Here is a 72,089-nt window from a genome sequence, read left to right as displayed (position 1 = left end):
CAAATACGTCGTCTTCTTCTTATACGTAAATGCTACTATTAATTCTCTTTCAAATTGTTGCGCTTATTCTGCTTAATTTTGCTGTATATATTATCTACAGATTTTTCATTTATTCTCTTTTTCTATTAAAATTTGTGAATCTGCAATTCAAGTTTTCATGAAATAAATTCTTAGTTCTGTCATATTATTTAGTTAAAAAATTTGGTATTAAAGTGAAGACATTTCGATATTATTTTTTAGTTTTTATGTGTTATTTTATATATGCGATAAACATTCAATTCATAAAATGTGTAATATTTTTTAGAAAGATTTAATAATTTTTTACGTCATGTTACTGAACTTTTGGTGTCAATTTTAAGTAATTTCGGTGCTATCTTGTTTCATTCTATAAAGTCAATGTGATTTTTTAGTAGGCAATTTACTTTTTACATTATGTATTATTGTATTTAAATTCTGGTGTCAATTTAGACAAATTTCAATGCTATTTTTGTTTTTGTTAAGAATTCAATTCAATAAGATTCTGTATCATTGTATTTAAATTTTGGTGTCAATTTAAACAAATTTCAGTGCTATTTTTGTTTTTAGTAAGAGTTCAATCCAATAAGTGTGAACATGCACTCATTCAACTAAATAAGATTGTAATACATACAGTACAAACATATTCATTCAAGTCTAATATAAGAAGCAATGCTCTTAAAAGAGGAAGTAATAACAGCATAAAAGAAAGAAAAAAAGAAGAATATGAAGAAAAAATACGGCATTAAAGAAGACATTTCTGTATTTTTTAGCGAAATTTCGATGTCAATAAGAAATTTTTACGTCACAGTTAAAAAATTTCGGTATTATTTTTTCTGATAAATTCAACACAATTCAAAAATTTTTCCCACATTCTTATATTTTCACATTCTCATAATTCTTGTTTCATCCTCTTAACAAAAACTTGTGTCACGGTTAAGAAATTTCGGCATCAAAATTAAAAAATTTATGTGTCACGGTTAAAAAATTTCGGTGTTATTTTCTTATAAATTCTGCATAATTCAAAACTCCTCCTCCTCCTCCTCTTCATCATCATCATCTTCTTCTTTTCTTGTTTATCTTCTCCTTTTTATTTTACCTTCTCATATTTCTTCTTATTTTACTCTCTTATAAAAAATAATAATAAAAAATCAAAAAAAAAAAACACATAAAACTGCAAAATCCGAAGAAAGAGGGAAAAAAACAAAAAAAATATAACAACAACAGCAGCAATAAAAGAACGATGATGAAAAAAAATACGTTAAAAAAAAAAAAGAGGAACATAAGATATGACCATTTACGTTATTAGTTGGAGAGTTAGAGCGTATAAATAGGCCACACTAATAAAATTAGTTTTTGTTGAATTTAAATCAATTTAATTAAATTTAATTGCTAAAAAAAGTTAGATGTATAATAAAACTAATATTTTATATTTTAATATATATTTTATATATATAACTGACTGATTTAATTTGGTGATTTATTTTTTATATATGCATACCATGATTATATATTTTTTTATTTATATACATTTCTCTTGATCATCAAACATGATGCGCAGTTCATTGATGATGGGTTTTATTTATTTGAAAAAAAAAGAGAAACTTTACTCAAATATCATTATTTATCCTGAATGGAAATATGAAACTCAAACGGAAAAGTCTAGAAAGCTGCTAAATGAAAGCTCAAACAGGTTATTATAACGTTTCCTTAGTTAACTATCTCATCGGCATACTTAGTTATACATTTGGTAATTTTTTTTTTTAAATATATCCAAACCATACTAGTTAAATTGCAGGATAAAAAACGTATAAGTTATTTCATTCCTTTATTCTCAATCTTCTTAGCTAGAAGGTTATGCCATACAAAATGGATTCACAATAAAGAAATAATAGAATAGAAACAATCTTCATGATCAATTTTTGAAAAGGAAGAAACTACAATATCTGCCATATTATTGTTCCTCACTTCCTCCATTAAGTTTGAAATTAATATCTTAAACAATGTTACGAACTTACGATACACTAATTAAACTTAATGCAACAATGCATCAAGAAATTTGGCATTGACTTTAAATGTAAGATATTGATTCGTAGGCTTAAAATTTGGTAGTTCTCTTTAACAGAAAGGCCACCGATAATTTTACCAAAAATAATTATGAAATGTATCTCACTTTAAAGATTCTAATACTATAAAAGTGTTCCCATATATATTTTATTTTTAATTTTTGTTTTAAACTCGTTGGTCAAACGAAATATCAAGCCTTCAGTTGCATGTCATTTGGTTAAATTTTAACAAGTTCTTGCGGTTTTTTTTTTTGTCTTCCTAATATATTATCGTTATATAATAATTGGTTTACTTAAGGAAAATATTTAAAAGCATTCCATTTGAGGCTTCAAAATAGAAACTAGAAAGGTGGGGTAGATCAAATGTTCAGAAAAAGAAACATGAAAAATAATAGTTAAATTGTTTGGAACAAAAACGATGAACGCAAGAGAACGAAAATAAGACCATTGCATGCATGTGAATATTTTTGGATTTGGATCCTCTAAAATTTAAATTTTACTTTAAAGAGTAAAGTGTGATCTTCTACTTTTAAATAATTTCTCTTTCATATTTATTATTAATCTCACTTATAAAATCAATGATGAGAGATCACACTTTACTCTTTAAAGTGAAATTCAAATATTAGAGGATTCAAATCCAATATTTTTATATATTAAAAATTTTAACATAAAATACATTTTATAATTCTTTGGATAAAATTACCAAAGCGATCTTGCCTCCTAAGTCCTAAGTCCTAACTAAAAAGAAAGAAAGAAGAAAAGAACAAACCAAACCGGGGATAAAAAAGTCAGAATACTTCTCATTTATTCTCTCCCATGTTTTATGTCGGAGAAACTTCCAATAAGTCCAAATGCTTCACTGTAGTCTGTAACTATGTAAAGTATAAAACACTGCCATCTGATTCTGAAATACAAACGACAAAGAGAAATATACTTTTCTGGTGACAAAAAAAGAAGAGAGAAATATACTTTTCTTTCATATTCAATTGGCATATTCTTTCTATTTTTATATTAACTATAAATTTTATAATGGTTTTTTATTTTAGAAAAAATGACAAATAGGTCCTGGCCTTTTGTCCTGCAGACATTTTCGTCCCTTACCATTGAAAAATACTTTTAAGTCCCTGATCTTCACAAAACTTGAATGGATCAGTCTCTCCGTCCAAATGCCTCCATCAGGGACTGATCCGTCCAAATGCCTCCGTCAGGGACTGATTTGTCCAAGTTTTATGAAGGTCAAGGACTTAAAAATATTTTACGAGCAAAATGACAATTACATTCTCAAAGATTTTGATTTTAAATTAATTAACTTTAAAAAAATTATTAATTAGATTCTTTACCACAGTAAATAATAGATATATAGCGAAATAAAATAGAATTGCTGCCACATAAATATAAAAACAATATAATTTTAGACATAAATATAGGATTAGTAAATGTTAGATAATAACCAGTAAATGTTAAATAATAAATTAATGGATCTCTTATTTTATAAATTCTTCACTTTTTTTTATTTTTTTTGATATAGGACTAACTTTATACATTCCTCACACCTGAACATTAACACTATGACACTGATGTAAAATATATTTGTATATTTTGTATGCACGTTCACAATGCTTTTATTGCTATGGACAATCAATCATCTTCTAAATGTTTGTCTGATAACTCGAAAAGAGTTTAAGTTCCTTATTTACTTGCAGGATGAGGTAAAGCTTAAAGAAAAAAATAGAGCTGATTTACAATACTTACTTTTCTTGAGTGGAACAGATTATTTCTTTTCTTTTTATCTTTTAAGCATCCTGACAAAGGCTTATTGGTAATTATTTTCTTGGAGTTGAAATTGAAATTGTTAACAGAGTACAACTAAACAAAATAACTATATTCGTTGATCTTTGATGTTTTTGTTTGTGAATTTTTAATTATACATGATGGACGAATTAATATGTAAAATTATATTAATAGATATGTTAGTACAAGATAAAAATAAATGCAAATAATATATATCGTCAGACGTCAAAAAATAATTGAACAAGCCTATTTATATTATTGGCCTTGTCATAATAACATAATATAATATCATGATCATATTTACTCATATGCCAAATCATAACTCATAAGCATAATATTACCAAAACTAGACACATCACTATCTGTGTCATTGTTGTGTTCATCCCCACATCACACACCACCACCACCATTCTCCTTCACTACTGACACACACACACTGTCTTCACAGATGGTGCAAAAAAAAATTGAGAGATAGATTTCTCAAAAACCACAAGAATAATTCAAACACATACAATAACTAACATGCAACTGAAAACACAGTTTTCATTCCTTCTCATCATCATACTCATATGCTATACCATTGGTTCATTCTCTTCTTGTTTTGCTCATAACGATGAAACATCTGCATTGCTTTCCATAAAACAAGGTCTCATTGATCCATTCAACAGCCTCAAGGATTGGAAACTGCACGGTGCAGTTCCAGTTCATCACTGTAACTGGACTGGTGTATGGTGCAACTCAAATGGATCCGTTCAAAAGCTTGATCTCTCTCACATGAATCTCACTGGCACTGTTTCCAACGACGTAACAAAACTCAAGAGCCTCACTTCTCTCAACTTCTGCTGCAATGGATTCAACTCATCACTCTTCAAATCCGTAGTTAGCGTCACCACACTGAAGGTTCTTGACGTGAGTCAGAATTTCTTCACCGGCGAGTTTCCAATTCCAACGGTTTCTTCGCAGCTTGTGACTCTGAATGCGTCAAGCAACAATTTCTCAGGTTTGATTCCAGAGGAGATTGGAAATCTTTCTTTGTTGGAAACACTTGATCTTAGAGGAAGCTTCTTCGAAGGTTCCATTCCTAAATCGTTTGGTGAACTGCGAAATTTGAAGTATCTCGGACTCTCCGGGAACAATCTCACCGGCGAAATTCCGGCGGAGATCGGAAAATTGTCTTCCCTGGAGTTTATGATAATCGGATACAACGAATTCGACGGTGGAGTTCCGTCGGAATTCGGTAACCTCACGAATCTGAAGTATCTTGATATAGCAGAAGGGAATCTTGGCGGTGAAATTCCAAAAGAGTTGGGGAAACTCAAGTTTTTGGAGACGGTTTTCTTGTACAAGAACAGTTTTGGCGGGAAAATTCCGCCGGAAATCGGAAACATGAGTTCGTTAATGTTCTTGGATCTTTCGGATAACATTTTATCTGGAAAGATTCCAGATGAAATTAGTCAGCTCAAGAATCTTCAGCTACTGAATCTGATGCGAAACCGGTTAACCGGTCCGGTTCCGGCCGGCATCGGAGATTTGAATCATTTGCAGGTTCTTGAGCTTTGGAACAATTCATTGACAGGGACATTGCCTAGAAACCTTGGAAAGAATTCACCATTGCAGTGGTTAGATGTATCATCCAACTCATTCTCTGGTGAGATTCCAGAGAATCTTTGCACCATGGGGAATCTTACCAAGCTTATACTCTTTAATAACGGTTTCTTTGGTCCAATTCCAGCAAGTTTATCCTCGTGTTCTTCCCTCGTTCGCGTTCGGATTCACAACAATTTTCTTTCAGGGACGATTCCTATTGGTTTTGGCAAGCTTAAGAAGATTCAGAGATTGGAACTGGCTAACAATACTCTCACCGGTGGAATTCCGGATGACATTGCTTCTTCAACGTCGCTTTCTTTCATTGATTTCTCAAGAAACAAGCTCTGTTATTCGCTTCCTTCGATGATTTTCTCCATTACAAATCTTCAGACCTTCATTGTTTCCAACAACAACTTGGAAGGAAAAATACCAGATCAGTTGCAGGACTGTCCCTTGCTTGGTGTCCTTGATCTCTCTTCCAATTGCTTATCTGGAAGAATTCCGGGTAGCATTGGTTCGTGTAAGAAATTGGTGAGATTAAACATGCAGAACAACCAATTGACTGGAGAAATTCCGAAAGCAATAGCGAGCATGCCTACATTGTCCATTCTTGATCTTGCTAACAATTCTCTGACTGGTAAAATACCTGAAAACTTTGGTATGTCGCCGGCGTTGGAAACATTCAATGTTTCGTACAATAAGCTAGAAGGCCCTGTCCCTGCAAATGGTGTGCTAAGAGCGATTAATCCGAATGATCTCGCTGGCAATGCCGGCCTCTGTGGTGGTGTTCTCCCTCCATGTGCCAAATCCTCTTCATATTCGTCAAGCCATGGAAATTCATATACAAAGCATATTGTTCTAGGATGGATCATTGGAGTATCAACAATCTTTGCTGTTGCCATTGCGATTTTAGCTGCAAGATCATTATACATGAGATGGTACACCAATGGATTGTGCTTCTTCCCAAATGGATTTTATAAGGGTAACAAACGGTGGCCGTGGCGATTGATGGCATTTCAGAGGGTTGATTTTACAAGTACTGATATTCTGTCCTGCGTCAAGGAAACAAATGTGATTGGAATGGGGGCAACCGGCGTTGTCTACAAGGCCGAGATAGCACAATCAAGTACCGTTGTTGCAGTCAAGAAATTGTGGAGATCAGGATCTGATATTGAAGTGGGAAGCAGCGATGATCTTGTCGGCGAGGTGAATCTTCTAGGGAGGCTAAGGCATAGGAACATTGTTAGGCTATTAGGATTTCTTTATAATGACACTGATTTGATGATCATTTATGAGTTTATGCACAATGGAAACCTTGGGGATGCCTTGCATGGCAAGCAAGCTGGAAGATTGCTTGTGGATTGGGTTTCGAGGTATAACATTGCTCTGGGAGTCGCGCAGGGGCTCGCTTATCTTCACCATGATTGTCATCCGGCCGTTATCCATCGAGACATCAAGTCGAGTAACATACTGCTCGACATGAATCTCGAGGCAAGAATAGCTGATTTCGGGTTAGCCAAGATGATGATGCATAAGAATGAAACTGTCTCCATGATTGCTGGATCCTACGGATACATTGCCCCAGGTGAGAATTTACTTTCACTTTATGTAGGATTAATATTTACTTTGTTTTTAGAAAGCTTAACAAGTACGATGGACAAAAAGATCATAGCAATGACAGCATAGTTATTAGGATTGAATAAAAGCATCATGTTATTTAGAGTAGGGGTTAACTTTAGTCTCTGATAAAATTGCAAATGTGAATCATGTTAGTCCTTAAACACTTATACATCACTATGTCATAACATTCCACTTGACGTCTAGGGTAACATCAATCAAGAATATATATTCAAATTAGTCCACCAAGATAACCATTTTGTTAGTATCCCACTTATTTCATATGCCTTTTATTTTTAAACACGTTTCCATACCTTGGAGCAATAGTTGTCCGTGTGACCTCAAGGGCACGGATTCAAGCCGTGAGAGCAGCCACTAATATGTAATTATGTTAGATTGTCTATATGACACTCTTTGGATGCAGTCCTTCTCTAAATTCTACATTAGGCTGTTTCTTTTTCCATAAATTGCAAGAACTAACACCAGTGCAACTTGAAGGACAAAATCGACCTTTCCTCATATGATTTATATGAAGATTAGTCAAAATAACTTTTCTCTTTCTCAGATGCATAAGATTCACGTTGCCAACTATCTAAGTGCTTCATTATTTTGCAGAATATGGATACTCATTGAATGTGGATGAAAAGATAGATATCTACAGTTATGGAGTAGTATTACTGGAGCTTCTAACAGGAAAGAGGCCCTTGGATCCAGAATTTGGAGAATCAATAGATATAGTAGGGTGGATTAGAAGGAAAATAGAGAATAAATCCTTAGAAGAAGCATTAGACCCTAGTGTAGGAAGCTCCAAGCATGTTCAAGAAGAGATGCTTTTGGTTCTCAGAATAGCACTTCTTTGCACTGCAAAACTACCAAAAGATCGACCCTCCATGAGAGATGTGATAATGATGCTCGGAGAAGCAAGGCCAAGGAGGAAGAGTGCTATGAGCAGTGAAACTTTTGAAGCTAACAAGGAAATGCAAAATATTAGCACTTCACCAGTTAGTGGCCTTATTTGAGGAACCAAATTAGATTATCAAATTCTCGTGTTAACTCGTAAATTATTATTAGAAGTTTACAAGTTTAGGTCTCCACAAAGAGCTTAGAACTTTAGGAGTAAATCCTCGTGAGTTTACGAGTTGATTCCCTTACCAGCAGCAAAACCAGATTCTTTTTTCTTTTTCTTTTTTTCTCAGTGTACTTAGATCTATATAGTTTTGTTAGTTTCATGTAATCTAGTAAATGAATCTATTGGTTAAGATATCTCGGGGTATGTCAAAATGATTAATTTTTTGCAGATAAAACTTGTAATTTCTCATGTATCCTGTTTCTGATAAAGTGGCATGTTAATGTAATTCTGCCAGAAAAACAGACAAAGCAACTGAGGAATACAACTGATAAATTTTGTCTCATTTCTCGATTCGTGTGACTTGTGTTCACATTTTCCCCTTATTTTTATTGTGATCAATTCACTAGACTGTTCCAAAGGAATTGAAATTCATGTAGCTCCGGTTATCAGTTCACTGAATCTGACTGGCTTGATTTCTCAAGTTATCAAATTTACAATTTCAACCCCATTAAAAAAAGTAAACATGGCAGCTCCCGTACAAAGCATCTTGCATTATTCAAGATCTTGAGAAGGATTGCAGCCCAAAGAAGGAATATAACCGTATAAGCAACCTGACCCCCTCTCTCTCTATATATACTAGCGGCTCACCGGCACTGCTTTTCTATTGAGTTTAAGAAATTAATTTTATATTTTTATTTTAAAATTATAAATTTAATAATAATTAAAAAAAAATTATAAAAAAATAAAATATCTTAAATTATTTAACATGTAAAATATTAAAAAAATAAATTTAAATTAAAAAGTAAGATTAAAAAAATATTAATTTACTATTATGTGTAATAAAATTAATATAAAAATTTATTGATATTATTTAAAGATTAGTTATTTATAAATATTATTAAATTTATTTATTTTTTAACCTATTTAGTTAGAAACAAATTTAAAAATTTATATCCAAAACATTTTTTATCTCTATCTATAATTCTAATAGATAAAAAAATATTTTTTTTAATTTAATATTAAAATAATAGTATTTTTATCTCACATTTAAATAAAAATTATCTTTTGTAAATAACTAACATAGTAACATGTATTTTAGTTTATATATACTCTTTTTGCATCAGAATAATGTTATTATCATTATTTTTTGAATTATATTTTGGTTTATAGTAATTTTAATTTTAATAAAATATAATATAAATAAAGTCACATCAACATTAAAATAAAAAATATTTATTTAATAAATTTGAAGAGTGAATGATATATTAACAAAAAAATAAAATTAATTTCTTAAAAACAATAGAAAAGCAGCTGCTTTTTTATTGAGTTAAAAAAATATTTTTATTTTTTTATTCTTAAAATTATAAATTTGATATCAATAAATAAAAATTAATTATAAAAAATAAAATATTTTAAATTATTTAAGATATGTAAAAAATATAAAATAATTAAATTTAAATTAAAAAGGGTAAAAAGTTATATTATTATTATGTATACTAAAATTAAGGTAAAGATTTACTAACATGATTTACAAATTAGTTATTTATATATTAAATTTATTTATTTTCTCAATCTTATTTAATTTGAAGCAAATTTAAAAATTTATATTCAAAATATTCTTTATTTTTATGTATAATTCGAATAGATAAAAAAATATTTTTTTTAATTTTATATTAAACATCTTTAATTATTTTTAATTTTATTATTATTTTAAAATTATTAATTTTTGTTTTGATTATATCATCGCATCATATTATATACTATCATTTTTTCTTATCATTCTTTTTACATGGATAACTATTAGTATTATCGTCTCATCGTCACTATTATGTTGTCTTGTTTTATTTTTTTCTTGTTTTCTTCTTCTATTAACCACAACTGCAATCAATTACCATAATACCATTATGGCAGCTCTCATTTTTGTTCATCACTTTATATGTGAAAGACAAATTAAAAATATATAAGAATGAGTTAACAAAATAATTTATGAGAGTTCTTCGGTTCATTATTGATAGGTATACACATGTCAAAAAAAATTAAAAAATAAATATCAGATAAAAAAATAAATATTTTTTTAAAAATTAAATTGATGAGAGAAAACTTTGTATGTGAAAGACAGATTAAAAATATATAAGAATGAATACAGTTTGGTAAGTAAACTGAAGAGAAAGAAAAATGAAGGTGAAAGTTATGCGTGAAATTAATATATGCAGTAAAATGGTATAAAATTTGCAATTGTAGTGAATGAAAGTGAGGAAAAGATGAAGACAATACAATTACGATATTCAAGGAAGGATAATGATGGCAACAGTAATAATATAGAAGAGTGCACCTAATGGTGAGAGGAAAAGCACTAAAAATTGAATAATGAGATCAAACTTGGTATAAAGTACTCACATAAAGAATATACCCAAAATAAAACGATAAGATCCATAAAAAATTATTTATCACCCCTAATTATTTTTTTCCTCCTTTCATACATGGCGTCGAAAATCAATATTTGGCATAGTCATTATTTAGTTCAGAAAATTACAAAAATTCATCCAAATAATTGTTACATACAGACAAGCACATTCAGACTTGGAAAGAGAAGTAAAAAAATTGAAAACGGATAAAATTAATTAAATGGATAAATTATGGGAATAAAAAATTGAAGAAGATGTTACGATTTCTACAACTATTAGTGAAATATAGAATGAAAATAAGATAGAAGAACACGTGTTGCTGTTAACGGTGAAAGTTCTTTTATCTAAAGTAACTGGCGCATGTACGGGAGAATCTCTATCATTAAGGGCAACATTAGAAAGTAAATTTGGATACGAAAACTCCGTATCCACATTATATATTGTTATAGATTTCTGTTACTTGTGCCTGTTCCATTGTCATACGCTTCCATTCCTGTATGTTTCAAAAGTAAAATATAATTATTAAAAACTAATTGAATTCATAACAAAGAAAATTAGTTATCGTATTACCGGTATCAAATTGATGATGGGTGGTAACTCTGCTCATTTGTCTAATTATAGTCAATCGAGCTACTCCTATGTTTGTAGTTAATCGAGTACCTCTACCTGCGTTTGGCATTGGAGTTGGAATTGGAGTCAGTTGATATGACAACTTATTTTTCTTGTCGAATCATCTCCCGATAAGTTGCTGTCTTTGTTCTTCGATCACGTTGTCTTCTTCGCCTAGTATATTCTGTTCAAGTAGGTCGACGTTGATGTGATTGTTGATTTTGTGAAGTTTCCGCCTAACATATTTTGTTCAAGTGGATCGACGTTGACATGATTGTTGATTTTGTGAAGTTTCCATTTCTATTTGTCAAAAAGATATCAAGATGCAGAGAAGAAAAAGGTTTGCGAGACCAAAATTGGACGTTAACGTGATTGTTGATTTTGTGAAGTTTCCATTTCTATTTGTCAGAAAGATAGCAAGATGCAGAGAAGAAAAATGTTTGCGAGACCAAAATTGAAAGTGAAAAAGTATTTAATTCTGTTGGGATTTCAGTTTTTAAATTGAGTACGTAGTGGGAGCAGTTTTTTTATTGGAAGTAAATCAGTTTTAAAATATGTCGTGGGTTGAAAATGAATCAGTTTAATACTCTGTCGTGAGATAAATTCTTTTTTTATAAAAAAATAAAAAATTGAGGACGTGGTAAAATAGGGAGAAGAAATTGGATACCAAACTTTTCTATCCCATTATATATTGGTATAGATAAAAAAATAATTATTATGACAAAAATAAAAAAATAGTAAATAAAAAATAATAGAAAAAATAGTTATTATAATAGAAATCAAAGTTGTCAATCATGCAATGGGACTATTTCAATTCGAAAAGAATAAAAAAAAATTCAAATATAAATTTATTTGATATTAAATAAAATAAAATTACATAAAACATTATTATTTACAGTATAAATTAAATAAAAAATTACCAATATTTTTAAATAAATATTTTATATAACAACTGTCAAGCAGAACTCACTGAATAAAAAAAATTGAAAAAAATGGGAGAGAAAAATGGGTAAGAAGTGACAGGTGAAAATTACGTCAAGTGGCCAAGTGGAGTGATGGGAGTTTTTCAGAGATAACTGACATTAAGTGGAGAAGTTGATTATAAAGGGTAATACTGGAAAAAAATTTTGGACACCAAACTCATGTATTGCCATTATATATTGTTATAGATAATTGCTAGCGGCTCAACAGGCACTATCGTGCTTATTCAGCCGCTTTTCTATTATTTTTAAAAAATTAATTTTATTTTTTTGTTAATATATTATTCCCTCTTTAAATTTATTAGATAAGTATTTTTTATTTTAATATTGACGTGACTTTACTTATATCATATTTTATTAAAATTAAAATTACTATAATTTTTTTAAAATATTAAATTATAAAAGCTCGCAATAGAGAGGTATATATATTATCAGAAAAAATATAGTTTAAAAAATGATAATAACATTGTTCTAATTCAAAAAGAGTATACATAAACCAAGATATATGTTAGTTATTTACAAAAAATAATTTTTACTTAAATGTCATGAATATTCATATTTGTCTTCATATATTTTAAGTGGTAGGTCAAAATATGAATCTGAATATAAAGAGGCCTTCATTTTTTTATAAATAGTGAAAGATAGAATAAATGTGAGTGCTTATTTTTTTTTTTTGTTTTAAATATCAAACTGTAAGAATAATTAATAAAAAAATAGGAGAGTATAAAAATTATGTATTTAGAAAAAATCATTCATAATTCATCATACATCTCTTTATCAATAACTTTTCGAGTTTTGAAAAACTGTCAATTTATTGACCATAAAAATAATTATTTAAACACTCCAATATTATTCAATTAAAAATTATGTGTAACAAAATCAAAATATAAATTTAAAAATATTATTTACAAATTTAATATTTATAAACGTTATTAAGTAGTTTAATTATTTATTTTTAATAGTATTTAATTTGAGACCGACATAAAAATTTATATTCAAAAGACTCTTTATCTTCGTGCATAATTCTAATTGTTAAAAAATATTTTATTTTTTTAAATTTTATATTTAATTTTTAAATTTTTTTAATCTCATTATTTTTAAAATTTTTAATTTATATTTTTATTATATTCCCTTACTATATTAAACATTATTCTTTCTCTTACTATCTTTCTCTAAACACATACTTATCATTATCTGATCGCCATTATTATATTTTCTTGTTTTCCTTTCTCATTTTTTCCTTATTCTTCCACCTTCTCTTCACCCGACCGTAATTAATTATTACCAAGTATTATTATCGCAATTTTTAATCTCGTCTATCGCTTTGATTTATAACCATCTATTATATTAACTTTTATGAGTTGTTGAAGTTTCGCTAAAAGAAGTAAGACATAAAGCATTTAAAATTTTTATCCAAATTATCAAATTAACTTTTAGAACGTATAAAATTTATAAATTTAAATTAAATAAGATATTAAACAAATTTAGTATGTTGTTATTATCGGTAACAAAATCAAAATAAAAATTTAAAAACATTATTTACAAATTAACTATTTATAAACGTTATTAAGTTTAGTTATTTATTTTTAATAGTATTTAATTTGAAGTCGAGATAAAAATTTGTATTTAAAACATTATTATTTATCTTCATGAATAATTCTAATTGATAAAAAATATTTTAATTTTCTTTTTAATTTTATATTTAATTTTTTTAAATTATTTTTGATTTTGTTATTTTTTCAAAATTATTAATTTATATTTTATTATATCCCTTTATTATATCTAACACTTTTTTTTTCTTATTATTATTCTTTATACACATACTTGTCATGGTCTCATCGCCATTATTATATTACCTTGTTCTCCTTTCTCATTTTTTTCTTCTCCTTCCACCTTCTCTTCACCCGACCGTAATTAATTATCACCAAGTATTATTATCGCAACTTTCAATCTTGTCTATCACTTTGATTTATAACTATCTGTTCTGTTAACTTTTATAAGTTGTTGAAGTTTTGTTAAAAGAAGTAAGATATAAAGCATTTATTTTTTTTTCAAATTATCAAAATTTGATGTCAATAATCCTAAAAAACAATATCAACATATATTACTTTTAACTAAAATAATAAAAAAATACATAATTGTAAGTTTTTAAACTAATAATTATAAATTTAAGTCGCAATTTAATATAGTACATTGGGACAAAAGGCAACCATTTCTATTCATATTTGACTGCTACTATCTAAGTTTTATATTTATTTTATTGTGCACATTAATTTAAGTGCATTTTATTATTTTATTTTACATGTTTTGAAATAATGCCATTGTATTATTATAAGGATGAGATTAACTTTCATAATCTAATGCGAATCTTTTTATTATTTTGTTTGTTCATAAAATAGTTTTGAAAAATTTTAGATTTATCGTTCTAGTTTGCTTCTTATTAATCCTCACTTAATATACTCAAATTTAATGACTTTGATGGTGGTGAATTTTTGTAATTAGTTAAAAAATTTTAACTTTTTTTTCTCTATCTACGATTTTGAACAAACTCAATTTTATTATTAAATAGTTTTTTAAATTCAGAATATTTTTAACCTTTTGTATAAAAATTAGACTTAATAAATTACCAAAATTCAAACCTATTCTCTTGAACTACTTTTTGATTGTATAATTGGAATGGTTTAAACGGAAGATCATTAGACCCCTAAAGTTTTTAAAGTAAAAGAAAAATACAATAAAATAAATTAATTAAAAAATCTATTAAAATAAAATGGTTTAAAAAATAGAATATATATATATATATAATTAAAACTTACATGGCTCATGAGTTAGCAACATAAAGAGAAGAAAATAATTATAAAGGTTGAAACAATAAAAAATGTATAACATAGTTTTTATTTTGCCACATTTAAATGTTATATGTAAATCTAATAATTAATAAAAAATAATATTATCTAATATAAAATAGATTAAAAATAAAAAAGAGATTAACAAAATCAATTAACAAAATTCTTATCTTAGGTCATCAAATCATTTAAAAAATCAATTAACAAAGTTTTTATATTGCTACATTTGTTGTGTTATATGTCGAACTAATAATTAATAAAAATAATATTATCCAATGTAAAATAGATTACAAATAAAAAAAAGAAGTAAACAAAATATGTGTGAGAATTTTTCATTCTACTGATAGGTGTAGGCTTTTTTTATCTGTTATATGTTAATTATGTGACAAATAAATAATATAAAATTAACTAATTTTTTTGCAATACAATTTAGAAAATTAATAAATGTCAACCATAGTACTCTATATAATTAAATATCAAATCCAGTACTCTACATAATTAATAGCTTAGATAGTTTAGAAAATTAACATATTAATATTTTTAACGAATCTTTGATGGGTGCGAATTTTCTTGCGTCCTATATATACATGCCAATCATATAACTTAGCCAATATGCAAAATAAATAATATTGTGATAGATAAAATTAATAATTTAATTTATTTTCAAAGTAAATATTTATGTATTCAAATTTTGAACATAATACTCTACATAATTAATATTTTAAAAATTTAAAAAATATTATTACAAAGTAATTTAAAAAAAATAAGTTAACAAAATATTTATGGAACTCTTTCATTCAATTAGTGATAGGTAAGGACATATAAAAAACATAAAACACATATCAAATAAAAAAAAAAAGACATAGTAGTATTTTCATATGTCAAAAGTTGAGAATAAATTAAAAAGGCAGATGAATGATTGAAAATATAGATTAGATAAGTAAACTAAAGAGAAGAAAAGACATAAGTGGATGTTATATGTGAAAGTAGTAATCGCTGAAAACTGAATGAAATTAACAACTGTAGTTGATGAAGGCAATGGAAGAAGACGAAGGTGAGAGTGTTGAAGAAAGGAGAATAACAGAACAGCAAGAAAAATACAAAAAAGTAAAAACTAAACTATTGAAAGGATCACGTACTCAAAACAAAAGGATATAAATTAAAATTAATATAAAATTAAACAAAATATGAACATGATAAAGAATGCGAAGACATTGACAGAACAAACTATATAAACTAAAACTAACATAGAATTAAACAAAGCATGAAGATATTGATAGAACAAACGATATAAACTAAAACTAACATAGAATTAACAAAGCATGAAGATGATGAAGAATGTGAAGATATTGATATTCATACCAGTTCATTTTCTTTTTATTTATTAGCAATTTGCAGACTGTCTTACATTTTTTAAAACTGTCATTTTAGTAGGAAGTTATTGGATTTTTCAAAACAAATTTTATGTCTATTTTGTCCTTATAATTTAGTTTTCAAAATAGTTTATTGTAGGATTAATATAGTCCAAAAAATTAGACACCAAAGTCATAGTCAATTCTCTGTATTAACTCTATATATTGTTGTTAGACGTATAATATATATGAAAAATAATAAATTAAAACTTACATGGCTCATGAGATAGAAAAATAAAGAGAAGAAAATAATCATAAAGATTAAAACAATAAAAAATGTATAACATAGTTCTTATCTTGCCACATTTAAATATTATATATCAATCTAATTAATTGATAAAAACAAAAAGAGATACAGTACTATTTTCATACGTCAAAAGTTGGGAATAAATTAAAAAAGCAGAGAAATGACTAAAAATATAGATTAGATAAGTAAACTAAAGAGAAGAAGAGATATAAGTGAATGTTATGCGTAAAAGTAGTAACTGAATAAAATTTGTAACTGCAGTGGATGAATGCAATGGAAGAGGATGGAGGCGAGAGTGTTGAAGGAAGGAGAAGAACCAAACAACAAGAAAAATATAGAAAAGTAAAATCCAAACTGCAGTGGATGGAGGCAATGGAAGATGTGTTGTTATATTTATAGAAGTAACAAAACTGTTTTCATTTTAGTAGGAAGTTAATAGAAGTAACAAAACTGTTTTCATTTTAGTGGGTAGTTATTTGACTTTTTTGTGGGTTAATAATTTTTAATTAAAAACAAAAATATATTTTTACTATTTTGTCCATAATTTTAGTTTGTAAAATAAATTATTTGAGGGCAATGATGTCTACCAAAATTGGACACCAAACTCTAATATTGCCTTTATATATTGGTATAGATATAAAAGGGTCATGCTATGGTGCTGAAATGAAAATTTTTCACACATGCTGAAACGATGTGGACACATATTACAAATGACACGTGTTAGTGTTGATGTGATAAGAAGAGAAATGAACTGAGTGACAACAGCGTTAGTAAGAATTTGTCGAAAACACATGAAGTAATTACGTGAAGGCTAATGTTAAGTAGACAAAAAATACAGCCAGAATTTGTCTTATTTAGCATTAATTAATTATCGCAACAATTAATGAATGCTAAATAAGACAAATTATATCTGTTTTTTGCTGATTTTCTTTGGTTACCAAATATTTTCGTTACGAGAATAATTAATTGAGTGAATTAGGTGATTAATTATCTTTTAATTTTTAAAAGAATTGGGTTGTTTTTTTTTTTTTTAAGGTTGTGTGTGGACTTTCTTTAAAGGAAATCTCGAAAAAGACCTTTATATGGTTTGAGCATAGCCCATGAAATCCTCTCCATTAATTAATATGTAGTTGTTTCCCCAAGAGTCATTTAAGATTATTTATTTATTATGTTTAAAATATTTTTTAGGAAAAAAAAGGCTTTTCTTTGAATTTTTTTAGTATTTTTATTGTTTAAATTTTATCAAACACACTAAAAAAATAAAAAAATTTAATAAAAAATAATTCTTTAATAACTTAATAATACTTAAATAAGTACTATAACTAGGAACTGACTTAGAGGGTTTTTTTCTAAAATTTTAAAAAATTATATTTATATATAAGATATATATTTAAAGAAATAAAAATATTGTATAATATATATATATATATATATATATATATATATAATTTTTTATTATGTGATGGATTTATGTCTGTCACTAATATTTTTTATTTAAATAATTTAATATCATACCTTCAAGTTTTTGTACTTTTCAAATTAGTTTTTATATAATAATTTTTATATCTATTTTTTTTTATTTTTTTATATTAACATGTTTAACATTTATATTATTATATAGAATATTAATAATGACTTATGTAGTTATGTTTTGATAATCATATTGTATATTTTAGATAATCTTTTCTTATAAAAAAAATACTCATTTTTTTTCTAAATTTACGTTGTTAAAAAAAATATATCTTGTATTCTATAAACGTATCGTGTCTTTCAAATAATTTATAATTTATAATTTATTTTCAAATTTTTCAAAATTTTTGAAAAAAATTAATTTTAATTAATAAGATACGTGATAATTTTTTAACTAAACACACTATCAATTATTGTATTTTATAATTTTCTAATATACTATTGAAGTTATTATATTTATACTGTTGATGTGAAAAAGAATTTATAACTTTTTTATATGTATATATTGATAAATCTTTTAAAAAATTAACTCAATAATTATATGTTAATTATTTTTATGAAATAAAAAATAATAAAATACTTAATCTAAAATTTAGCCCCTCCATATTAAAATTTTTAGATCTATCCCTCTCTATAATCAATTATAAGATTGATATGATCTGAAGGCATTATAATTGAAAAAATATATTCTTTCAGTACATTCAGAAATGTTAATTAAGTAATTTGGATTAAATAATGTTTGAATTATTGTGGTAACATATTAAAAAATAGATTATGTTAAATTTATTCTGTTTAGTGGGATTTTTTGTGAATTTTGTGGTAATCAAATAATTAATTTGTAATTAGATGTTAAATTAGACTTGGTTATTTATGTGTCACGTGACTAACGTATTATGAGAGATTGTCTTGGGACAGCACCTATATATAAGTTAGGCTATGCTCGAACTATATAGAGGTCTTTATATAGAGATTTTTCTTTCAAAGAAAGTCCACCCACAACCTTCACAAAAAAAAAGGACCAATTTTTTTAAAAATTAAAAAATAATTAATCACCCAATTCACTCAATTAATCACTCACATAATTACCTCATGTGTCTCCAACAAATTCCTATCAACTGCTGCTTCCACTGAGTTCATCTTTTATCCCATCACATCCATATTAACACGCGTCATTTGTAACATGTGTCCTCGTCATTTCAGTAGGTGCTGAAAAATTTTCATTTCAGCACCATAGCATTGGCCTATATATAAATTCTCAAGTATTACTCTAAAGTTCCCTTTCTTTTTTAAAAGATAGTAGTAAATAAAATAAAATAAAACCTATTTCAAGCTCTGCTTCTGTTATTTGTCAGAAAATAATTTAAGAATGGAAGAAAAAGTAATGTTATTCACACATTATATCATGGTGTGTTATGCAGAATTATGGACCTGCAGATTTAAAGTCCTGCAAAATACAATATGCGTTTGCGAAGAATGAAAAAAAATGCAAGACGCGTTTTACCCTAAACTAAAAAAAAGAAAGAACGAAAACATCATCCTGCGTTTTGCCTAGGAAGATTGCATGCACGAAACATGTCCATCCTTTGATCAAGACTATGCAAAACAGCACCTGCATTTTGCGACCCAAGTGTAATCTGCTTTTGCAGGTGCACCACCCTTCAACCTTATGTATGTGCGACACGTGTCACATGTTAATTGTTTTTCTCCTTCTTCTTCTTTATATATCCGTTGTTTTTAGGGATGAACACGAATTGGATATGACCAAAATCTCGATTCAATTCACACTAAAATCATTGGATCGGATCTAATATCCGCAGTTTTTAAGTTTGGATCCGATCCGATCCGCAATCCGCAAATTTACGGATCGAATCGGATATCGGATATATCCGAAAAATATAAAAATATTTTTAAAAGCTTATTTTTATTAAAAAAATATTAATAAAATTTCCTTTTTCTATTCTTTTAAATATGTTTATTCTTAAAATAATATTAAACATACTTTTCTTAAATAATAAAATTAAAATAATACAACATATATGATAACTATTAGTTAAAATAAAACATAAGATACATAAAATCCACAATTCGATTCTATAAGTGTGTGGATCAGATCCGATCCGATCCGATAGCCTTGCGGATCGGATCCATATCCGCAATTTTCGAATCGAATTCAAATAAATACCGCGGATATACGGATCGGATCCGGTTCATGATCATCCTTAGTGGCTTCCTCTCCATCATTCATCATCTACATTTCACAATTGCTTGTGCAGAGAGGGTGAAGAATTAAGTTGCGCAAATTTTTTTTTGTTTTTAATTTAATTTAAGTAAAATAATTTGTAATTTTACATTAATTACAGAGCATGTTATTTAACATCTGAATAATCTTCAATATGTAAATTTTTTATTTTTTTATTAGTATATTATAATACTATTGTTAATATTATTATTATTATTATAATATTATTGTTAATAATATTATTATTATTACTGTTGTTATTATTACTGTTTTTATTATTAATACACTGCTGCTTATTTATTATTATTATTTGGTTATATTATTGTCACTGTTAGTTAATATTAGGAATTATATTATTATTATTATTATTATTATTATTATTATTATTATTATTATTATTATTAGTAGTAGTAGTAGTAGTAGGTGTAGTTACTATTATTAAATACTACTGTTATTATTATTATTGTTGTCTGCATTCTCGTTGTTATTATTATTATTATTATTATTATTATTATTATTATTATTATTATTATACGTACGGGATTGTTTATTTATTATTATTATTATTATTATTATTATTTACTATTTTGTTTATATTATTATTATTTTGTTATTTTTGTTAAAGTGTTATTAATTTTTTTCTGTAAGATATTAGGAATTTATTACCCATAAAATTTTATCTGTCCAAAAACTATAATAAAATAATTGCAGTTGTCCTCACATTAATCAGTTTCATCATGTTTCACGAATAGGCAAATTGAAGGGACACTCTATACTATTGAGTGCTTTGGTGGAGCGATGGAGATCTGAGACCCACACTTTCTATCTCCCATTCGACGAAGTGACTGTCACCTTAGAAGACGTCACACATATTCTTGGCTTGGCCTTAATGGAGAGCCCGTGACAGCAGAATAGACAGTATGATAAAATCTGCTATAATGCTGCAGAATTTGAATCGGAAAATGAGAAAAAGGGTGAAAGTGTAGAGTGAATTTGAGAGAAATTCAAAAATAGAATTGTGATTATGGTTAATCTCATTTACTTACAAATGACTAGTTCTGTATTTGTATATACTAGAAAAACTAAATCACACTAATTTAGCACTCTTCTAACTAACTTAATGCTATGAGTTGGCAGTCTCTAACAAACTTCAGACTTTAACAAATTTACGTAACAATTCTACTAATTTAAAGATACAACTAATTAGCTATATGAGCTGCATAGCCTTATCATCCAACAGCCTCCCTCAAGCTTGGAGTGCATATATCAACCAATCCAAACTTGTGATAGAACGATGCAAATGGTCCTGGAGCTAAGCTCTTTGTGAGCACATCTGTTATCTGCTCTCCGCTGGAGATTGGCAGTAACTTTAGTGAACCATCTTATACTCTATCTCTCACCATATGACAATCTATCTCGATATGCTTCGTTCTTTCGTGAAATACAGGATTGGCGGCTATATGCATTGCGGACTGGTTGTCGCAGTAAAGAGTGATCGGTTGCTCAGTGGGGTATGAAAGTCTCAAAGTATGTAGCTTAGTCACCTTCCCTCACATGTTGCCAAATCCATAGCTCATTACTCCGCTTTCGCTGATGATCTAGCAACTGTAGTTTGCTTCCTACTTTTCCATGACACAAGAGATGAACCCAAAAAGAAACAAAATCCAGAGAGGGATCTCCTTGTGTCTGGACATGTCCCCCAATCTTAATCTGAGTATCCTGTGAGCGACAAATCTGATGAAGCGGCAGAGAACTTTATTCCACTGGCTGGTGCACGCTTTATATATCTTAAGATGTGCAGGGCTGCTTTGAAATGATCTATTGTAGCGCAGTCTAAGTATTGGCTCAACTTGTTGACGGCGAATGAAATGTCTGGTCTTGTATTTGTGAGGTACAATAGCCTCCCAACAAGCCTGCAATAAGGAGTCAAGTCAGTTAATGATGTGCCTGAAGATTTGGACAGTGGAGTTGTGTAGTTCATTGGCATAGTCGCAGGCTTGGCATTTGTCATTCCAAATTCATGGAGGAGATCGGTAGCATATTTTCGCTGATTCATGAAAATTCTCTCTTTGCTCTGTGCAATTTCAAAACCCAAAAATACAAGTGAAATCATCTCTAGTGCCTTTGGTAAAGAGGGATGTATGGATTGAATGTACCCTAAAGCTTTGAGAATTGAGCATAATTTTTGGTTCCATTGATGACTAGCTTGTTTGAGCCCATAAAGAGATCTTTCAAGCTTACAAACACTATTTGGGAGAGCTGATAAACCTGAAAGAACCTTCATATAAACTGTCTCAGGAAGATCACCATGTAAAAAGGCAGTGTTGACATCAAATTGGTGGAGAAACCAACCCTTAGACGCTGTAAGTGCCAACAAAACTTGAAAAGTAGACATTTTTACCACAGGACTGAATGTGTCAAAGAAATCAAATCCAGGGATTTGAGTATAACCTTTTGTAACGAGCCTTGCTTTGTGTCTTTCCACTATTCCATCTGCTTTGAGTTTGGTTTTAAAAACCCATTTGCACCCTACTGCTCTCTTTCCTTTAGGTAAGGATGTAACAGTCCAAGTTTTATTTGCTTCAAGAGCATTGAGTTCTGATCTAATTGCCTCTTTTCAACAATAATGTTAAATTGCTTGTTCATAACTTTGAGGTTCAATGATAGAATCAATAGCTAAAAAAAGAATTTTGTGTGCAGGTAAGAAATTATTATAGGACATGTATTAAGAGAGTGGATATCTTGCCTTGAAAGATGATTGGGATTCATTCTAAGTTGCTGTACTGGTTTGAAAACATTGGAAATTAGACAAATATGTTGGTGGTTTTCTAATCCTACATGATCTCCTAGGAGTTGAAGTTAGTGAGACAGTGGATGTATGAGAAGAGAGATGAACGAGAGTTTAAGTATGATTAGTGTGTGCATCATGAAGTGTGTATGAGGTGGTGAAATGTGATTGTGAGTGAGGTGTATGTGAAACATGATTTGGTGTGCTAATAGCAGATCCTGTAACATGAGGTGGTGTATTATTCGTAATAGGCATAATGGGTGTATGTGCTGATATGAATGTGCCGTCAAAAAGTAAAGCACGATTATTTGAAATTTGAGCATTATTAGTAGATGAATTGTTAGTGAATGAAGAGTCAGGGGCATCTTTAGTGTGAAAAGAAAAATTTCTTTCATAAAAAATGACATATCGTGATAAAAAAAAAAGTTCATTAGTTTGCAAATCCATAAGGAGATACCCTTTAGTGCCAGACTTAAAACCCAAAAATACAGTTTATTTGGCTCTTTTTCTAATTTGGTTCTGTGAGCAGCTAAAGTCAAGGCAAATGCCAAACAACCAAAAATTTTAAAATGTTTGATGCAAGGGAGTTTATTAAACATGACTTGATAGGGGCTTTTTAAATTCCGAGAGGAACTAGGAATTCTATTAATGACATGAATGGTATGAGTAGTAGTTAAATGCCAAAATTTTTTAGGAACGTTACTTTCAAATAGAAAAGCTCTTGTCATGTTTAAGATATCCTGGTGCTTTCTCTATATTATACGATTTTGTTGTGGGGATTACACACAGGTGGTTTGATGTAAAATACTTTTTGGGTTATAAAAATCATGCATGATAAACTCCTTATTATTATCTGATCTTATGCATTTCACTTTCTTTTGAAATTGAGTTTCAATCATTGTGATGAAGTTTCGAAGCAAATCAGAGGTTTCTTCTTTGGTTTTCATAAAATAAGCCCAAGTAAATCTACTATAATCATCTACTATAGTGAGAAAATATTTATGACCTTTGATAGATTAAATTGCTAAAGGTCCCCAAATGTCAACATGCATCAAATCAAAATAATTTTCAGATTTATTAATGCTTGTAGGAAAAGGAATACGTTTCTGTTTTGCAAAATGACAAGGTGCACAAGGAATGCTTTTATTATCAAAAATGAAAATATTATAAGCTTTCTTTATTATGTCTAATCTCTCAGAAGAGATGTGTCCTAACCTACTGTGCCAAATATCTCTAAAAGCAGAATCTGTTGTGAGTGCAGGTACAGATTTATTGGTGAAGGAATGCAAATCCAAATCAGTATGAGTTTTGAATTCCAATGTATACAATTCAGCCTTGGCTTCAGCAATGCCAATCATCTTCAAGCTCTTCTGATCCTGTATCTCACAATGCAACTCGTCAAACAAGAATTTATATGGTAAGTGTTTTGTGGATTTGGAAATTGAAATTATGTTAAAAGAAAAGGATGGAGCGTAAAAGATATTTGTGAGGTTTATATTGTTTGGAAAAGAGACTGTTCCACAAATGGTGGAAACAATCTTTGAACCATCTGGTAATTGAAGCATAATTGGATTTATCTTATAATAATTTTTGAAGAATTTTAATGAAAAAGAGACATGTGCAGTAGCACCACTATCCAAAATCCAATCATTTGGTTTTAATTTATGTTTGGCTAAGGAAAGAATGTGGTATATACCTTGGGATGGGGCTTGTGCCTCAATTGCCCGTTCTGATTTATGAACAAGGTCCTCTTCACAATCCTAGAATAAAGCAATGAGAGCTTGTTTTTGCTCTTTGGAAAATAAAGAACTTAAACTGTTACTATTCTTTTCTGAAGTAGAGTTACTGATTTTCTCAATTTCATCATCAATAGTGACATGATTTATGGTTCTTGAGCTTGAATCTTGCTAGTAGTGTGGAGGAAAACCATACTTGTGATAGCATGTGTCAACCAAGTGGCCAGTTTTGCCACAATGAGAGCACTTCTTGATCATTCTTCTTCCCCCTAAGCCACCGCCTCTACCTCCATGCCCTCTCCCTCTTCCTCGAACGCTCATGTTGTCTCTGTTAGTGTTGAAGTTGCTGTCAATTGCAGCATTTACCAACATCTTGCTTTCTGCATGATCTGAACTTGACATTTGCCTTTCTTGTTGCAATAATAGTGAAAAACAGTATTGACATCAGGAAGGAGATTCATTAAGATTATTTGTGATCTCACATTTTCGAACTCGTCATTCAAGCCTCTCAAAAACCTAACCACTTGTGACTGCTTTCTGTATCCTCTAACAATCTCTAATCCACACGTGCATGATCCTACACAATTGCATGATGGAATCGGTTGAAGCTCTTCTAATTCTTCCCATAGTCCCTTCATCTTTGTAAAAAATGAAGTGATTGACAAATCTTCTTGTCTTGCTGAGTACATTTCTTCTTCCAATTCAACGATTCTGAGCAAATCTCCTTCGTAAAATCTGTGCTTAAGATCTTTCCACAACTCTGATGCCAATTACACCACATCACACTTTGTAAAATCTCAATATTTAGGGAAGCATGCAACCAAGACAGAACAAAGGTGTTGCATCTACCCCAAGTTTCAAACGTGAAATCAGATTTCTCGGGTTTTGGTAAAGATTTGTCTATGAAACTGAGCTTGTTCTTCATCTTCAGTGATATCCAAACCGATCAGGATTATGAGTGGTAATTTAGTGTAGTTAGAGGATTTGGAGTGAGTGAAATACCTGGATTTTCACTCAGATGAAGGTAGTACGGAGATGCACGATCTTGCATCAAATTCGTGCTTGGTTTCGCAGATTGAGCGATCTGTCCTTGCATCATCACTAGCTGGTTCATCAATTGAGCCAAATTTTGAAGATCCGAGGTTGAGAAAATTTGAGTTTCCATGTTTTGACATAGGCCTTGCTCTAGATCAACCATACTTTCTGTTGTCAAGGTTGAACACAATTGCAGATTCTCAATTCCATGAACTCTCTACCTTGCAATGAAGGAGATCTACCAAGATGTCACTGTTTGTACATCCACGCTCACCGCACCATGATAAAATCTGCTATAATGCTACAGAATTTGAATCGGCGAATAAGAAAAGAGTGAAAGTGTAGAGTGAACTTGAGAGAGATTCAAAAATGGAATTGTGATTATAGTTAATCTCATTTACTTGCAAATGACTAGTTCTGTATTTGTAGATACTAGAAAAACTAAACCACACTAATTTAGCACTCTTCTAACTAACTTAATGCTATGAGTTGGCAGCCTCTAATAAACTTCAAACTCTAACAAACTTACGTAACAATTCTACTAATTTGAAGATACAACTAATTAGCTATATGAGCTGCATAGCCTTATCATCCAACACAGTAGTCAAGGGTTCTTGGTGGAGAATTGCTTAGCAGTTTTTTGTAGGGTTCTCGGTCCGGTCGATCACACATTGGGAAAGGTAAACCTGGCATGAGTTCGACGATGCCGAGACACTGAACCGTTAGGCACTCAGGATTCAATTGAGCGGTATGTCCAGGCTCACATATTTTAAATGCTTGGAACTGTTGTGTTTCCAGACAAGTTGATGAATTCTCTAAACTCAAAGTGTTTACCTCTTCTTCGAGATTTCTACCGCATTCGTAGCTACAGTTGGTTGCAGCTAGTCTAGCACATCTGTACAAGTCATTATGTCGTGCATCGCGATATAACTGCTACGAAATGGACGGCCCCCTTATTTTACATTTTGTTTGAGCATGAGAACATATGCTGTTTATAGCACCTATTCCTCGCAATGAGCTTCAAGTAGTTGGTGTTCTAATTTGACAACGGTAATATTGTCATTATTATTTTTATTTTTGTTGTTAATATTATTATTATTATTATTCACTATTATGTTTATTATAGTGTTTTACACGTTTGAAAATAAAAAAATAAACAAAACGTAACCTGCATTTTAATTTGTGTTGTTCAAAAACAAAAATAAAAATAAAAAAGCAAATCGCAGGTTGCGTTTTGCACTAGTATCATAACAATGTAAATACTTTATAAACATTCATTTCATTATGTAATACTAATATTTTTTTTTTCATATATAAAAAATGAGCCATTATTTGTTCATCAAGAATAAAAATACATAAAATAAAGACACACCACTTTAACCATGCAAAAAAAAATTGTTCATTAAGCGAATTATACAGTATTAAATTATAATGAAATAAAATAAAATAAAATTTAAATATTTTGAATCTAAAATATATATTTTAAGAGTATAATAATAATTTTTCTAAACTTTTTTTATATATTTAATATATTAAAATATAAAAAATTATTTTTTAATCATTTCTAGTAAAATATTTCTTTTCATAGTACTCTTAAAATTTGATCATAAAATACAAGATAACAAAGTCTAATAAAATATCATGGTTCCTTTATTCATTATTATTATGCATATAAATTTTAGTAAATAGTAAAGGGATATTTTAGCATTGGTTCCTTTATTCATTATTATTATGCATATAAATTTTAGTAAATAGTTAAATTCATCTTTAAAAGATTATTTATTTTTTAAATTAGTTTTTGAAAATTTTTTAATTAAATTCGTCCTTCAAATATTTTAAGTTAATTATATTAATTTTTCTGTCACTTCAAATTAACTAATGACGTCAAACTTTAATATGGCATGTTAAATAATAGCATATACCTAACAGTTTTAATTAGTTATTAACATAATAAATTTATAAAATTAGATCAAATCAATTTTAAAATGACTCAATTTAAAATTGTTTGATCTAATTTCATAAACTTATTATGTTAACAGTCAATTAGAACTGTAAAGTATATACTATTGTATCACTTAATATACTATATTAGTAAACTTTGATGCTATTAACAAAAAAATATAACAAAAAAATTATTGTGATTAGTTAAAATTTTTAAAAGATAAATTTGGTTAAAAAAGATTTTCGAAGACTAATTTAAAAAACAGATGATATTATACATGTAAATTTACAGAAATTAATTAAAGAATGGAAATAAGAATGGTGTTGTTCTCATATATTATTGCATGGAGTATAATTCAAAAATGTGGATCTATAAAACTCAGTAACCTACAAAACGCAGGTTACGTTTTGAGTCCACTTGAAAATGACAACATCAGTCACCTGCTGCAAAACGCAGGATGCGTTTGGTAGGAAAGGGAGTCCAAAAACGAAACGTGTCCCCTGTGGCTCCCTGCATGCAGACAGCTGCAGCCTTTGACCAATCTGGAGTATCACAAAACGCAGATTGCGTTTGGCCAGCGTGAAAGCAAGTCGCAAGTTGCGTTTGGCAGCCTGGAGCCTTGCATGCATGACACGTGGATTCAATGGGAGGTGAAACCGGTGTTTTTAAAACCAAAACGCAAGAAAGAAAACAATGTGTTGAGAAAGAGTGAAACATTGTGCTGTGATAGTGAAAGAGAGGGAAATGTTTTCACAGTGGTGAATATTGAAAGAGAGGATTAGGGGTTACAAGATTGTGCTCTTTGAGGAAGAAGAAGACTAGGAAGAGGTTTAGGTTCAACTAAGGGACGTTGAAAAAATATGGTGCGTAATTTTACTAGACCTGAAGATCACATCATTGAATATTTGAATCATCCTGAATGGGTAAATTTTTTTTTTATTTTATGATCAATGGATAAATATATTTATTTGTATATTATTATTATTATTATTATTATTATTATTATTATTATTATTATTATTGTTAGTGACGTTTTTATTGTTAGTCATTATTATAATACTGTTTAATTTTTTTTTTATTATTATTATTATTATTATTATTATTGCGGTTATTGTTATTATTATTACTATTGGGTTTGTTAGTGTTAGTGTCGTTGTTCTTAGCTATTATTATGCTCAAGTCTCGGCAAAAATTCAAAAAATTTGTTACGATGGTTAGTGTATATAATATAGAAAATCGTTTAGGATAATGATAATATAATAAATGGTTATTATTATTGTTATTATTGTTATATTTGAGTAATTATTATTATGAATAGTATATTATTATTTGTTTATAATACTGGTTATGATAGTGATAATAAGTTGTTATTAATTTTTAATAATTAATAACACTGTTTAATAATTTATTATTAATTTTTAGTGATTTATTATTATTTTTTATTTATGATAATGATAGTAATATGGTTTAATAAACGGTATTTTTTAACACTGTTTAGTAAAAAATTTATTAATTTTAATAGTTGACTAATATTTTATAATAATAAATAAATAATGCTGTTAATTAAATAAATATTTATCATTTTTAATAATTTATTAATATTTTTCTAGTAAGATAATAATAAAATAGCGTTTAAGATAATGACAAAAATAATAATAATAATGATAATAATAAATTATTATTTATTTTCTATTAATACAAAATTAATAGTTAATATATTTTTTGAATAAAGTATTAACTGATATAAATTAGAATTTAATAATTATCATTTTTCGTTTTGCAGGCTATTAGAAATTTGTTGTCCAGAAAACTCGACTCGCCAGATACCTTTAACAAGATAGCGGCAGCGGCACTGGCATTGACTGGGTTTGAACATGTTTCGCAAGTAGGCGAAATAAGAGGTCATTCTTCACTGCTGAGTGCCTTGGTCGAACGCTGGAGGCCGGAGACTCACACATTTCATCTTCCGGTCGGTGAAGTGACGGTGACGCTGGAAGATGTGAGCTATATTCTTGGTCTCCCAATTAATGGGGAGGCCGTTACGGGTAGATCAGACAGCAGTCACCAGTTTTTGGTGGACAACTGCATCGCGTGTTTTGGACGGGAGCCCGGTCCGCAAGATCATGTGTTGGGGAAGGTTAATATTGCATGGGTTCGGCAGTGCAGAGACACCGAGCCTTGTGACACTCAGGAGTTTGTTGAGCGGTACGTTCGGGTGCACATTTTCTGCCTGCTTGGAACAGTTGTATTTCTGGATAAGTCGACCACTTCGTTGAACTCGAAGTTTCTACCGCTACTTCGGGATTTTCACCGGGTTTCATCATACAGTTGGGGGCATCCAGTCTGGTACACCTATACAGATCGTTGTGTCGTGCACCACGATACAACTACAAAGAGATGGATGGCCCACTGATACTGCTTTTTGTTTGGGCGTGGGAGCGTATGCCGCTCCTGGCACCTATATCCCGCGATCAGCTCGGCGATGTTGGTGTTCCACTTGCGCAACGGTTGTGGCTTTTATTGTTATTGCTATTATAATAATAATTATTATTATTACTGTTATTATTATTACTATTATTATTAATTTGTTAGTCTTGTTAATGTTATTATTCTGTTCTTTGTTAGGTGGAGTCATTGGTGCTGACATACGAGATATATACGGCGACCTACTGCGCATTTTAGGCGAGGACTCGACGACATGGGAGTTGACGACGTAAGTTGTACCATTAATGTCCAATGTTTTTATTCAAAAGAATAGTTTTTCTAATCGGCCTCTTGGTAACTATTGTGCAGTTTATATGGCGGCCATATATGGGAGTTGGGATTCCGGATGGCCTCGCTCCCCATATGATTATGTGCTCCACCCAGTCGCCTCTACTGTCATTCGAGTGCATAGAATGGCACGCGACAGACCGGGTCAGACGACAGTTCGGGATGCAGCAGCTACCACCAGGCCTCGCGTTAAACCTTGGTCGTGATCATTGCAAGCGGTTGACAGGAGCACAGAATCATGACTGGGGACAGATTTACAGTCAATGGGTTAACAGATGGACATTTGACCGCTATAACACATTGCAGCTAGGCGAGGAGATTATTGACTTCCATCCTCTCCCAACGTACTACAACTGGTACACGCAGCAGTATGGGATTCACCTGCGACTGTCAGATAGAGTTCCAGGCGAAGAGGTTGGCGCCGATGAACCACAGCAGCAACAGGAAGAACCAGCTGGCCCTCACCAGGAAGTCTCGCCTCATGAGCAACAGGAACAGGTATTGTTACATATTTAGATGATTCTGTTCAATAGTTTTTATTATGACATATTTAACTTTGTTCCCGTGTAACTCTAAAACATGTGAACTCGGTTGAAAACTTTATTTATCATAACGTGTTTGAAAACTTTATTTATCATAAATTGTTAACTAGGTAAAAGTAAATGACGAGATTACAAAAAAAAGTAACATATAATTGTGAACTAGGTCATAACAAAGTTACATTGAAAAGCTTAACCACTAATGACCTCCAGGGGAGCTTGGCCCTGCGCGCTGAGGACATCGGCTGCGGCTATGTCCCTCGTGTCCACATAAAGTGCACCGGCGAGGACCACGCATATCACGCGAGTCCATCTCATTCAAGTAGCGGGTTGACTTCGGTCTTCCTTTCGTCGCACGCCTCAATGTCCAGTTGGCGATCACCTTCACTCTTTCGTATCTATCCCACGTAGACGGGTCACCCATCGGAACAAACTCACCTCTGTACACCTTGTAAATTTCAGACATCTTGTACACATCGTGCACGTACACTTGCCAATCGAGGCGCTGGTTGGCGCAACATGCAAGCACGTGGCGACATGGGAGTCACTCGACCTGGAAATGGCTACAGTTGTAATGCCGTTGCACAAGGTTAACAGTGTAAATGGTACCATCTTGCATTTCGCGAACCTCAAACATCTCGTTGCGCCTATCGAACCGGTTGACCACAATGTTTCCTGCACGTCGGAAGCTTTCTTCAACTCTCTTCATTGCAAATTCTGAATACGTGAATCCGTTGCGGCGACGCTCATGAGCCTCGGTGCTCTTCCGAGTGAACAATTCATTCAGCCGATAAAAACTTGACCGGACAAGGGCAGTCACAGGAAGGTTGCGTGCACCCTTCAGGACAGAATTTATGCACTCTACCAAGTTTGTCGTCATATGTCTCCAACAATGACCACCATCGAATGCCAACAACCATCTCTCAACACCGATCTCATCGCACTATTGAGTATATGCCTCACCTCGCTCTTTAAGCCTTTGGTAGTTTTTGTTGTACTCCTGCTCCGTCCTAGAATAGCCTGTTGAACAAACCATTTAATCATAAGCAGATGCCACAAATTTACTATGAATAGAACCATAACAGCAATTTGAAATACCTATATTCACCACGAGTTTATGCAAATATGGAGCCTTGAACCTCCTTAAGAAGTTGGACCCGATGTGCCTGATGCAATACATGTGCCACGCCCTTGGTGGTGACCATGCACCGTTACTGCGAGCTATTGCAGCGTTGATGGAGGTATGGCGGTCAGAAATAATACCCACACCATCAATGGTAACAACATATCTCCGCAAATTGGTTAGGAAAAACTCCCATGCGTCTGCTATCTCGCCCTCGATAATTGCAAATGCAATATGCACAATGTTTTGATTCTCATCTTGTGCAACCGTTACCAGAAGTGCTCCTTTATATTTTCCGTACAGGTGCGTGCCATCAACCTACACCAGTGGCTTGCAGTGTCTAAATGCTACAATACACGGATAGAAACTCCAAAAAATGCGGTGCAGAACTCTTACACCCTGAATCTCCTCACTCTCACGGTAAACGGGAAGTATTTTAATTTGAACACGAGACCTTGGCATCTTCACTGTCATTGCTTTCAACCATACTGGCAAAGTCTGGTAAGAAACTTCCCAATCACCGAAAACTTTTGCGACAACTTTTTGCTTTGCCAACCAATCCTTGCGGTAACTCACAGTGTAGTTGAACCTACCTTGGACTTCTGCAATAACAGACTTCACCTTTATCGCGGTGTCTGCTTCGACCAACGGCCTAATGCCATCTGCAATTGTGTCCGAGTCCAACTTGGCATGATCTTGTGAAATCGTGCCCACGGTGCACGTGTGCTTGCCATTGTATCTGCTGATCTCCCAACAAGCTTTTTTTCGAATCAAGCTAGCTCGGATAAGCCAGTCGCACCCTGCACCATACCCCTTGCATTTCGCATAGAATGTCTGCGGCTCAAACTCATACATAGTGTAATCAACTCCTCTAGAGACGGTGTAGCTTTTGATTGCAGATATCACCGACTCTCTCGAACCAAATTCCATTCCGACCCTAAACTCGCCATCTTCCGCCTCAGTGTTGCCTTCACCTACGACATGCACACCACCATCAGTCAGACAAGGAAAATAAAATAAGCACTATAGAAAACTTGAGTTAATAATCATAACATACCCGTATTCGCATACTCAGGAAATTCCGGGGCATGCATGGTTTCGAGATCTAGAGTCCGCATAAAAGACGAAACACCAAACGGGTGCTGGCTTACAATCGCATTTGCTTCATTTTGCACCGCCGGATTGCCTGCCAAGTCTCCATCATCGTTTTCGTCATCGACTTCATAGTTAGCTTCGAATTCCTCTTCACTGTCATTATTATTATCTTCTTCCCAATCTATATCCCTGACCTCATCAATATTGACCTCCTCCCCGACCGGGCCCAACTCTGACTGCTGTTCGAACTCAACGTATAGCTCTATCATCGGCACATAAAATTGGGTTTGTTGATAAATACATAACATCTACTGCATATTGGCATCGTCAGTGATGGGCATCATTTGAAACTGTATCAGCCCACCAAATACTTGTACAAGATTCCTGTATAAAATATTGCTCACCCTTTTTGAAATGTGGCTTTGAATGTTATTACAAAGTCCATTTTGCAACTCTACAAAACTCATGGTACATGGAATAGCAAATGACAACAGACATTCACAAACAAAAGTTACTCCCTCATGTGTGTTTTGTATAACCTCACCGTTATAATATACTCGCAAATTTGCAATATTTTCCATAACTGCAACCTCACCTAATCCGATTTTTTGACACACCTGACTGCCAAAAAAAAACTCAGCACTACGACATATGTGTAAGAAAGAAGAATACAATGAGTAGAAATGGAGTAAGGCAAGCTGAATGAGAGTGTTGCTTCGTATTTATAGGCCGGACCCGTGTTTAAAATATTTTTTTTAAAACAAAACGGAACATGCGTTTTTAGTTTCTCCAAAAAAAGGCTGACAGCCCATAAAACGCACCATGCGTTTATGAAAAAGCTGACACCAAAAAATAAAATGCAAGATGCGTTTTGTTTATTCAAAAAAAAATTATGCCCCCCATCAAAACGTAGCCTACGATTGTGTTAAAAGGGAATTTTAAAAAAAATTAAAACATTTTGAAAAACCAAAACGCATGTTAAGTTTGTCTTTTTCCGCGTTTTATTTTTATTATGGAGAGGGCCTTGGGGTAGGACCGGTATATGGATAGTGTGTGTGCTTTACCATGGTGTGGGATCAGATGTGAACAAATCGCACGGTCCGAAATCTTCTTGACAAATCGGAGGGTGCGCATTGCTTCAACAGATCGGTGGGTCCGATCTCTTCCTCCCACGCCATGTGTCGAATAGCCGTTGTTCCCTATAACGGTGCCCCACTAACCCCAGCTTTCCTTCACTGCATGTATTCGAGCCATCCGAGTTGAGCTCATTCTTCCTCCCAGCAGCAACCTTTCTCCCATTCCCTTCCTCCTCCAGATCTTCTTCTTCTTCCCAAAGTGAGTAAAAAAAAATTATAATGTCAAAAAAACTAAAATCTAAAGATGCTGATCGTTCTTAGCTCCATATTATAAAATATCTCAGCCATTCCAATTACGTAAGTTTGTTAATTAATTTATTTTTTAGTTTTTTAAAAAATATAAATAATATTATCAGAAATTTAATTATAGGTGTTGTTGTTAGTAGCTCAAGTTAAGAACATATTAATATTTGGTTTAATTACTCTATTGGTCCCTATAGTTTCACAAAATTTTCAATTAGGTCTCTATACTTTTTTTCCTTTTAATTGAGTCCTTGCACCAAATTTTTTTTAATTGGGTCCCTACACTTTTTTTTCCTTTTATTTAGGTCCCTATACCAATTCTTTTTTTTTTTTTTAGTTGGGTCCCTATAAAATTAAGCCAATTATTACTAAGAAGGACTTAATTGGAAAAAAAAATTTAGTGTAGGGACTCAATTAAAAAGAAAAAAAGTATAGGGACCTAATTAAAAATTTCATGAAACTATAGAGATTAACAGAGTAATCAAACCTTAATATTTCTATTGTTATTATTTTTATTTTTATTATTATTATTATTGTTTGAGAGTTATAATAGTTGTTGTTGCTGTTACGTTCCTATGAGAATGTTATTACTATTATTATTATGATGATTAATTAATTTTATTGTTATTATTAATTAGAATTATAATTATTGTTGTTAATTTAGTTATATTATAATTGTTCTTGTTAGGTCAATTTGAAAAACATATCTCAGTGATAACATTATTATTATTATTATTATTATTATTATTATTATTATTATTATTATTATTATTATTATTATTATTATTAATTCAGAATTATAATTATTGTTATTAAAAATTTAATTATAGGTTGTTAGTAGTTTAAATTTAGGGTCAATGACGGTAATGTTAATAATAATAATAATAATAATAATAATAATAATAATAATAATAATAATAATAATATTATTATTATTATTATTATTATTATTATTATTAGTAATTTAGAATTATAGTTATTATTAGTATTAAAAATTTAATCATAGGTTGTTAGTAGTTTAAATTTAGAGTCAGTGACGGTGATATTATTATTATTATTATTATTATTATTATTATTATTATTATTATTATTATTAATTCAGAATTATAGTTATTATTATTATTAATTTAATCATAGGTTGTTAGTGGTTTAAATTTAGGGTCAATGACGATATTATTATTATTATTATTATTATTATTATTATTGTTATTATTATTAGTAATTCAGAATTATAGTTATTATTATTATTAATTTAATCATAGGTTGTTAGTAGTTTAACTTCAGTGTCAGTGACGGTGATATTATTATTATTATTATTATTATTATTATTATTATTATTATTATGAGTGTTTGAAATTTACGAATATATAATTAAATGATAGTTAAAAAATATAAATATGAATATAGTTAGAGAAAATTCAATTCGATGGTAGTGTTTGAGTTAGAGTAATATGATTAGATTAGTAAAAGGAACATGTTGAGAATTTTGTGTAATATTTTTAGTAAAAAATATATGTTTAAAAAATACATTTTTGGAGTAATGTTGCTGATTTTGATCGATAATTAAGTTTTGTAAAATATAATAATGTAATGTGTTTACTTTTTTATAGTAATTATTTGTTTACCGTTACGTTTTTAATTGAGTTAAGTATGTTGTTGTATTTAGTAGTAATGATTTGTTGATAATATTGGTTGTTCTAGTTTTTTTTATTATAATTTATGTTTTTGTAGAGTTTACGGATGTTGACATGTGATCACCCTGTCCCTTCGGATCGGTACGATGATAGGGTGGAGGAGCATTTACGTTTTACTGGTTTATCATGCATCTCAAATTGGAATAGTCTAGTGTCAGAAAGCACTCGTAAATGCTTTAGTCGAACGGTGGCATCCAGACACACATACCTTTCACATTCCGATTGGTGAATGTGATGTGACACTCGAAGATGTGGCTATGATTCTTGGTTTCCTGACGGACGGTCTTCCAGTCACAGGGATGACTATCAGTAGTGTTGAAGCTTTAGAGGCGGAGTGTTTGCACCAATTTGGGGCTGCACCGAGAAGGTCAAAATGTAGAGGAAGCGGTATAAAACTAACGTGGCTACGTGATCTAAAAGAACGGTTACAGTTGACTGACGAAGAAAATAAACAGAGGTACGTAAAGTGCCACATTATGCTGTTGCTCAATACGATATTGTTGGGAGACAAGTCGGGATCATCTGTGCACTGGAAATTTCTGCCTTTACTTCGTGACTTTGGCAGTATCGCACAGTTCATTTGGGGATCGGCTTGCCTCACACATCTGTACAGGGCATTATGCAGGGCATCTCGTTTTGACTGTAAGAAGATCGACAGTTCGCTAACACTGCTTCTCATTTGGGCTTGGATTCGGTTGCCATTTCTAGCGCCGGTTCCTAGGGAACCTTGTAGTTTTCCGCTTGCAAACAGGTAACTAAATCTTACATTTACTCCGTATCTTCATATTTATAATCCAATCCTGTTAATTAATTAAGCGATATTAGGTGGCGTAACTGGGAGCGTGGCGACCGACGCTTTAGGTATATGAAACTTGCTCACTTTAGGAAGGCATTCGATGATCTTCAGGAAGGCCAGGTATATTTTCATTAAAGAATTATTCGGTTTGGGGGTTGCAGTGTTATTGTTATTCCGATTGTAATACACAATTTGGTTTATTTTTCACAGTTTGTGTGGGTTGCTTATTCTGTGGATCGAGTGGATCCGGACATAATTCCTGCAGACATCTACATGCACTCAGTTGTGTGGAGTGCTACGGTTCCGTTGGTATCTTTTGAATGGATTGAGTGGCATGCAACCGATCGGTGTAGGCGACAGTTTGGTTTTGTGCAAGGAGTTCCTCATCAAGAACGAAATCTAGACAAGGCACACGAAGAAGTCCTGACTGGCCCTAAGAATCTTAACTGGGCCACAGCCACGAGTCATTCATTTTGGGTGATGCAGTGGACAAACAGGTATAATCACGTTCTGAATGAGGTTGATGGTCCACAGCATCCGTTAGATATTTACATGCACTGATACTGAACAAAATATGGCAACCATTTGAACTTGTCCGATCTTGTGGTTCAAGAGAATGACGAGGGTGACCAGGGTATGGATGATGTGGATCAAGAGAATGAAGAGGCTGAGAAGCAGGAGCCAAACTCATCGCCACCTCCACCTCCGCCTCCACCTCCACAGGAACAACCTCAGTGGTCTAGCCAATATATGCCACAAACACAATTTACCCCATCATACCCAATACATCAGCAGTATTGGACTGTGCCACAGTTTGACTCAGGAGACGGTGGTTCTTTTAGCTAGTTGTTTAGGTTCATGGCTGCAGATGCAGACCAATCACAATATGGCCAGCAGCCTAATATCATGGCTACAGATGCAGGGCAGTCACATTATGGCCATCAGGCTGACTTCATGTCGGGTAGGTATTCGTTGGATGCAAGTATTGGTTACCACACTTCGTCATGTGCTTCTGGAGGGTTGGTATCTGGTGACTCTAGTAGGAGTGACGGTGGTCGAGGGGTTCTGAATAGTCAAAACCCTAATCGTGTTTCCATGACTCTGATTGAAGAAAATACCAACACACTTGAGAAAGAGACTGATGAGTATCTGGTTGATGAACCAGATGACGAGGACGATGATGATGAGGAGGATGAGGAAATGGACGAGGACCTCGAATCCCGTAATGATTCACCTGATGATGGTGATGATGCAGGTTCTTTTTTTGCTTTACTAGCCAATCACTTGTTTATAATATGTTCATATGTGATATCAAGGATTGAGTGGATTATATTATAGGACTTGTTTGGTCAATTGATTATAATATGTTCATATGTGGTCTCTATGTTTAGTTGATTATATTATAGGACTTGTTAGGTCAATGGATTATAACATGTTTGTGTTTGATGTTAATATAATCATGTTAAGATGGTTTGTATAATTATGTTGGTTCTAGGTGAGGGACGCACTCCAGATGACACAAGAAAAGGGTACAATCTCAGGGTTGATCCGTCTCGTCATAGTGCTAATCGATTCACTCCGTCCGTATTCAAAAAGGCCGCGAAGAAATGCAAGAGTTTCGTGAAAGATGTAAAGTGGGCAATGAGAAAATAGATGTTGTGTACTTTATATTTCATTTCACTTTTCTATGTATGAATTAACTTAATTATATATCAAGTACGATTTATGTAGTGTTCACATTAGCATGGGATATGTATCACTTAACTTTTCTATGTACGAATTCTAAAATTGCAATCGCCTTATAGTAGCTTGAAGTGTGATTCTGACTGGCTATAATTGAAATAAAGTAGATTGAGATATAGTAGCAAATTACTATTTTTGCGAGAACCGTTTTTTGCTGGTACAGCTTTTACAGCACAACCGAACCGACCGGATGACCGGTCTTCGGTTAAACTGGTTGAACCGACCGATCCGGTTCGGTTTTCATAACAATGCTAAACTCACATTTGCCATTGAATAGATTGATACATAAATCTAAATTCACATTTCAAACAGCATAATATATAATTCTAAATACACGCATATCTTAGAGTAGATTCATATAAGATACAAGGTTTCAAATATCCTAATATATATAGTTCTACTAAGCATTATCCCCGCCACTTGCACCAACTGACTGACGACATCTACTACGGCTGTGTCTCTCGGCCCCACATTGCCTACATCGCCTTGGACGACGCAGCATTCGCGTGTCCATCTCATTCAAGAAGCGCGTCATCCTGGGGTGACCTTTCGTTACGCGCCGGAGGTACGGATTCGGTACGAATCGCGGCCCGTTGTATGCAGGCCACATAGTTGGGTCCCCAGTGGCCTAAACATAGCTCGGTAAACCCGTCGAACTTGGTCCATCTTATACACATCATGAACGTACACTTGCCAATCTAGTCTTTGATTTGCACAACATGCAAACACATGCCGACACGGAATCCGGTCCACCTGGAACTCACCACAGTTACATCGGTGCCGACGAAGGTCAACGGCATACTTCAACCCACTTGGTATCTCACGCACTTCAAAGACCTCATTCTGCCTGTCGAAGCAATTAACCTGGATGTTCCCTGATGCAAGTTGGTTTGCATGCAATTTTGAGGTCACAAGTTCAGAAAAAATATGACCAGCACTAATCCGAGCCTCCGCCTCAGATCTTTTTCTAGTGAACAACTCATTAAGCCTGTAGAATGTTGCTTTGACAAGTGCAGTGATGGGGAGATTGCGTGCACCCTTCAAGACTGAGTTGATGCATTCTACTAAATTCGTCGTCATGTGACCCCATCGGTAGCCACCATCAAATGCTAATGCATACTGTTCCCGGGAGATTCGATTTAACCAGTTAGTGTAAGCCTCGCCCCGTTCTCGTAACCGCTGATAACGCACTTCGTACTCGCGCACCGTCCTCGAATACCCTGCATAATGGCGACCAATAAAAAAGAAATGGGTTACGAAACACTTATTGAAGGTATCCCTGTTGATAACAAACTTTGAAATACACAATTTACCTATATTAACGACAAGTTTTTGCAGGTATGGTGCCTTGAATTTTCTCAGGAAATTTGACTCTATATGCCTGATGCAAAACATATGGAAAGCTCGGGAGGTGACCATGCTCCGTTACTGCGAGCCACAGCTACATTGATGGATTCGTGTCGGTCAGATATCAGCCCCACACCATCCCGAGTCACAACATGTTGTCGCAGGTTACTAAGGAAAAAGTGCCACGCATCAGAAGTCTCTCCCTCCACAATAGCAAATGCAATTGGGATGATATTGTTGTTACCATCATGTGACACTGCCACTAACAAACAACCCTTATACTTTCCGTACAAGTGAGTCCCATCCACTTGGACAACTGGCTTACAATATCTAAATGCTCTAATGCAGGGGTAATAACTCCAAAAGATTCGATGCAACACCCGGATATCATTTACTAAGTCATCGCCTTGGTATGCAGGCATAGTCTCAAAATGAACGATAGTTGATGGCTCCTTATGACACATGGCCTCAAACCAAATCGGCAAAGCTTCGTACGATGCTTCCCAACCTCCAAATATTTTTTCTACTGACTTTTTCTTAGCCAACCATGCTTTCCGATAACTGACAGTGTAATTGAACTTCGATTGCACTTCTGCAATAACTGATTTTACCTTTAAGGAGAGGTCAGCCTCAACCAACGGCTTTATTGCTTCTGCAATTGTGTTAGAATCCAGCTTCGAATGATCCTGAGAAATGGTGGCTCTGGTATAGGTGTGACTATCATTATACCTCCTAATAACCCAACAGTATTTTCTGCTGATCATGCTAACCCTGATAAGCCAATCACACCCCTCCCCATACTGTGTACACTTGGCATAAAAGGTCATCGGCTCTGACTCATACACCCGATAGTCTACACTTCTCTGGATGGCATACTCTTTCATCGCCCTAATAACAGCTTCCCTTGAACTGAATTCCATCCCCACAGCAAATTCACCATCTGCAACAAGAGGGACTTCTGCCATGACGGCAGCCATACGAAAATTTAATAACCGAAATTAAAGGTAAGTCAAACACTCAATACATCTATGGTCATATTATTAAATTCTACATCAGGTTATTATCTCAATCTTAACAAAATAATAAATAAAATACATAAATACATAAATAAATATTGTTTAACAAACAGTAATTAATATTTAACTACATCAATGACTAACCAAAAATTTTTATTGCCCTACATTTAACTACATAAACACCTACACAAGTGCTAATTGAATATATTCTCACATGTCACTTAACTATTTGCTCTATTAATAACTAACATACAATATTATTATCCTACACTTAACTTATTCAACACATAAACAAATGCTAATTAAATATACTTTCACATGTCACTTAACTATTTGCTCCATCACTTAATATAATTTATTACGGAATTCTAATCCGTCTTATAATAATAGGCAATTACGTACCGGCGCTCATGTAATCTGGAAACTCTGGAGCATGCATGGCTTCCAAATCTAACACTCGCATGAAAGATGGCTCCTCGAACGGTACTTCATTTGCCAGTGCATTTGCCACGTCTGTCACATTTGGAGCCGTGGTGCCATCACCTTGATCTTCATCTCCATTTGGATCCACAACTTCATAATTGCTTTCGAACTCTTCCTCACTATCACTATTGTAATCTTCTCGTATAATATTTCGGTCGGCCTCAGATTGTTCGAATTCAATGTACAGCTCGATGAACAACATCTGGTCACGACTTTCAATATACATTGAAAACATCTCTTGCATACTCGCTTCATCGGTTATATATTTGGTTTGAAATTGAACGAATCCACCAAATACTGTGATGGGATATCTGTATAAAATACATGATATTTTCCTTGACATCGCAGAATCTATCTTCTCATATATGACACCTTTCAGCTCTTCAAATGAGATTGTGAAGGGAATAACAATATCTAATGAATTTTTGTAACACCCTAACTACCAAAGCTCACGCTTCCGGCTGCGCGACTCTGATAGCTTGGACATTACGACGACACTTATACTATTTAATACTAAAATATGAGCCTGTTTAAAACTTTAAACCGCAAAACTGCTCTCAAAAATACTTTCGTTCGATAACGTACATTCACAGAATACCATACAACTTACAAAAGCTCATAAAGAGTACATCCATATATATACACAGATATATATATATAATATTACAAGCATTAACCAATACAATTCCTATCTCTCTTACAGAATATCTCAACATAAAGGCGAGGGTACAATAAATAATAATTAAAACAATACGAAGCGTCTCAACAACTAATTAAACTCTTCGTAACTTCTACGCCCATATCCTGAAAGGGGAAAAATGTAGGGGGGTGAGAACATCATCCTCGAAAGGGTTCTCAGTAGAGGGTTTTTAGGAATTACTGTAATAGGATACATGAAGATAATCGCACCAGTGATTAATAACCGTCTCATGCCTCTTTTCAAAAACAACGGTTTACAATAAAAGTAAAGTCTTAAATCTTTTCTGAAAGAGGAACCATTCAATTCTCAAAGACTCAAAAGCCTTTCAAAACGGTTTATCTATGCTGAAACAAAATAGCCTTTCATATTTTATTCCAAACCAGAAACACAAAACCGAAATCAACCATCGGTTCATCTCATTCCAACCACGGCCCTAGGCCCAAACAATCCAACCATCAACCAATCATCACAGTCCAACAGAGTCCCAGTAGCAAACACAATTAGGAAGATGCAAGCACAAACAAACAGTTATTGCAAGTAGAACAATTAGCAATTAATCACATAGGCAAATCAAGTATAATATGCACACCCAAACAATGTCACATAGATGCGTATGATGCATGCCTGTCCCTAGTGGCTGATGATATCATCTGTCGGTTATATAGCCAACCCGACACGTCCTGGTAGCTAACCATGGACAAAAACACCCATCGCGAAGCAAGTAGGTTTGAGCTACAATCCCATTGCTACTACCCGCTCAACCCAGAGCCAGTGGAATAACCACTATTGCGGCTACTACCCAGGCGGGTGTTTAAAAGCTCAACCTGGAGCGAGTGGAATCACCACTACTACCGCTACTACCCAGGCGTCACAGTCTCTGACCTGGAGCAAGTGGGATGAACCACAACCCTTGCTACTACCCAGGTATCTCAAGTATATATTCATTCAGTCCCAGCCATGGATCAACATCCATCTCAGCCATCCGGCTTAAATTCATAATTCATAGTCAGCCATACGGCCCATAACTCATTCGGCAATCAGCCATAAATCAATATCATACACAGCCATTCCGGTTCACGGTTCAATCCAGAACCAGCCAATATTCATAATCATACACAGTCATTTCGGCCCATAACAAAACAGCACTTCCACCATTCAACATCATTAAATTCATAAAACCGGCACTTAAGCCACAAATCACTTTTCTCAAGCCATTTCACTTTGAAATCAAATTTTAACTCTTTTCAGCCTTGGCTTAAAAGATCTCATTTCTCAAATCATCTCAGGCTCATAAGCCAAATTTACTCAAAGTGAGTTTCCTGTTTAAAATAAAGCCACTCTCGGCATTCTCTTTCCAAAACTTCCAAAACCATGACAAGTTAAGGATTTATTTCAAAGTATTCAAAACCACCCGTCCCACAATGGGATTTTATAATAAAAGCTTCTCGGCAGAGTCTCAAGTCTTTAGGGAAGGTCTACCTATATCAATTCCTTAAAATTTATTGAAACTCTTAAAATCATGGATTCTCGATTCAAGTAAATAAAACTGAATTTATTATGAAACCGACCATACAAAATCACAAGTTCCAACCCGGTCCAAAAATCAACTCATTTGAAAAGGAACCGGTTCATTTGAATCAAACCACTTTCAGGTTTCTTTTTGGAACCCATTTTTCTAACTCTTTCAAAATGCCTCAAACTTAATTACTCAATCAAAAGTCTAGATTCCTTTAAAATCACTAAAAGCTCCTTTTTATTTTCAAATCAATATTAGAGCATCATTCTTTCCTTCAATGATTCAAACGGTAAAAATAGTTCATTTCTAAATAAGTCAAACTCAAGGCATAAAGCTCACTAAATAAATTAAGCTTGAAAATATAAATATTCTTTTAACAAATCAAATAATACAACTTCTCAAATCCAATCCTTTTTAAATAACTTTTCAAACAAGACTAGGATTTTGTAGAAATTTCAGCAGCACCTCTCCTAAAACTTGGACTTTTGCCACCCAGTTCGGGTCCCAACTAAACCGTTTCTCATTCCTTTTCAACAGCTCAAAACCAGAAATCAATTCAAAGCAAGCTAAATCCAACAGTCGCCTCAGTGGCATATCTCAAGAAAACCATTTCAAAATCAACTCAATATCAACCGATTTAACTCATTTCCAAAGCTTTAAAGAAACGGTTCAATAACAAATCATTTGTCCAAGATCAAGTCAATTAAAGTAAACCAGGCTGAATTCAAAAGTGCATTCGACTTTTCACATCATCAAATAATTGACTCAAATCAAATCAATCCTCAACGGATTAAACTCAGATTTCAAATCTTTAAAGAATCACTTCAAAACATTACATTTCACAAAGCCACACAACAATTCAACCAAACCAACGTCCATAATCACTCGAGTCAATCAAATAACACATAAGGCAGATACAATCACCAAATACACAATATCTCACAACAGTATCCATATGTAATAATTCCAATACTTAAAACATAGTTTTTGGAAAGCGCCCTACCTCAAAACGCAAATTCTATAACCCAAACGCGTCACAGAGTCCTTTCCGCCTCAACCCGAATTGACGGCAACCAACAACTCGGATCCACTTGTTTTCTCAACAGTCTCAGCAACTCTAATCGTAACATACAACAACCGAAACTCAATCTTATAGCGATTAACGCCACAAACCTCAGCGTGAGATTACAAAACAGTAACAAAAGGGCTTTCAAATCGAAACGCTTACCGAACCGAAGAAGGAACGGCTAAACCGAAACAGCGGCGGTCTTCGAACCGGTTCGGCGACAGCCCGACAGCTACCTCAAGCAGCAGCGGTGACCTGAACCATATGCAGTGACAATGAGGTTACCAGAAACTCAACAGAAAGGAGAACCAACTTAAAGTCCTTACCGATAGAATTTTCCAGCGACGGCAAAAGCAGCCAGAAGCTCCGACGGTGCTCCCGGAAGTCACAGAACCACTCCCGGCAGTCAGAATCACAGAGACGCAGCTCCCTTTTTTCGGCAGCGACACCTGCAGCGGTCGAAACCCCTTTCTGACGGCGGCGCCGGCTGGACACGGTGGTTGGACTCCCAGCCCAGCCTCCATCCCTTCTCACTTATCGAGCGCGCTCTCTGTCCTCCGTGGTGCTCAATCGGCGGCAGTGGACTGCGAGGAGGTCAACGGCGATGAGGCTAGGCGCGGTGATGACGCAGCTGACGGTGACGGGAGGCACGAACATCGGCGGCTTCTTCGGTGGGTTAGCAGTGACTGAGGTGCGGTGCGGCTCTCTCCTCTCCGTGGTACAGCGGCGGAAAATGGAGGCAACGGACCGGCGACTGGGTGGCGCGAACAGCTCGCCTCCTCCCTGGCGCCGCACCACCTCTGTCTCTTTCAAACCCAACGTCGTTCTCCCCTGCTCCTTCGAGCTCGACGACAAGGGATCCACGGCGGCGCAGCGGGTCGCGCTCCTCGCGTCTCTGGCCCGCGTCCCCTTCCTTCATTGTCGCGCAGTCTCTCCTTCTCCTCGGCGCCAGCAACGGCGACAGCACTCCTTGCCGGCACCGCACAGCCCCACGTCTCCGGTTCCCCCTCCTCGGTGCAACAAAGCGGCGCGGCGGTAGTGACGCCCGCCAGCGCCGCCCTTCCTCCTTCTCCCTTCCGGATCTTTCTTTCGTTCACAAATCTGTGTTGCGTTCTGCTGGGAAGAAAAGAGGGCTGCTGCGTTCTGTTGGGGCAAAGGAAGGGTTGGGGTGTGGCGGCTGAGAGTTAGGAATTAGAGTTTCGTTTTCAAAAATTAGGGTTAGAGACATTTTTGTAATTTTAAATAAAATTGTGGATAATATAGTAATTGAAGCCCACATTAAATCCAACACTAATTGCATATAGAAAATATTATTTGCTCACCAATTTTATAAATTATTTTTCATAAAATGTCCAAATCAAAATAATTAGAAATAATATAATTAAATCTTTTATTTTCCAAAAGTAACAGTATTAATATTTAAAATATTAATTATTTAATCCAAAATCATATAAAAATCCTTATTATTTCACAACCACCAACTTTGTGGTTTAAATATAGAAAATAATTCAATAATTATAAAATTGGATAATAATCATAACTTATCTCAAATTCAATAAATCAAAACTTGTCTTAATTATCTTTAATAAAATAATTTCTGAAATTAAAGCTATAAATAATTATATGATTTGAGACTTGATCATAAAAAGACTTTTCAAAGGTTCTGGGTCTTACAATTTTCACAAATAAATTTTACTCCTTCAGATATTTCTAACAAAATCTGACCAAAATAATATACTTTTAAAAGAACTCTATCATCCATTTCCCTCAACAACCTAAACAAAAACAGAACCCTCACAATCAATTTTTGTTAACCTCATAAGAAAGAAAAAAGAACCAGAAGAAGTATAAAAACGTAGAAGAACATACAGTGTGGGGAAGAAGACGCTCTCTGCCTTATCTATGAGTTACACATTTTTATATACATATAACCCCACAGATCGGACCTTACGAGTTGTTCAAACTCGTTCAAAAAATCTTATAATAATCAAATCGGACCCTACGATTTGATTTTCCTATTTATTAAAAAAACAAAACAAAACGGACGGTCTGAATTGCACCATCCGAAATTCAAATTTTCCCACCTAGCAAATCGGACCGTCCGATTTGCACCATATATTTTATTCATAGCAATTCGTGTGGTCCGAATTGTTCCTGTCTAATATCACATAAAGCTGCCCCACATTATGGTGAAGCACACCCATACCCCATAATAGATGACTACACACTCATACTTTCCATTACCATAAAAATCAGCCGTCTTTTTCTCTAAAAAAAATAAAATAAATAAAAACAAAGCTAAACGTAACCCACGTTTTGAGTAACTTCCATAGCAGGGGAAATATTGGTCATGCATCCATTTTATTGGACAACACCAATACCAAACCCATAATGAAAAAAATGAGCCATAAATTTATCGCTTTTTCTTTTTTCATGTGAGAGAGAGAGGAGTGTATCTCACAATGATGTGAGAAGACATGAGTTTTACGCTGGTATGGTTTAAACAACTCGGTGCCTCCGATTTGTTTCATTTTTTAAACCAACTATCACAAATTGGACGGTCCGATTTGTGATTTCAAAAATAAAAAAAAAATTAATGTTAAAATCGGACCGTCCGATTTTATTTTAAAAAATAAAAAAAAATACCGATTTAAATAAAACACCGTATCAAAAAAAAAAATACCAAATCTTCCAATAACAATGTATTACACATATATTTAACCAATATAAAAAAAATTAGCCTAAATTTATTCTTGTGTTAATGAAACGGTATCTGCATCAAAATTAGTGCCACACAATACCCATAAGTGGTTGGAAAGTCAAAAATTCTCAGCATGCATCATATCTTTCTTTCTTCTTAGAGACCCACATGCATGATGGCTTGTGCCTCAAGTTCTTGACCACAATTTGATCTCAAGCAATGCTCAACACACATTTTAACTTTGTCTAAAAGCTAACACCACCATAAAATGCTTTTGTGTGGTGCTTTCTTGCATTATCATTTTAACTTTATTTTTGGGTTATGGTCCAATAAAAAAATTAGACCTTCTGAAAAACAAGTGCTTTTCTTTTTCTCTTTCTTAAATGGAATTCTTGACTTACTATATAGTATATAGCAAGTGAAGGACAAAAAGTTCAATCAAAATTGATGGCTCAGAACGCTAGCATCCACATTTACAGCAAAATAAGAAAACAATATATGATATGACTTGTATGACCAGTATCTTTTTTGCTATTACATGAAAATCTATTATGCCTTCTGTGCCCCTTTTTTTAGTGAAGATCACACTATCGAGGCAGTGACAAATATACCATGGAAACTTTAAAAAAAAAAAAGAAAAAAAGGAAAAGGAAAAAAAGTAAAATATCCCTTTACTTTTTTTTTTCTCTCTGTTTTCTTCATCTTCTATGTTGTGTGCTACTTTTAAGGTGTGTGTCCTTTTTAGCCATTTAAGCAATAGCTATATGGGCTTGCTTTTCTGTCTGCAGTTCTTTTCTTCCAACATTGGTGCTGCAAAATATATAACTATCTTAGCAAAAGAGAGAATATTTTGAGCAAATTAAATGATTGCTGTGTTTGGTTATTATAAGCAATAATGCTTTTGCTTACCAAGTCCATTTCCATTGGCCTCAGATGTTCTCATGATTCTAAGCCTCCTCACTGAGCTAAGGAACATCCTGATTACAACATATTTGAGAAAACTTATATTAATAAAGCATATAAAAGTTTACATCATGCAATTAAGGGAACCAATGTGCCTACACATTGAGAGGTATAAGAATATAGAGATTCTCAAGCATAAACCAGATCCTTGATTCAATTTCAAGATAGTCCCCTATTGACAGAACTAAACAGCTATCAAGTATTGACTAAAGAAATTCGACAAAATCTCCCAACAATGAAACTGAGTGCTCATCATGGGACGGCCTGACCAAATCAAACATTACATGTAATGGTAGGATTTCGTGAAGGAAAATATGAAAATCAGAAAATGAAAACAAAAACAAAACTTTTGGAAACAGAAAACACAGAATCAATGTTAAGATAATAGATTTGATACTAAAATCTAATTCCAGTAGTATGGACAAAAAATACTTACCCCCAAGGAACATCTCCAACAAGCATCCAATCTCCATCCTTGTCTTCATAAGTTAGCACAAACTTCGAAGATCCATCCAGCAATTTTGAGTGTTGATCTCCTCCAACAAGAATACCGAAGTCTTCTCCGTTTGATCCTATCAACAATGATAACAATACCATCATGGGAGAAAAATGGAATAGAAAACATCGAAACTTGAAAGTAGAAACTTAAAATACAAGAATGCACAGGAATTGCTTTGCTGACATGTCATACATTTTAAGCATTTTGAAGAGAAAAAAGTAGTTGCTTCGAATATAAGGTACCACAGATGTTCATGTAAACTGTTGAAATGGCAATTTTTCTTTAGAGAATCTTAGAAATATAAGCTGCCATTCATGGATTTTTCAAGTGTTGTTGCATCATGATAAAGAAATATGGTTGAATAATACGAGCGAAAAGAACATATCAAGTTCTCAATATGATGCGAATGGGAGGAAAAAGACAGCAACAGTTATGTCTGAAGAACACATTTTATAGTTTCCAAAATTTTACATTAATTTTCTGACTATCATTTTGAGGTAATCACAACATATTCCCTAGATTTTGCGAAGTTAAGAATAGAGGCAGCAAGAAGTAATTATCATCTGATGCCAAGTAAACATAACTTCACCATGCAGCTGAAATCTAGGCGATCATTAAACACGAAATAATCTTGGTGATTATGAGTTATAAAAGACAACTAAAATCTGTAAAACAAAAAAAACAGGAGAAAAAAATAACTCACCATTGAAAGTGATTGCTGTAGTTGATTCTCTAAACATATCCTCCAATGTTTGAGCTAAGGTTTCATAAGAACTATGGACACTCAAATCGACCTTCCTTCCAATTGCTATTCCGTCCATATTTACCTTGACAAACAAGGAACTCCGGAAGTTTCTTTTTTCTTTGGTATCAATGTTGTTGTTATTACCATTGGTATTATCAGCATTCTTCCTTAGCACATCAGTTTCGCTGCTCTTACTCTTCTCAGAATTCGAGTTGAACACCTCGGTGGCTGGCGATTTTGAATGATTAAAGCTATTCACTCTGTATGGTCTTCTGAGGGGAGGCCATCCAACTACCGGACTGTTTAGTGAAAATTCAATGCCAATAGAGATCACAACCGCATCAGCAAAGAAATAATAACGAAATTTTGTAATAAATGTTAAAGTGCAAACATGACAAGTATGACAAAGTTTCATGTAAATGGTAAACTTGTTAAGATATAGTAACATGTCAACCAATTCTTTCGGATAAACATTGAAAGGAAGAATAATAAATCTACAAAATGACTGAATAAAGAACAAAACAGTGTCTGAAGTGCCACGTGAAGGTGAATTTAATCACCCTGAAAACAAATAAATAAATAAAAATCTGATTGGTTCCTCTTGTGATTGGATCTTGAAAGTCTTTGTCTGCTATGTTCCATTTTGTTAGATAACACCTGAATCTAATTCTAAAGAAACTATTAAGTCAAATTAGATGAAAATGTTCACATTGTATAATTTTACAAACTGAAATGGATCAGGTATCAACCTATTATCAAGATTCAGGGTCACTATTTACTAAACCCTCTTGTGGGTTGCAGCAATTGAGAAACAAAAGATTGACAGCGAAAACCTGCTACAAATGGTAACTTCATAATACTAAAACATCAATAACACTTAAATCTGGTCGCGCTAGCCGGAACAGCTACGTAGGATGAATTGAGTCATACTATAGTGTCCTATCATAAATCATTTACATAGCAAATCTCGAGTTAGAAAAAGTGACCAATGGTTTTAGGAATCTACAACCAATGTAAACATTTATCAGATCTTTATAACATGGATCATGAATGTTTAGTTGGTAATCTCATAATGAGATATAAGAATTTAACTCAATTAGTAAGTCCCAAATTATGTTCTTTGCTTAACTAACCCCTTAAAACATGAATCTTTCCGAGCTCATCCAAGCAAATTGAATTTCTTGGAAAGGAATCATCTCATCATGATTCTTATCCACACAAACAGTTAAACTGAAACTGATAGAATTTTAACACATCCTCAATCATTCAATTATATGTACCAATTTCTCTCTTCACATAACAAAGTCAGGTAATAAGAATCAAAATTCTAAATTTCTTGCCACAAATTAACATTATATGATTCAAATATCCATAGTAAAAAGGTCTGAATTTTGGACAGAATCACAAAAACCAAATTCAAACCACAATTATATACAAAACATTATTATTTATAGATAAAAACCAGCCATGTATCCTACTAACTCAAAATTCTAAATTCTCAACAAAAAAAAATTGTGTTTATATTCAAGACCTATGATTAAATCATAGACCATTGAACACAGAAAAATTACTGATACCCTTAGAAGTAAATCCAAGATTGAATTAATTTACCTAGGTCCATTATTAGCAGCAGCAACAGACTCAGCAGTTCTCTTGGTGCCAGAAGTGGAGGTGGTGGTGGTGTTGTTTACCCTGCTCAAAGAAGAAGAAGGAGGTGAAGATGAAGATGATGAAGAAGCTGAAGCTGAAGAAGGAAAATCCTTAGCAGTCAAAATTCTAGCATGATGATGATGATGACTGTGTGATTTAGGAGCAGGTTTATGATGATGAGATAGGCCTAATCCAAGACCAAGTTCAAGCAACTCAGAATCTTCAGGGCAAGAAGAGTCCTCAGAAGAAAGAACCAAGTTCGTGTCTTCCTTTGACAAAGTAGAAGACATGGTGGAACCACCACCACTACCGCCAGTAGGAATAATAGTAACACCCTGCATCAGAATTTTACAAAAGTAGAAACTTAATGGATTCAATAACAAGATTGAAGAAGGAGAAGATGATGGGGTGTGTATGTAAAAGAGAGGATGAGAATATGAAGGTGTAAGGGGAAAAAAAGTGTTTTTTTTTTTGGGGAGGATTGCTTGAGTAGGAATGAATGAAGAGAAATGAGAATTGGTTAGGTCATAGGTGTGTGAGGAACTGAGGATGAAGGGGAGAGAGAGAGAGAGAGGAACATTGAAGAGGTTGAGGAAAGAAATGTGTGGACCCCACATGTCTGGTTTGTGCGCCAACATCAATGTCTTTGCCTTAACTTCTTTGTACTACTTTTCTTAAAGTAGTTTTTTTTTTTTTAAATATATGTTTTCTCATATTTCGCCTTCTAAATTCTTTTTTTTTTTTTTTTTTGTGTTACAGAGACAGAGACCCACATACTGTGGAAGTGGAATCGGAATTGGAAGTGGAAACACAAGATATTTCAGTTTGTCTTAGGTCAATTAAGGCGCTGCTGTCTGCTCATGAGATTGTCAATTGAAAATAGAGTCAATAGATCGTTTATTTTTTTAAGTATTGGTATAATTTTAGTGTAATACTTAATTATATAAAAGGTGTATTGTACTGTTTCCATAATTATAAAAAACATCATAAAATTTAATAATTAAGTATTATACTAAGATTTTTTTTAATATACAAAAAAATTAACCTTAATAGATCATGTAATAAATATAGGAATAAAAAAGACATGTTTTTTCATAAATAAAAAAAAAATATTCAACTTTATTTAGTGGAGTGATTAATTCTTTCCACGGTCTAAATAAGTATTAAAAGTTAAAATTGGCAGGTATCTATTAGATTCACAAAAAATTAATTTTTTGCATATTAGATTAGAGTGTATGATAAAAAAATTAAAAAAAAAATCTAAAACTAAAAAATAAAAAAAAAACTTTTAAAAACTAATATAATATTATAGTCAAACATTCAGTATTAAAAAAATATCTAAAATTTTAAAAACAATAGCATTTGAATTCAATTAAAAAAATATTCAAAATTCTAACTTAACAAAATTTTTTTAGTAAAGTTTAATAACTTGTTATAATATTAACTGAAATTGATTATTATTATATAAATTTTATCATATTATTCTTAAATAAGATATAGGGCAATTTATCTTAATAAACTAAGAGCATTCTAATATTACGTAAATCTTTTAAATTGTAAAAAGCTACTTGAATATCCCAAGTTGTATTTTTATATAAATTAAATTTAATAAATTCGACTTAGCTAAATACATACTAAATTGAACTCATGGAATTTGAATTGCATGCAAATGGATTCTATGAATAAATCGAAGCTAATAATGACTTTGAATTAAACAACCATGCTAAATCGAAACAAAAAAATTCGATTTATATATACTAGTAAATCGAATCCATTCAATTCGATTTATACCTTTATGTAACATTTCAGGTAAAACCATACCACTAGGATTGATTTAGTATGTAAGACACTCCATTATTAAATCGAATGCACTTAATTCGATTATATATTACTGACGTCTTTTTTTCTATTTGATCACTATTTCACGTACAATTTTCATAAGTACATTTTTCTTTTTATCTATTATTTCATCAAATTGCATTGAGTATCCATCGTGTATGTCTTTGTATTTTCTATATGATATTTTATATATAATATTTTTACTTTATATCAATTTTAGATTAGACACCAAAAAAATATCAATTTTAGATTTATAGATTTTCTATTTTATAAAAAATAGTGATAATGAATAGAAATAGTATCATTTATATAAATACTTAAAATAAAAAAATTAAGTTAAAAGTATAATTTAGACTTTAAAATAAGTTAAACAATATTTATACACAATTGCATAACGATTAATTTAGTATTTAATAGTAAAAATATTATATATACATTAAAAATTAAATACTAAATTAATCGTTATGCAATTGTGTATAAATATTGTTTAACTTATTTTAAAGTCTAAATTATACTTTTAACCTAATTTTTTTATTTTAAGTATTTATATAAATGATACTATTTCTACTCATTATCACTACTTTTTATAAAGTAGAAAATCTATAAATTTAAAATTGATATAAAATACAAAGACATACATGATGGACACTTATTGAAATTTGATGAAATAATAGATAAAAAAAAAGTGTATGCTAAACGGTGATAAAATAATAAAAAAAGACGTCAGTAATATTTTTTTTGAAAGTAAAAGAGCTCAACACATTAGAGTGGAGCAAACAGTATCAAACAAAACAAAAACAGGCAACTCCCATAAACTCCTTGAACAAAGAAACGAAATCCCCGCGTCATCTCCGGCATAGCCATCAACAACCCTAGGGATGCACACGTTTCCACTCGTCGCAGCTAAGGATAGTCATTGTGATGATATCTTCTACGCCTTTCTTTTGGTTCTGAAATATCCTCCTATTTCGCTCCATCCAAATGTGTCAAATAATCGCACAAAAACACCTTAAACGCTGTTTTCGATCTTCTTTTCTTCGCGGCTCATCTGTCCAACTCAAGAAATGATCCTTCACTAACTCCGAGAAGACCTAGAGCCGGTCAAACATAGATATCCATGCACTCCACACCTGCCAAGAAAAATCACAGCCAAGAAACAAGTGATGGACCTGCTCAACATCCTTGTTACATAGAACACGGCTCTTATCATCCTAATGACTAATAATCTCGATCCGACTTAGCCGTTCTTTGGTGTTCACCCTGCCTACTAGGACAAACCAAGCAAACATACTAAATCGAATTAAGTGCATTCGATTTAATCATGTAGTGCCATACATACTAAATCGATTCGAATGGATTCGTTTTACCTAAAATATTATGTAAAAATATAAATCGAATTGAATGGTTTCGATTTACTAGCATATATAAATCAAATCCTTTTGTTTTGATTTAGCATAGTTGTTTAATTCGAAGTCATTAGCTTCGATTTATTCATGAAATCTATTTGCATGAAATTCGAATCTCATGAATTCGATTTAGTACGTATTTGGATAAATCAAATTTATTAAATTCGATTTATATAAAAATGTAACTTAGGACATTCAAATAACCTCTTATCGTTTGAGAGATCTGCGTAATATTAAAATGCTCTTAATTTATTAAGATAAATTGCCCTAAAATATATGTTATCACGAAATTGTCTTAAAATAAAAATAGTGTATCTATAATTTAAAATGACGAACCACTAAAATAATATAAATTGTGTCAATAAAACACTATTCGTTTACAAAACCAAAGAACTATATAAAAGAAATTGATTTTAAACTAGGATTTAAGTGTAGGTTAAAAAAAATTTATATTATTTATTAGGAGATAAAATCTTCAAAGATGGAAACTTTTGTGATTTACATAAATACTGGGATAAATAGAATTTGTCAGAGACGAATTATAATTTTTTTTATTTAATTTGCAAAAGCTAAATTTATTCGTGTGAAATTTAATTTTCTTTTATTTTCAAAAAGATAAATTCGCAGAAGAATTACCTTTTTTTTAAAAAAGATGAAATTTCAAAAAGCAAATTCGCCGGGAATTATTCACCTAGGTTAACTGCCTTTTTATTTATAATTTTTTTTTTTTAAAATACAATTTCTTTGGGGTAAAATGAATTGTTATCTTCATCTTTTTTAGGGTAAAAAACCCAAATGAGCCAAGGAGAGCTCATTTTTACTCAAATCCGCCAAAACAAATTTTAATACATCAATCTACCAGAACACATTTTTATATAATTCGAATCAATAGGATTCGAATTAACTTTGCACATAATTCGAATTGATTCAATTCGAATTATGACCAAATACTCTTCCCACGTAGTTCGAATCAATTAGATTCGAATTAGGCATGCAAGGTTCGAATTATATCAATTCGAATTACATAGAGCACGTGGCTTAGGGGAGTTTGAGTTGAGTTGATTCGAATTACTTTCATATTGTAATTCAAAGTAATTATCCTTTGTGGCATATACAGTGATTATTGATAAATTATCGTTCAACCAGAGTTTCAAAGTTCGAATGAGATCGTCAAATTTAATTGATATCTCTAATACGGTCGCTAGAAAATCCTAAAAACGAGAGAGCTCAAAAACTGATAGAAATTTGTGATATATTAGTTAAAAATGATAGTAATTGGTGTGTGAAAAGAGACACCAAGGTACTTTATTTTATTTTTTTATCTTTAATTGCTCTTAAATTATTTTTCAATTATTATTCAGATAATAAAAATCCTAAGATGATAATTATTGACTCATTGTTTTTATGATTAACTAATATTTTAGTTTGTTTTTGTTATATAGTTATAAAAGGGTACGAGGGTTGGTTATCTGAAGAGGAATATCATTGTTGATCTGACTGAATTTTAAGAAAAATACTAGGAAGAAAATCTTAAGAAGAAGAGAGCTGAAAAATTAATAGATGTGCTCGTTGAAATGGGAGATTGAAAGCATACGAACAAATTCAAAATTCTAACCTAATTTATTGGAAATGGTGATTGGATTTGAGAGGAATTATGGTTTTAAAATTGGAGAAGAAGAGGTGTATTTGGTGCAGATTATGAAAATGACATTACTATCAAGTTTCAAGAGAAACATCGCATCAATTGAAAAAAAAAAGAGAAGATAATGTAAATCTTGGAACTCTGGTAGAAGAATAATTTATGAATAATCACGGTATATGTCACAAGAGGTAATTTACCCTTTATTTTAGAAATGGTAGAGTAGAATTCACCTATTTTTTATTATGTAATAAATTTATGTCTTAATTATTTAGCTTACTAATATTTTTTACTAAACCAATTTAATATTATACTCTCGAGTCTTTGTATCTTTTAAATTAGATTTTATATAATTACCACTATATCTATTTTTTAAAAATCATTTATTTTTTAATATTAACATATTTAATATTTATATTATTATATAAAATAATAATAATGACTTACGTAACTATGTTTTAGTAATTACATTCTGCATTTTAAATTTTTTAATAAAAAATACTTATTTTTTTAATTTATATTTTTAAAATTTTTTTATACAAATATTTTTTAAAGACTTTGATACATTTCGAATTATTTTGAATTGCAATATGAAAGTAATTCGAATCAACTCGATTCGAACTCCCCTAAACCACGTGCTCTATGTAATTCAAATTGATATAATTCGAACCTTGCATGCTTAATTCGAATCTAATTGATTCGAACTACGTGGAAAGAGTATTTGGTCATAATTCGAATTGATTTAATTCGAATTATGTGCAAAGCTAATTCGAATCCTATTGATTCGAATTATATAAAAATGTGTTCTGGTGGATTGATGTATCAAAATTTATTTTGGCGGATTTGAGTAAAAATGAGCTCTTCTTGGCTCATTTGGGTTTTTTACCCTCTTTTTTAAATACAATTTATCGAAATGAATTCTGAGCACCAAACCTATGATATATACATTGTGATGTTTTATTACTAATTTACATTCATCTCTTTTTCTACTAGAATGACTTGCTCTACATTTCATATGTTTGTATTTCGGTGGTTTTCTAAATAATAATTATGGAGACGAACAAGGTACTAATTTGAATTTTTTTTTTCTAATGTATTGTTCATTCAATGAAAAAATTTGTTACAACTCAATAGGATTAGGTACTTTTTTATTTTTAATATTTTAGGTTAAAATTAAAATTCTCCTCAATTTTTTTTTATTAATATCATCTTCAACCAACGTTACAAAACAATTTAAAATTATTCTTTTCACAAAAAATAATAATTCTTAGACAATTTTATCTTGAAACAAAAATTAAAAAAATCCTCTCCTACTACTGTCAATACTTTTTTTTTTGTTTCTCACGGTATTTCTCAACCCGATAGGTTAAGGGCTAATCCGCAGCGGTACTGAGTTTCATTTAAGGGTTTGCCGCTAGCCAATAGATTACTGCATACACAAGACGAGATTCGAACTTCCGACAACATTTGCTAACCCTTACATTATCATCACCAATTATTCCCTCCCTCCCCCCTCTCTTTCTCTTTCTCATCACCAACTCCCGGCCTCCACTACCCTTTTTTATTTTGGTCATTGGACTAAACTCGTTAATCCTATCCGAAACTCACTAACCATTGTATATTTGCTTTTTCTGTTAGATTATCACAAAAATCATAAAGGTGCCCTACTCAATATTTTTTAATCTATCCAATTCCTCTATCCTTCTAATATCAAGTTCTCACCATTAGCATTAATAAGCAGAAATAGACACAACAAATCCAGAGTAAAATAACAACTAAAGACAACGATAAATATCACTAATAGGAGAGAAAAGATGAAGACAAAGAAATACAAATATCATCTCTATTATTTGTTTTTGTTTAATTTTTTCGTAGAAGGGGTGGATCAAATATTTGTCAGTATATAGATATTAGTATTTAAAATTTTTTTAAAAAATATTAACACAATCATAATATAATCTAATACAATTAAACTAAATTTATCATGTCAAAAGTTAAAACACAATCTAAATACAAATTTAACATAATCTACATATATATCTTATCTTTAGAAAAAAAATAAAAAATATAATTTATATACACATAAAATCTCTAACATACATATTAAAAGAATAATTATTCTCCACATACAAGCATTTTTCCCATACAAGTCATGTATATTCACGCGCGCACGTTTTTCTTCGTGCCGTTACTGCACGTTCTTCATTATTTTTCTCTCTCGTTATTGTCACCACCAACACCACCTCCTCCTCCTCCTGGTCCTCCTTCTCTTTTTCCTTCTTTTTTCATTGGAATTTCTTTTCCTCTTTTCTTTTTCTCTTTCTTCTCCACCATCAGTTATCTCATTGTTAAAAATAATGAATAATTCAAGTTCAGATTGTCAATTGAACCAAAACAAAATTAATTATTGTTTTGAATCCAATCAAGTAGCTGACGTGCGGTTCGATTCAAGTTAATTTTTTCGTTAGTAGTTTATGATTCTGTAGGTGAATAATATTTCATCGTTGATGGTTTGAATTGAATATAATGTAAAAGTTCTGCATTAAAGAAAATATTTTTTTGTATTTGCAGCAAATTTGGGTATAACACAGAGATATTTGGGTGTAATACGAAGATATTTGGGTGTATTCTTTAAGAATTTTTTGTGTATGTGTACTGATAAATTCTGCATAATTCAAAACTCTTCTTCTCCCTCCTCCTCATCTTCTGATACTTCATCTTCTTCTTTTTCATTATCATCATCGTCATCATCCTCTTTTTTTTATTCATCTTTTTTTCTTATTTTATCTTCTCAAGTTTCTTCTTGTTTTACTCTTTTAACAAGAATAAAAACAAAAAAAATCAAATAAAGAAGAAGAAGAAACACATAATGGTACAAAATTACTTGGAAGATGATGAACTTACATTTATTTAACTAAAAGAAAGAAAGAAAGAAAGAAAGAAAAAAAAGGAGAAAAAAATGTAGTATTAGAGAAAAAAGTTTTTCTGTATTTGCAGCAAATTTGGGTGTAACATGAAAATATTTGGGTGTATTGTTTAAGAATTTTCTGTGTATATGTGCTAATAAGTTCTGCATAATTCAAAACTTTTCCTTTTCCTCCTCCACATCTTCTGCTGCTGTTTCTTTTTTTCATCATCATCACCGTCTTCTTCTTCTTTTTTTCTTATTCATCTTTTCTTTTTTGTTTTACCTTCCCAAGTTTTTTCTTGTTTTACTCTCTCACCAATACCATCTCTTCCTCCTCCTCCTCCTTTTCTTCCTCCTCCTTTTTTCATTGGAATTTCTTTTCCTCCTTCCTTTTCCTCCTTCTCCTTCATCATCAGTTATCTCGTTCTTAAAGATAATGAATAATTCAAGTTCAGATTATCAATTGAACTAGAACGAAATTGATTATTTTGAATCCAATCAAGTGGCTAAGGTGTGATTCGATTCTAGTTAATGTTTTCGTTAGTAGTTTATAATTATGTAGGTGAATAATGTTTTTGTTTGTAAAAATTGTTGTTCATCGTTGATGGTTTGAATTGAATGTAATGTAAAAGTTCTGCATTAAAGAAAATATTTTTCCGTATTTGGATGTAACACAAAGATATTTAGGTGTAACACAAAGATATTTGGATGTATTCTGTAAGAATTTTTGGTGTATGTGTGCTAATAAATTCTGCATAATTCAAAACTCTTCTTCTCCCTCCTCTTTATTTTTTGCTGCATCTTCTTCTTCTTTTTCATCATCATCATTTTTTTTTCTTATTCATATTTTTTTCTTATTTTATCTTCTCAAGTTTATTCTTGTTTTACTCTTTTAACAAGAATAAAAACAAAAAAAAATCAAACAAAGAAGAAAAAAACATATAATGATACAAAACTACTTGGAAGAGAATGAACTTACTTTCGTTCAACTAAAAGAAAGAAAAAAAATAAGGAAAAAAGGAAGAAAAATACAGCATTAGAGGAAACATTTTTTTGTATTTGCACCAAATTTTGGTGTAACATGAAGATATTTGGGTGTATTGTTTAAGAATTTTTTGGGTATGTGTGCTGATAAGTTCTGCATAATTCAAAACTCTTCCTCTTCCTCCTCCTCATCTTCTGCTGCTTCTTCTTCTTCATCTTCTTATTTCATATTCTCATAATTCATCTTGAGAAGAAAAAATCAAACAAAGAAGGAAAAAATACATAATGTTGCAAAATCAATAGAAAGAGAAGGAGGAAAAAAATGCAGCAATAACAACAATAATAAAAAAAACGACGATGAAGATGAAACACGCGAAGAAAAAGGAGGAGAAACGCAAAAAAGAAGGAGAAGAAAAAGGAGGAGGAGGAGGAGGAGGAACGCGAAGAAAAAACGATGGTTGTGATTTTTATCGAGGAAGAAGAAAAAGAAGCGTTTTTCATAATAGTGAGTAAGCGCGTTATGAAAATCGTTGAGTAGCGCGCGTGTTAACATGCTCGTATGGGTGAGCATCTTTTTTGTTGAGTTTGATCCAACTTATATGACTTATAAACCAAAATGATTTATATGTACAGTACTTCAGTTAAAAGAAATAAAATAAAAATAACTTTTAATAAAATAATATAATAATTCTTGGTACTACACATTTCAAACATATTAATACTACACACTTTAAATAATTATAAACACACAAAACTACAAGTTTAACAATATTATAAAAATAGTTGACATCATTACCTCATAATAAGTGAAGACATTTTAATAACTTTACCTTTCGCAAAAATTTGGTGAATTTTCATGGTGCGAATTTCTGTTTCCATACAAATTTACGAGTTTTCATTAGCCTCATCTTAAGTATTTATTTTTTAAAAGTATTTTTGTCATTGTGTGGATTAGTAAATTCTCATAAATAAATAGTAAAAAAATTCTATAAACAAACATTTTGAAATGATATCATAGTAAGTCTAATGTTTAAAAAATTATTTTATGAAAACAATCAAAACGTTGAAGTTTTTAATACATTTATAATGTAATTATTAAGATTTTTTAAACAATTTTAGATTACTTATTAGCAAAACTTATAAATAAAAACAAAAAACAAATGTGGGATTAAACACTTTAAAAAATGGGATTAAAGTGAAACATTATCATTAAATATTACTATAAAATACAAAATAAGAGACATAAATGAGATTTTCCCAAACTAACCTTACCTAGTACCTACCACTAATAAATTACACTTAAACGGTTAGATCTGTTGCCACCTTTAATCAGTACTTAAAAAATTAAAGAACTCATTTTCCTTTTTTCCGAAAACAATCATGTGGTGCAAACAAAAGGAAGAGTAATCTAGAAGACGTAGGCAAAGAGAGCCCTCAAAATCAAAATCAATGAAATGAAAGTGATTATTATCGCAAGTGTGGTAGGACCCAACCACCAACGGATATGCCATTCCAAACGACAACCCGACAGAGTGTGGGACCAAGCATCACAAGGCTCGGCAAAAACCCATTTCAATCACGACATTTCACCTTCTTCACTCCATCCTTGTGAACAATTAACCTCTAATCTCATCTCATTATGTAACGTGTTGAGAAATTGTTGGAACTTGGATGATTCTTTTGTTGGATTTTTTCTTCAATAAATTAAAAAAATTTCCTAAAATAAATTAACACGATATTAAATATCAAAATTAATTTTTTTCCTTTTTTTGAAGCGGTAGATCTTCTTATGTTTCGGCCAAAATCGAGTTAGATTCCACTTAATGATCTTTTTTTAGAATAAAGTCACCATTAGCTTTATGAGAATTTCAACTTCACTTTAATTAGTTTCTGAAAAAGAATTAATTAGGTTATCAAAATCTCAACGATTATATTATTTTATTTGTGATTTCGTTAGATAGACGATGGATAATTTGAACAATGTAAATAATGGACTGAAAATTTGGCCTAATGAAGTTTTAAAAGAAAAATATTCTATCAAAATTATCTAACCAAAAAATCTCATTCAATAATTCAAAAATTTTAACTGTTTATTATACCTTAATTTACCAAAGCACCAATTTTTTTTCCAAACCTTCTGTCATCGCTGCCGTCGCTTGGTCTCCAACCAGCACCCAACGTTGTCGCTGGGATCCTCTTCACTAACGTCGCTCACCCTTAGTTAAAACAACCATCCGCTTAAAGATAAAAATAATCATCTATATACCTAGTAAATTGAACATCTAACATATTTTAATTGTATATAACTAAACTCAATCCAATCAAATAATCATCCACATAAGAATTAAAATAATCATTCGCACACCTACTAAAATGACCATCCTAAACCATCCATGATTAAATACTAGAACTTGAACTCAAGGAGGCGGCGAACGAAGGGACGAAACTATGAAACATGGACACTTTGCTGAGTTGTTGTGTCCGCGTGTCGGACACATTTCGGACACGACACTCACCGACACTCGTCCGACACACGTGTCAGATGTGTCCAACCGTGTCTTAATAAAAAATAAAAACTTATTCTCCGGACACGCTTGGATACGCCTAAATATCATCACGTGTCAGTGTGTCCACCAGTCTTATTCTTAACGTATATTCTTGAAATAGATTTAGATATAGTATATATTATTATTTATGAAAATAAAAAATATTTTAAATACTTGATATAATTAAAATAAGACATTAAAAATAATTAAAAAAATTAATTTATATTTTAATATCAATAAAATATCAAAATATCATTATGATTTATCTAAAAATACTTTATATTTTATATGTATGTGTGTCCCCGTATCTTATAAGATTTTAAAATTCGCGTGTCGGCGTGTCCTGTATCTGTGTCAGTGACTGTGCATCATAGAACGAAACTCATCAGAGTCCCTGATGGGAGAGTGGCACCGTCATAGTGTTCCTGAATTTCGAGATCAACCTAGTGGGAAGGAAGCCAATAAGGAGGTTTTACATTTTAGTTTCACACAACCATAACAAACTAACAACCTCTCCCTCCATAAACTCCCTCTTTCTCTCTGGTGCTCCCTTCCTTTTCATGTGTCACACACACTACATGCCAAACTTTCCCGCAAAATAAATAAGCTCCAACAAAACAAAATTCTCAAAGGAATAACAAAAGGGGAAATAACACACGACGACGCCGTTTTTGGCGGGGCTGAAGCACTTGGATGGAAGCGGAGGACTGGCAATGCTTTCCAATTCCATTGACAAGGTTGATTCGTCCTTCACTTCCTCCTCGATGGCGCTCAGTGGCAGCGTCAAGTGCTCTAAGCTAGTGGACTCGTCCATTTTGAGAAATAGTCGGCGAAGGTGGAAGAAATCAACGCCAATGAGGGATGCAAAACAGCGTCACTACCCCGGGTTGGAAGAGAGCCTGCTGCGGCAATGAGGGGGTGACGGTGTCAAGACCTTTACGACGACGATGACAGTTGCGGGAGAGACAGACGTCGTTGAGGGGTGGTGTGGTGCAAAATGTATAATATGTGAAGGTATAATGGTATGTAGTGGTTTAGGTGCTAATCCTAATGTTTTCAAATTTTAAAATCTGATAATAATTATTTAATTAATTAAGAATCTAATTTTTAATTTCAAATTACTTTTTCTTTTTAAACCGTTATTCACGTTGTTCACTATATACATTATTTCCCTATACTTTTCCTTTTGTTAGTGAATAGTATGAGTATAGTGACGTATTTCGTTGTTGTTACGTGAGCATAAAAACAATGTCGTTTTAAATAATAAAGTATTTGTTATTTTTCAAGTTTTCATATAACATTTATCAATTGCTTTCTATTTAACACAAATCATAATGAAACAGGTGAAGTTTCACTCCAAAAATTATTATCTACAATTCTACGTAACGATTTTCCACAAACAGATACGTCACTCTAGCTAACTGTACACATAAATACCGCCATTAAATTTTACTTGGTAAATTGATAGAAGAACTTAATTTGTCTACTGATTATTATCATCAATAACTTAATTGGTATTTTTTTTTCAAAAACTAATTAATCCCACTATGTGTACACCTTTTATAATAAACATTATTTTGATACCAGTATTTTCTTAACAAACCATACACAAAATTTTTTTTAAATTAAAAAATATTCTAAATATGTAACTAATTTGTAACAACTGTATTTTTATACAAGTATCACGAGTGTTTGGTGTGTAAATAATATTTTTTAAAATTAATTAATTCAAGGTCAAAATCTTTAGGAACCTAATTCTCAATTTACTCTTTTTTATATTTATGATATTAGATTTTAATAAGTATTTATATTATTTTTAATGGTAAAAATTTATCCAGTTAACAAATTATATTTAACAAAATTAGTTTAATTTAATTTAATTATTTTAAAGTTTGTAACTTATATTAATAATTAATTATTTAATATTATTTAAATTTTAAATTTTAAAATTTGAAGTTAAAATAAAATATTATTTAATTCAAAAAAATATTAAACTACTATTAAAATTTATTATTTTTAACCATCAGTTAGTCATTAATGTTTAAAAATATGAACTAAAAATATGTTATTGATTTACTAAATTATATGAATTGAGCTAATAACTAAAAATGATGATAAAAAAATAATAAATTTTGATAATTTTTAAATATTTTTTATTTAAAAATATAAATATTTACAGTAAATATAATATCAAAGTATCAATTAAAATTTAAAATAAATAGAAAACTTCTTTACAGTACAAACTCTTTACGCAAACTAGCTAGACGTTCTCTGTACATAAGGGTGCACATGGGTCGATCTGGTTACGAACATTTACTAAAAAGGTATATATGTTTTAAATTAATTCTAATATTATGTTATATTAATTATAAATTTATTGTTTTATTTTTAATCACACATGTTGAATTAGAAAATATATCAAAGAAGTATCAAATTAGAATTTATGAATATAGATATCAACTTTTTGGTAACAAGTTTTTTCTTTATAAATAAATGCATCATAAATAAGTTTTTTTATAAATTATTATTAAAGCTTTAAAAATCCAATTTTATCCGGTTTGGACCCGGTATAGTTGTGACGCGAAAATGTTTAGATTTTATCGGATCTAAAATTAGATTATGGTCTAAAAAATATACCCAATATATATTTAAAGTCGAGTCTGGATCAGGACAAATTCGAATTTACCTAGCACATAAACACGACTATACATAACACATTTGATATTTCAACAATAAATTTATGCATACAATCTTTATCAAATCATTAAAAAAATATAATATTAATAAGGATAATTTAAGAGTATTAAGTGAGTATAGTATGACAATAGTTTTCTCTGTTAATTTTTTCACAATCGAGATATTTATTGTCATTTGAACAGACTCAACATAGTGAATAATATCTCAATGACTTATAGACATCTTAATAAAGATAAGACTCAGGGTGCTCCCGACTTGGTCTAGCTCGAAGGTCTAGTTTAAATTTGAGCACTTTAAAATTAGAGTGAATATCCCATCCGACTTCTGATAATTACCTCGAAAGAACAACGAGGTCCAAAAAAAAAAAAAATACTCAATCCGGTCCCTGATTTTTTTGGGACTGATTAGCCTCTGTGCCAAAAAAAAAACAACATTGACTTTTTTTTGGCACACGGGTCTCGTTGTCCTTTCGAGGTAATTATCATGGTCGGGTTGAGTTTTTTTTTTTTTTGTCAAAAACCTCGTTGTTTTTCGAGGTAATTGTTAGGGGCTGTTTTTGGTTTTTCTCTTAAAATTAATTTGGCTGAATTTTAGTGTGATTTGATTAGATTCGAGATTTTAATAAATAGTTTGGCTAATTTATTAAACTGGATTTGGGTCAAGGTATGGGTCATTCGAACCCGACCCATTAAATTCGCAAAAAAAAAATATTTTGTTTTCATAAGACTTTAAATATATATTTTAGTGTGTAATTGACTTAATTATTATTATGAGATTTTAAATTATTATTATTAGATTCTAATTATGATGTGAATGTTGCAATATTATGGAATAATTATTTTTAAAAATTAGAAATTCAAAAGATATAGGATCCAAATTTTAGTGATGTTATGATGCACTATAAAAAAGTATATGTCTTTTAAATTAGTTTCAATTTTATTATTTTATTTTTAATTAAATTTGTTGAATTGGAAATAAATCAAAGAACTATAAAATTAGAATTTATAGACAAATTCAAATTTAAATATAGATATCAACTTTTCAGTTCTCAATAACAAATAAGTTTTTTTTCTTTATAAATAAATATCATCATAATTTTTGGCACAAAGTTTATCAAGATAGATTTCATTTGGTTTTAAATCTTGTTTTAGTGTAGTTCCAAAATAGTGTGATTTTATTAGATTTAAAATCGAGTAAAAGTCTCAAAGATAAACTCAATTATTATTTAAAGTCGAATTCAAATAAAAACGAACTCAATTTCACTTGACTCCTGTAGATGAGACATCCCAAAATCATAAAGGCTTTGTCTAAGATGAGTATCGAACTCTAGGCATTTAAGTAAAGAAAAATGAACTAATAATTTGTTCACCCACAATTTTAGAGTTAACCTCTCTCCTTAATTAAATGTCCGCTCAAATATTTATTTGATTTAAATAAATAATTAAAATTTAGGGCAATTTACTGAAATAATTTATTTGGAGAAGAATTTTACCTAAATATAACTTTTGAAATGGCAAGACGCAAATACAATTTTTCATATTTATATAGAAATCGCTACTGGCAATAGCGGTTTATAGAAGAACGTAAACCGTTATTAGCAGCCGCGGTTTACGTGGGTTAGCGTTTTACACAGAAACTGCTATAGGCAGCAGCGGTTTCTGTTGATTGTAGCATGTGCATAAACTGCTACAGGCAGTAGCGATTTATGTGTTGGGTGGCGTGAACCTAAACCGCTGGAGGCAGTAGCGGTTTACGTTGAGTGTGCTTATAAAACCGTTAAAGACAACCACAGATTCCTCATTTGGTGTGGATTTTGAGTTTAGATTTCGAGTTGAGAATGCATCCAGCCGTGAATGTCCCTCCCCGAGCCCCAGTCGCCGTGTCCCTACTAATTCCACCACCAATCTGGGTAACATGCCCCCAGCCCCCCTACGTCTAGCACTGGCCCGACGAACACGGTGCTCGCCAATACCCACCTGCATCATCCTCCTACATCATATCATCTAACCATCGCCACTCCTGACCTGTGTCCCGGGTATCAATACGACGGCGTCTCTCGACACGCCTGTTGTCCAGCATGTCGAGTAACTGTGATATCCGTGGCACCTGTGATGACCCTCTCTAAAAGGCCTCTATTGGTATCTCCACGTGCCTGGGATCCGCGAATGCGACTTCCGGGGAAAGGACCCTATGCGTCTCGCGGTGCTACCAATCTAAGAACTCAGCGGAAGGACTTAGATCAGGCACTCTATCGATAGTAAGGACTGAATCAAGTCTGTTCTGCCAGTGTAAATGCCAGACCTGATAGTAATGGGGGAACTCCCTATTTCCGCCCCTCCCATCCTTAGCATGCAACTAGTCTATGTTCAAATCCCCCTCGGGAACATGCTGCACCCCGCCAAACTGTGGGACCACCCTATCAACTTGATGCCACTTAATGATGGCAAAATATATCAAATTGATAACCGCTCGCCATAACCAACAATGTTTCTCCTTAAGTATCTCAGGATGGACCGCAGCAAGTACGTCGAGAGCAGAGTAAGGCTCCCATACAATCTAAAAGTTTAACATCCTCGAACATTATAACAGAATGTATATATATAATCAGAATGATGAACCCCAACTAATAAAACCAACCACATACATGATACTTACATCTCGAGCGGTCAATCGATCTAACGCAAGGCGATAGTTTATAACCCTTTGATCCTTGCCATCATTTGGTGGTAGGTATGTGGCCTACCTGAACGATAGTAATTGGTTATAAAATGAAGGAATTACATGACATATCATATTTTTCAAGCTTCAAACGAATAAAGAATACCTGGATGCCAACGAAAACGAAAAATTCTTAAACCCAGAGGACCTCAACGAGCAAAACCACCAGAATATCCAACTCTTTAGCAAGTGGAGAGGACCCGCCAAGTTGGTAACATTTTTATTCGCCGTCCGACACATGCATCGATACAACCATGCCAAAGCGGCAGACCCCCAGCTATAACTCCCATGTCATCAAGATTTGCTACAAAGGGCAATCACCGTAAATGAACCTGGTTCGCACTCTTGTCCCCAAATAACTGAGTGGATAACAACATCATGATATAGGTACGTGCGTATATGCAAGCAGTATCCTCGATCGCATCTACTGGTAACACCCTAAATCTCTCATGGAACCATGTGAAGTGGACTGTCATCTGCTTGATCTTATTCGGTAGTGGCAGCTTACCGAATAACTCCTGAAACCATTCCCAAGCTGAAATGCCACATCTTGCAGCGTCACCATGCACTCTCCAAAAGGTATATGAAAAGTGTGCATCTCGAGGCGCCACCTCTCAATGAATGCACTGAACAAAGGCTCGTCCAACCAAAACCAGTGGTTGTTTAGCCTGACCAAGTGGTACAAATCAATTCTCTCTAAATAAGGAAAGATCCTGTCATGCATAGACATATTTTGTTGCCGCATCACACTGCAGATACACCTACTTGGCTGCACCCAACAAGAAAGATATACACGAAGTAGTTAAATTCTACTTTCTACAAGGAAAAATCCTATCTAATTACACTAAATAAATAAATTATACCATCACCAAACAATGAAACAATTAAAAAATTAAACTATTATTTAATTAACAAATCAAATTGTTAAATATTTAATTTATTTAATATTTAAAAACCAATTATAAAATAAAAAAATTGGTTTTTAATCGATTATTAAAAATAAACATGTTTTCGACAAAAACCAATTTTTTGGACCAAAAAACCGGTTTCTTAAAAAGAAACCTTTGACAAAAATCGATTATTTAAAATTAGACTTTTAAAATAAAATCTTTCAAATAAAATTTTTTAAACTTTGGTTCTGGATTTTTTTAACCACACAAAAACCAATTTTCAAACCATTTTCGTTTTCCTTAGCCAATTTTGAAAAGCATAAATATGGTTTTGAATTTGTTTAGTTGAATTAGTTAACCAAATTGTGGTTATGATTTTTTAACCGGTTATCGATATTTTGATTTTTGTATGTGCACCTCTACTACATTCTACATCCTAATATGCAAAGTCTAATATTCAACTATAAGGGTTAAACTATAAATTCTAGTTTCTCTATCCTACGTACCATATTCTATTTAACAAATGCTAATGCTAAGAAAATAAAACAAAACTAACCTCGTCGACAATGGCACCGGTAATATGGGCAACGTCGTTCAGTCGGTACAAGCTTTGTTCATTTGTCATGATATCCAACTGAAGGTCGGTACTGAGAAACCCCGAATCCGCTCTCAAAGTGCTCCTCCTTCTCTCTAGAATTTTCTCTCTCTAGTCAAACTCAAAATCCACACCAAATGAGAAATCTGTAGTTGCCTTTCACGGTTTTATAAGCACACTCAATGTAAACCGCTACTGCTTCTAGCAGTTTACGTTCACGCCACCCAACATATAAACCGCTATTGCCTGTAGCGATTTATGCACATGCCACACTCAACAGAAACCGCTGCTGTCTATAGCAATTTCTGTGTAAAACACTAACTCACATAAACTTCGACTGTCAATAACAGTTTACGTTCTTTTGTAAACTGCTACTATCAGTAGCAATTTTTATAGAAATATAAAAAAAATTGTATTTACATCTTGTCATTTCAAAAGTTATATTTGAGTAAATTTTTTTTCTAATAATTTATTTCAATAAATTGTCCTAAAATTTATATAATTATTTTTAACATCATTAGTCACTCATCGTAATTATTTCGTTAGTATTTATTTTTTCAAATTAATTGATATAGGAATATGAATGAAAAATATTATATTAATTCATTAAAGTAAATAATTTTTTTATAAAACAAATTTAGCTAACATATATTTTATGGTCATATATTAATATTATTAATAAAAAATATTTTATTAAAAACCCTATAAAGTCCAAATTTTTAATATATTCATTTTATATTTATTGAATTAAAAAATTTAAAAAATCTTACTTATTTAAGATTTAATCTTAGGAGATATATTAGATAAACTTTTATGAAAAATAAAGTTTAATCAATAAATATTTAGTCCGTGGCGTGGACCAAGCTTTAATGTCCACCATATATAACACCTTTTGGTTGCGCGGACGGTATTAAGTGGTGTCATTGCCATAGGAGACAACACTGACTTTGTAGATCCCACACTTGGAAGGTGGCAATAAATTACTTGGGTGATCGGACCTATGCTATGTGGATTATTTATTATTAAGTATTGGGTTTGGCTAACAATATTCTAAAGATATTTTAAGGGTTTAACTAAAAATAAATGATAATATTATTATTGATAGAATGTTTTAACCTAATAAATAAAAATGAATATATTAAAAATTTAAATTTTTTGTATTTTTAATTTATTATTTTAACATATGTTTTCAAAACACACATTAAATAAATTCTAATTTTTATAAAATATTTTTTTTGATATATTTAATCTATATTTTTAGAGTATAAATTAGTAAACATTTTTTTAACACCAAAACAAAAATGAAGTTAGCTTAGTGGAAAGTGGGTTAATAAGTTATGGACAAACTTATAGTTGAAAGTTCGGAAAAATTTGAATCTAAGAATTATTTTAGAGGGAAAAAGATCCTCTAAAGTGACAATATTAGTAAAGTAGTAAAGTGATATTTTAATCATCTTTAAATTTGTAACATTTAATTCAAGGGTGATTAATGATGTACTTTTTTCTTTAGGAGTGTTCATGGATCGGATCCGATCTGATCCGTACACTAATAGGATCGAATTGTGAATTTTGTGTAGGTATCCGCATATCCGATTCGCATATCTATGTATCCGCAAAAATAAAAAAATAAAAATGTAAATATTCTTTTTATGTTTTATTTCAACTAATAATAATTATATATTGTATTATTTTAATTTATTATTTAAGAAAAAATATATTTAATATTATTTTAAGAGTAAATATATTTAAAAGAATAGAAAATTTAATTTTATTAATTTTTTAATAAAAATAAACTTTAAAAATATTTTTATGTTTTACGGATATATCCGATATTCGATTAAAAAATGTGCAGATCGAGTCAGATCAAATCTAAACTTAAAAACTACGAATATTAAATTCGATCTAATAATTTTAGTACGAATCGAATCGAAATTTTGATTATATCCGATTCGTATTCGTTCTTATTTTTCTTTAAAATAACAATATAATTTTAGAGGATTGGGATCCTCCTAGAGAGAGACTATATATACCATTTACCAACCTAGCATGATGACATGATTCGTGTGTCTGTCTAAAAGGAATAGGAAAAATGGTTATTTAATTTAGTTTGTTGTTTTCTGTTTATTATATTATAAACTCTAATTAAAATCATATTCAACCATGATTATTATGTTGTCGGCCCTTAA

General features: G+C 31.7%; 4 protein-coding genes across 4 annotated transcripts; 2 read left to right on the top strand and 2 right to left on the bottom strand.

The window, feature by feature from the left end:
* The first annotated feature begins 4,176 nt into the window (after window positions 1-4,176).
* LOC112727135 (uncharacterized) lies at window positions 4,177-8,488 on the top strand. Its single transcript, XM_025776778.3, has 2 exons — window positions 4,177-7,044; window positions 7,692-8,488. The coding sequence occupies exons 1-2, from the start codon at window positions 4,395-4,397 to the stop codon at window positions 8,093-8,095; spliced, it is 3,054 nt and encodes a 1,017-aa protein (XP_025632563.1). The 5' UTR covers window positions 4,177-4,394; the 3' UTR covers window positions 8,096-8,488.
* A 28,225-nt stretch (window positions 8,489-36,713) lies between these two features.
* On the top strand, window positions 36,714-38,098 carry LOC112729834 (protein MAIN-LIKE 1-like). The gene is made up of 5 exons (XM_025779980.1): window positions 36,714-36,913; window positions 37,022-37,207; window positions 37,282-37,372; window positions 37,463-37,778; window positions 37,866-38,098. Exons 1-5 carry the CDS (start codon window positions 36,714-36,716, stop codon window positions 38,096-38,098), a joined length of 1,026 nt encoding a protein of 341 aa, XP_025635765.1.
* A 1,449-nt stretch (window positions 38,099-39,547) lies between these two features.
* On the bottom strand, window positions 39,548-42,085 carry LOC112729833 (uncharacterized). Its single transcript, XM_025779979.1, has 4 exons — window positions 41,761-42,085; window positions 41,219-41,300; window positions 40,377-41,113; window positions 39,548-40,215 (listed from the first exon to the last, which is right to left on the bottom strand). The coding sequence occupies exons 1-4, from the start codon at window positions 42,083-42,085 to the stop codon at window positions 39,548-39,550; spliced, it is 1,812 nt and encodes a 603-aa protein (XP_025635764.1).
* Window positions 42,086-48,296: 6,211 nt separating this feature from the next.
* LOC112727134 (auxin-responsive protein IAA10) lies at window positions 48,297-52,594 on the bottom strand. The gene is made up of 5 exons (XM_025776777.3): window positions 51,643-52,594; window positions 49,990-50,330; window positions 49,224-49,359; window positions 48,734-48,801; window positions 48,297-48,634 (listed from the first exon to the last, which is right to left on the bottom strand). The coding sequence occupies exons 1-5, from the start codon at window positions 52,317-52,319 to the stop codon at window positions 48,585-48,587; spliced, it is 1,272 nt and encodes a 423-aa protein (XP_025632562.1). The 5' UTR covers window positions 52,320-52,594; the 3' UTR covers window positions 48,297-48,584.
* Between the last annotated feature and the right edge of the window lie 19,495 nt (window positions 52,595-72,089).

This window comes from Arachis hypogaea, chromosome 12 (genome assembly GCF_003086295.3).
Source record: "Arachis hypogaea cultivar Tifrunner chromosome 12, arahy.Tifrunner.gnm2.J5K5, whole genome shotgun sequence".
Lineage (NCBI taxonomy): Eukaryota > Viridiplantae > Streptophyta > Magnoliopsida > Fabales > Fabaceae > Arachis > Arachis hypogaea.
This window is presented reverse-complemented; position numbering and strand designations above follow the sequence as displayed.

What these genes read in the sequence shown, in the direction of transcription:
- LOC112729834 (XM_025779980.1), top strand. Translation starts at nt 36,714, where the DNA reads ATGATTCTTGGTTTCCTGACGGACGGTCTTCCAGTCACAGGGATGACT. An exon ending in AGTTTTCCGCTTGCAAACAG is followed by an intron (nt 37,208 to 37,281) that starts GTAACTAAATCT and finishes AAGCGATATTAG; the next exon opens with GTGGCGTAACTGGGAGCGTG. An exon ending in CGTTCTGAATGAGGTTGATG is followed by an intron (nt 37,779 to 37,865) that starts GTCCACAGCATC and finishes TTGTGGTTCAAG; the next exon opens with AGAATGACGAGGGTGACCAG.
- LOC112729833 (XM_025779979.1), bottom strand. Translation starts at nt 42,085, where the DNA reads ATGCAAGAGATGTTTTCAATGTATATTGAAAGTCGTGACCAGATGTTG. An exon ending in TCCAGATTACATGAGCGCCG is followed by an intron (nt 41,301 to 41,760) that starts GTACGTAATTGC and finishes CCGTCATGGCAG; the next exon opens with AAGTCCCTCTTGTTGCAGAT. An exon ending in GTTATTAGGGCGATGAAAGA is followed by an intron (nt 41,114 to 41,218) that starts GTATGCCATCCA and finishes TTGGCTTATCAG; the next exon opens with GGTTAGCATGATCAGCAGAA.
- LOC112727135 (XM_025776778.3), top strand. Translation starts at nt 4,395, where the DNA reads ATGCAACTGAAAACACAGTTTTCATTCCTTCTCATCATCATACTCATA. An exon ending in CTACGGATACATTGCCCCAG is followed by an intron (nt 7,045 to 7,691) that starts GTGAGAATTTAC and finishes ATTATTTTGCAG; the next exon opens with AATATGGATACTCATTGAAT.
- LOC112727134 (XM_025776777.3), bottom strand. Translation starts at nt 52,319, where the DNA reads ATGTTGGCGCACAAACCAGACATGTGGGGTCCACACATTTCTTTCCTC. An exon ending in GCTGCTAATAATGGACCTAG is followed by an intron (nt 50,331 to 51,642) that starts GTAAATTAATTC and finishes TTCACTAAACAG; the next exon opens with TCCGGTAGTTGGATGGCCTC. An exon ending in GTTGGAGATGTTCCTTGGGG is followed by an intron (nt 48,802 to 49,223) that starts GTAAGTATTTTT and finishes TGTTGTAATCAG; the next exon opens with GATGTTCCTTAGCTCAGTGA.